Here is a 72,089-nt window from a genome sequence, read left to right as displayed (position 1 = left end):
AACTTGGAAAGAAAAAAACCTCCCCATCTTCATTTATTCAAACCCTAAGTTTAGATTTTAAAATCACAGCAATTAAATTTCATTCTAATAAGATTCCAGGATATTTTAAAAAGTAGTAAAGGCCTAGAATTGTCTTCTCATTTAGATGCTAAGCATGTACAAATTTGACCTAACGCAATACAAGATTTCCTAAATCAGAATAAGCCAAATGCAAGTTAAACTCAATTATACATGAAAATGACTCAAGGAATGTACAGTTTTAAAACATTTAATAAATTACTTATGAAACTGAGTCATTCTGCCACATCGTTGTCACAAATACAACATGTCAAGGACACCACATTAAAAAAAAAGGCAGGTGAGTATAGAAAACACAAAATATATTTAGCTCTTACTGCTGTTAGACTCATTTTTCTGCCTGATTAAAATATAAACCAAATAAATTTAAAATAATTAAAAAATATTCCAGCAACCTGAAACATCTTCTAAGCTTGTACTTCTGAAGATTTCTTCCTGTAGTTGTGGTACAGGTAACTGTGAAGGTTCCAGCAGGTAAATATGGCATTTTCATAAAGGTACCCATAGGGAAATGTGATGAATAGTCTTATCCCTGTAGAGCACAAAACACTCTATGGGATCCCCAGGCAGATATAAGGATTGGATGAAATGAGTAGTCACAATCCCAGCTCTTCTCACACTGACAGTACTACTTAAGGCAAAGTGTGTTCTTCAGATCAGCTCATACATACACGTACCTCTTCCCAACCAACCTGCCTCTTGCAGTGAGATTTAGCTCTAGTTAATTCAAAAGTGACAAGTGATTCCACTCACACCTCTTTTATGGAAAGGGCCAGTCACCTCTCCCTTCCTTCGCTGTCAAACGGGAGATGTTTCAGTGATTTATCACTACCCATTGGTACACATGAGAGAAGAAGAGGTTTATGGCAGAAACAAAACCACCTGCAGCTAGGACAAGCTGTAGCCTAATTAAACTTAACTGTCCCCAAGTGCTTTCTTGAGAATAGTTGCTCAAAATTACCTAAACTAATCCACTTTCTCGAAACCCCCTGAGGTTTTGTTTTCTCTCATTTATTAGGTCTTACCTTTCTAACACCCATGATTGTGATAATGTTACTTTTGATTTATGCTGAGGAATCCACAAGCAGGATTTTCTAGCTAGACATTAAGACAGAAGTACTTATCCTTAGAGAGCTTTTCAGCCTTAGAAATGTTTTCATCCCTTGCCCACTAACATTAATCTCACAGCTCTCCATCTGCTAGAAAGTAAGTTGCAAACTAAACTGTTTCTTAGAAGCTTTTGAAAAAAAAAAAAAAAGTTAGGCACTGAAAACAAAAGTTCACATTGAATAGCAATTCAAGGCTTCAGAAAGAAAATGAACAAATTTGCTTGTTAATGAGAAAATACAATCTTTTATATATGAACTCCCTTTTATTCTAGAGAATCTCATCAGTTTGTGTTTGACCTTGTCTTTCTCCCAGTTTGTTCACCACTTATGTATTTTCTATGCAGTGTCTCACAATTAAGGGGACTGTAAAAGCACAATTATGTCCTTTATAAGCGAGAAGCTATCTAACTATAAATGGGTAATAATCTATCGCTTACAAAAGCCTGTAAGAAGGCAAAAGAGCACTGACTGCAGTGTTGCGTAACAACTGTCACAGCCTAATTCAGGACAGGGAGAGGAGGAGATCCCAAACGGAAAAGGGAGAATTTGGGTGCATGGATAAAATTACATTAGAAAAATGCATGTGGCTGTGCTGGCATTTCAATGTGGACATATAATAAAAGCTCATTGGGAATTTTCTGGAGGAATGTGCTTCCTTTGGAAAATGGTGGTAATGTAAAAATTAAACATTTGGCTGGACTGTGTACTATGGCAACACCCTCCCCAGATATCAGGCAAGAGAGGGAAATCTGCCCAGTCTTGGGCACCCTGCCTAAGTGTAGCTGTTGGATCCCATATCCTGCATTGCCCAGGACAGAGCTCAGCCTTTGCTCAGCTAGTTTTTCCCCCTGAATTGAAGGCACAGAACAAATTCTGCATGCCAGCATACACAACTACCCATGCCTCCCTTTTCAAGCCACTGCTAAAAAAATAAGTGATGTATTCACAGCACTGTGGCAGGACTCTAGCCCCTGTCTGCACATCACCACCACATCCCAATGCATTGAGTGGGCCTCTGCTGTGTAGCTGTACACAGGTGGGACTCATCCTGTACCACATGCTGTGCTGCTGGGCACATCCCACAGGATTCCCCACCTTGTCCCATGTGCTCAAAAGACTCCTGTGTTCTTGGGAACAAACTGAACTGGCCTGAAATCCTACTGGTCTGGGCAGTCCCATGGAGATGGGTCAGGTAGCTGCTTCTCAGTAAATAAAAAGTCAAACTTCCCATAGTTTTCAACAACAACAACAACAACAACAACAACAATAATAATAATAATAATAATTCAAACCAATTTAAGATTAGAATAACAGGCTTCTAAGGAGAGGTTAAATTTTCTATTTTCAGTATAAAACTGTTGGGGGTGTGTGTTTTGGTTTTGGGGTGGTTTGGGTTTTTTTTTTGGGGGGTGGGCTTTGGAGGGTTTTTATTTTGGTGTCGTCCCCCCCCCCCCCCCAAAAAAAAGAGTTTCTGCAAGAATTATTGCTTTGGTCTAATACCACAAAATTGAGCCTCTCTCTATTTTTCTAACTGTGAAGTCTTCAGACTTTCAGTCTTTATAAGAATGCCAGGGACCTTGACCATATTTGTGTTTTTAACTTTAGGAATAGATTACTTTTTTAATTAAGCCTGATGGATGCGTATAATTTGTGCTGGACCACATGTTTCATTTTACTGTTATTCCATTCATTTGTCCATGGTTTTAATAAACATACTTATCTACAGCCTTATTTTTACTGCAGAATTGCACAGGTATAATTTAAACTATGAATAATGTGGTTAAACTAGTGCAGAAAAACTTCAGTTTCTTTTAGCTCACTTACACTTATTTTTTCATTTTATGTGAAATTGTTAGAAAAATTTTCATCCAGTTGTCAACAAACCAGTCTTCTCACAAAGTAATAGGATACGTGAAATCTTTTGTTTTGATGTAATTATACTGGTAGGGAATCTGGTTTATCTTGTTTGAATGCCACTTCCTCATATAATCATCTGATGTGCACCAAAAAATGTAACGATACGTATAACAATTCATTTGAGAATATTTAGCACTGGAAGATAATACGGCCTTAAAAAGGCTATTTTATCTGCTTGGCAGTCAATTTTCTATTTAGGTGAATCTGAGTAGTCATATGAAGGCTTTTATTTTCTACTTCCAACATATACGACAATGGCCTTCTGGACACTTGCCTAAGCTATACAACATATACCTAAGCACTATATTCTGCCCTCTGTGGATTTATGAATAGAGGTAATGCTTCTATTCACAAAAGCAACATGGGGTCATCTACATTAACAACTACTCTCCAGTATTTGGTGTAGACCTTTGATCATTGTGCCACTACAGCCATGCTTGGGTGGCTATGAAGGTTGGCAAGAACATAATGGAGAAGGTAATGCAAAAGCAGTTGTGACCCTGATCAGTTTAGGGGGGGGCCAGATTCTTGACTTGAACACCCCTGAGCACATTCAGTTTGCACATATATAATGAACATTTTGTAGGAAAAAGTGGAGATGAGAGACAGAAAGCAGATAAGCATAAACGTATGTCTCCAGTAAACTAAAGGAGATTATTTTTCTATTTGTCTGCTGAACACTAAATTTAGTCTCTGCTTAATGTGATTCTCTGTTTACTTTAATCAAAACCACAGGAATATACTAAAAAGAATACAACTCCTTCCCAGCACCCCCTGTTATTTTTATAGGCTTTGATCTCTGAGGCAGCTGTTACTTGAAAACTTTAAGAAATAGCTATGTAATTAATAGCATGGGAGCCAAAATTGTGAAACTCTTAAGATATAAGAAAGAATTTTTGATAACAAAAAGGACTATAGTTTTATCTCTTCAAGACAACCACTAATATTTACTATTTTTATAGAACATACCTAGCACATTATGTTCCCCTTCCTAGTTAAAGAGGGTAACTTTCAGTGGCAATACCAGATGCCTTTTTTGAGTATATGGGTACTTCAGAAATCTGAACTTCATTTTCAGGTTATGAATGGACCTGGATATCAGTGATGTCTCTTCGGAATTCTTTGACACACCAGGCTACTGCAAAGACTTTGAAATTTGCTCTTTTCACTGAGATTTCTGATGCACTGGAGGATTTTAGGCAAGTGATTTCACCTGTATGTACCTCAATTAACTCATCTAGAAATTGAGGATGATCACACTTCTCTATATTACTTTGAGACCTACTGATTGCAAGTGCTGAATGAGAACAGTACTACTTTTATAGGAATTTGTTTTGTGCAATGCCTCCATCTTGATAATAAGAACAGTTTGAATTTAATTCAGAGAGATAAAAAGAGACTTAAACAGGGCAGTTTTGGGATGTACGAGATTCTTTTTTTTCATATATAATATTTTTCATATATAATTATTTTCATTATGAATGTATACATTTCTTTGGGGATTTAATGTATACAAAGGTTTCCTGAAAAGTCCAAAGCTCTCACCTCCCTTAACTGTAATTTAACTCCAATTTATTGCTCTGTACAGAAGGTCAGACTGTGTGCTGCCCTGAAAAGCATCTAATGATAAAAAAGCCTCTTTTGCATTGATAATATTTTTAAAGATGCAGACTAACAAAAAGAAAAAAAACCCACACCAAACCACAAAGAAAGAACAACAACAAAAAAAAACCAACAGAGATTAAAGTACCTAAAGAAAAAATATATTCTATGTCTCCAACAGGCAATAATCTCAGTCACATCCTAGCTCTGGGTCAGGTAGATTTCATCCATCCCCCTTCACAGCCAGTGCAGAGGGAATTTTTGACTATAATTAGATCTGAGGAGCTGGGCTAATGTTAAGAGTTTGCTCATGAGCAAGAGAGGAGCTCTTGTTTGCATATTTGCATGCTTTTCACAGCTGGGGAGCCAGCATTAACAAGACTGTTCTGGAGATAAATAGTGCCCTGGTGACACTAGATGGAACAAGAATAGCAGCAGTAGTGTTGCAGGTAACCTTTCTCAGCTTTAGGTTTCACTGATCAATCAGCAGACCCTTGGAGGGTTGGCAGCCAGGAGAATGCCTAGCTCTTTATCCCTATATGATTTCCCCTGCTCCTCATCTTTGGTATGCTTATTTTGGATCTTGTTAGAGACGTGATCCAAAGCATTATGAATTAGAGCCCAGGCATACAAGCATGTACAATTAATAGTAGATTTATAAATGTAACTGGCTAATACTTTCGTTGTTGTGGCACACAAAAGGCTATTCTGAATCCTGGGCTCCTTAAGGCACAATCAATGAGTAAAATTATTTTTAAAAAAATATATGTCCATAGAGCTTTGGATCCTTGTGCTTCTCTCTGGAGTAAAATGCATCAGTTCCGTGGGGAACTGTGGGAAATAACACTAATTTTCTCAGTAAAAGAGAATTTAAGAGCCCTCAGCAAGCACTCAGGAAATGGCACTTTGCATTTGATGTTCGATCATGATAAAAATATTTATTCAGTGGAGGAATAACTGTAATATAACATTTTAAGGGATTTTACACAGACTTTTTTTCCACCCAAACTTATGTCATACATAGGCCTGTCAATGACCTGAAATGCATATTCCAAAAACCTTTCAGAAAAGCACAATGAAATTATTCTTTGAGAAACAGGAAACTTCTGAGCTGGATTTTTTTTTCTTTTTTATGTTAACTGTTTTCATTGTGACATTTGAAAGTTCAGATGTGACATTAATAGTCTGTGAAGATGAACTAGTGACTCACAAATGGTTCCTGAATTCACCATTCCAATAAATAGCAAGTAAGGGAAAGCTGCAGAGTCTGTCAAGAGTTCAGCTGTTTGGTCTGCTGCCTGGTAAAATCTCCAGGCACTATGCCCTGCTCTAACCTGTTTCTTATTATTTGCAGTTGAAGCTGTTTCTCAGTCAGTCAGAAATTATATATTAGGCTTTCTCTTTGCTGCAAATCTAATTAAAATGATACTGGTACAGGATCTATAGTAAGGTATTTGTTTTTCTTTGAAATTTTTTGCTTTAGCTGATATATGGGTAACATGGAGGCCACAGTGTGATAAATTTCAGCCCTGCTTTGCCACCTAATGCCATACTTCTGAGATTATCTTTTCTCAAATATTTCTTTTGCTGTAAGACACAGGCCTCAAATTCAGAGATGACATGAAATCTGGCTGAAAAAGTTACAGACGATACAGATATCCACTGGAACTGGATTTTAGGAAGGACATTCAAGTTATACAGAAAGGAACACCAAATCATGTGTCATTAGGCATGGGCACAGTTTCCTGTAAATGTTTTGAAAAGTATAATTGTGGTCTAATGCATGTGGGCAAAAATCACTGCTGCCCTAAGTGCTGTGACTTCAGTAGTGTTTGCTATCCTGAAATTCTGACCTTCCTATATCAATATTATCAGAAAACTTGTGGAGAGCGACATAGTTTTCACTATTCATGGATATTTCAGCATGTTTTGAGGAGGTTCCAGAAAACTGCAAAATACATTCAGGGGATAATCACAAGAGAATGCAAAGGCAGTAATTCATCCCTGTTCAATATATCACTTAAACATATGCTTTGCCCAGAGACTTAAAGCTTATGCTGTCATATATCCTGATCTCTGCTGATTTCTTTTGTCTTGTATGTGATGAGATCTGTAGGCTCTGTTGTTACATCTGACCAAAATATATACAATAGCAGAAGAAGGTGCCAGCCAGGAGAGAACTTCCCATACCCGGGCTTTGTGAAGGGCACAGCTACACCACACAGTGAAATTGAGAGCAGTGTGACTTCTGTAATGCAATGTCCCTGAACTAATAACTCAGCCTGTGAAGCTGGTGTTCTTACCTAAGATTTGGTACCACACCAAAGGAGCTTCGTTGCTGTAAAGAGCTCAGTACTCTGTATACTGTCTGAATGTCTTAATGCTGGTCAGCAGCAGTGATGGGTTACCCTAATGGTGTGCCTGTTGCCAGAGAGAGCTACCTGCGGGACTTTTGTGTAAAAGATATATCAAAGTTGAAAGCTATACCATAGATGAGTCTGTATTTGATGTGTTGATCCTGAATTATGTCACAGCCCAGAAAGCTGATAAAACTTAAGTTAAATTCCCTAGCAAGCCATAAGACAGGTGTTCTTGAGTGGACTGGGTACAAACCACAGGTATCACCAAGTGTGGTCGTATCGTAGAAGCAGCTGCACAGTCCGCCTGCATCATTGCAGCTGTCTCCAGCTCAGTGTAAGCCACCAGGGCTTGCCATGCTGTGGGTTGGGATTTCTGTGCTGCATCACTTAGAAGCACAGCATAGGATATCACTATTCAGTTTTCTCCGTGTGGTTTGGCAAAAACAAATAGCTGGATCTATAATGGTTAGCATAGGTTTATTAACTTTGAGGGAAACAAATCTTAAAAGGGTAAATTGAAGTTAACATGGTTGAACACAGGCTAAATCAATGGGATTATACAAGGGTCACAAAAAGGGAGGATTTTCTTCTGTGATCATCTGTGAGGACAAGCTTGAGACATGAGACAGAAAAGAAAAGATTCTGAACTCTAGCTAAATAGCAATAACCAGCTGTTTTTTAGCAGGTGCTGTTAGCCCTGAACAGTAGGATTTTGCTACATGATGTTTTATTTGTCTAAATCTAAAATAGAAATTACAGTAAGGCCAGAAAGATGCAGGTGGCTACGAGCTCTGCTTCCAAATAGCTCACAGGCATCTCATTTGCTCTGGCAGGAATGCAGAAGGAAATTTCTTCTCAACAGACAACTGATCTAAGAATAACTCCCTCATACAGACTTTCAGGCTTCTTTTGTACATAAATATTTTTTAAAAAGTAATTCTATGACTACTGAGACAAATTTTATTATTAGGGATTCTTGATGATGTTAGTTTACCATCCAGGGCAGTTTATACTATGGTTGCATAATGTATTATAATAGTGCCTACAGCTGCAAGCCTGCATGAGCTGTTGTTGCCAGCAGCACTTGCTGCAGTATCTACTATATTACTAGAAAATGATTGAAATAATTTTGAGTATTAGATATAAAATTATAATCTGTGCAGTGAATCATATATATATTGGTGCATATATACACCAAGACTGCAGTTGTCTCCATTCCTGGAATATGATTCAATTGTTGTGATTCCTTTTAATGTAAACCAAACAGTCATTTCCTAAAGCTAATGGTGAGTCAAGAGTAACATCAAGATTATTTGATAAATGGGTGAATGCTGGATTTAAACAAGGTACAGTAGAGATCACTGGTAGCTTCTGGGAAAATATAGTCACTAATAACCTAGCCAAAGAATTCACTCACACGTTAATGAAACCTCGCTACTGTGCTTTGGACATGTTGTGGAAGAGTCATGAAAAAAAAGAAAAGGATAGAAAGCAACTGGGAAAGGAATAGTCTGTTTCTTGGAGGTCTTAAAAACTTGATGAAATGTGACAAACATTGGATTCAACCTGGAAAAATGCCAGCTGATGTATGTCAGGAAAAATACTTTAAGTTGTACATAGTTACTATGATAGACAAATCTGGAAAGCAGTAATGTGAAGGACTGAGAAATGGGTGGAATGCTTGTGGTCATGCAACATGAATAAGGAGGTAATCGTTCATATCCATACAACTGTGACAGAAGCATACATGCATTTGTAGATAGCTCATTAAAACAAACAAATTGAAGATCTTTCAGTGTACAGCAGAAATAACTACTGAGGGATTTTTTAACAGACAAAAGAGGGAAGCGTGGAATGGATCAACATTGATGGTGAAAAGAAGGCTAAGTGATTGGGAATCAAAGAATTTGCCAACAGTCTACAAATGGGATGACCAGCAATAAGAATGAGGAATTACTTAGAATGTTCTGAGGAAGAAGGAAGGAAGAAATTAGAATTTGGCTGAATTACTAAGACAAAAACTCAGACACAGAAATGAATATACAGTGTAAAATTTTCCCAGGGTACTATTCAAACCTCATTGCTAGAAGCCTTGTTCAAAGTCTTGACTAAATATATTTGGGCAACTAATTTATTTCCATTAGCATCAGGACATCTTCGTCACTGACATGGACAGTGGGATTGAGTGCACCCTCAGCAAGTTTGCTGATGACACCAAGCTCTGTGGTTCAGTTGATACGCTGGAGGGAAGGAATGCCAACCAGAGGGACCTTGACATGCTTGTGAGGTGGGCTGATGCCAACCTCATGAAGTTTAACCATGCCAAGTGCAAGGTCCTACACCTGGGTCAGAGCAATCCCAGGCACAGCTACAGGTTGGGCAGAGAAGAGATTCAGAGCAGCCCTGCTGAGAAGGACTTGGGGGTGTTGATCTATGAGAAACTGAACATGAGTCGGCCTCAGTGTGTGCGCTCACAGCCCAGAAAGCCAACCGTATCCTGGGCTGCATCAAAAGGAGAGTGACCAGCAGCTCAAAGGATCCTGCCTCTCTACTCCACTCTTGTGAGACCTCACTTGGAGTATTGTGTGCAGTTCTGGTGTCCTCAACATAAAAAGGACATGGAACTGTTGGAAAAAGTCCAGAGGAGGGCACAAGGATGATCAGGGGGCTGGAGCACCTCCCGTATGAAGATAGGATGAGAAAGTTGGAGCTGTTGAGCCTGGAGAAGAGAAGGCTGCGTGGAGACCTCATAGCAGCCTTCCAGTATCTGAAGGGGGCCTATAGGGATGCTGGGGAGGGCCTCTTCATTAGGGACTGTAGTGATAGGACAAGGGGTAATGGGTTAAAACTTAAACAGGGGAAGTTGAGATTGGATATAAGGAAGAAATTCTTTTCTATTAGGGTGGTGAGGCACTGGAATAGGTTGCCCAGGGAAGTTGTGAATGCTCCATCGCTGGCAGTGTTCAAGGCCAGGTTGGGCACAGCCTTGGGTGGCATGGTTTAGAGTGAGGTGTCCCTGCCCATGGCAGGGGGGTTGGAAGTAGATGATCTTAAGGTCCTTTCCAGCCCTAACTATTCTACGATTCTATGACATGACCTTCTCATGAGCTCCCATTAATGGCAGTGCATTTTGCATGTGCCTTACGTAGCAAGGACTGTGCTGGCTGTTAGTGCTTGGCTGGGGCACAGCTGACTCCCAACAAATGCAGTTCTGATCCATGACAGGACCTGGGACCAGTCTGACCTCCAAGATGAGTCTGTATAGATCTACATTGAGTAGTACCCTCAAAAGATTTATAAACTCATAAGGTTGTATTAGAATATAAATTACAGTAAGTAAATTCTCTATCTATAACCAACTCTGAAGTGAACACAAATTTAAAAAATAGTGTCTGTCTTTGCTGTTTGTGAGTTTTTAGATTGTGTCTTTCTTTCTAGATCTACTTTTTGAAAACTCAATGATTTTCTGTTCTGATCCTTAGGAATTCTCTTCATGTGAGCACTAAGTGTCTCACTGTCTTTGCTTGGGCTACAGGCAAAGCTCCTTAATGTGATTTTCTCATTCTTCTTTTGTCATATTGTGCCAGTGGGATCATTTTAACCAAACAGGCTCAGCTGCTTCCATTGAAAAGAGCAGTCTCTCCTTGGGGTAGATGGGTCCCTCAAACTCAGACACACTTTTAAGGAATATTCACAGACTGAGAATGCCCAAATCAAACAGTTACTGTCCATTACAACCTCCCATAGTATTCATAGTTCAGAGAAAATTAAAAGGTTCTGGACTGTTTGGTAGCACATGTGAAAGTAGTTGTGACCTCAAATCACAGATGATCCGGATAAAAAAATAATAAAGGCTACTGTTGCACCTGGAAGTGACACCCCTGTCAGAAGTAAACATTTTGTGCCTCACCTAAAGATGAATCAAAGACAGATTTCCCAGAGGACCATCTGGAACTCAGTAAGATAATGGTATGGGGGAATTTTTTCTGATGTACCACAGTGTGTGTATACGATGCCAAGACTGAGTTACACTTTTACATTCACATTATTATTAAATTTAGGAAATAAAAGTCTATGCGAGTATACCCCAAGTCATTTGGGGTAACTAGCACAAAGTAGCACAAAAGTAAACCACCCTTCTGTTGGCTTTGTTTTCTAGGATAGATAAAGAGACCATTTTCACCGACAGGATCCTTTTAGTTTTCCAAGTGTGTTCTGCCCTATAGAAATGTCTTCTTATCTGTTTTGTTTGGGTGTATTTTTAATGTCAATATGGGAGTACAGTGTTGTGCCCGGGAGTAAATAATGGCTCTAACATGATTAACGTGTTATTAAAGTATGGAATAATCACTACTGCTGTCAAGCGTCAGTGCGTGCATTGCATCAGCTCCTGAGTTTATGCCAGAGCCTTGTGTATATGCCCTTCTGGAGTTTAGCTGGCTGAGTTAAGGGGTTTAGTGGGCTAAGCCCAATATCAACTCTTTTGATGACAAGAACTACTGAGAGGAAAATTTCAAGTGAGCCCATGCCCCTCTTTTAGCTTGGGAGTTGCTTTTAATCTGTTTACTATTGCTTTCCCCATGTTACTTTGTAGCTATGTCACAACTGTGTCTTCACCCAGCTGTGACCTCCAGACGTGCACCTAGACCCAAGCCCACTGGCTGATCTTTCTGGCTTGGGGCTGCCTCAACACTGAGGACTCACTGGGAGATCAGTGGGCTGTATCCCACCCTGATTGCTGTCCCCAGCCCTGATGGTGGTGCTGACTTACTGATCCTGGCTCCTTGGTGAGGTCACTGCTCACAACAGCCTCCCTGTCATGCTCACCACCCAACTCACTTCCATATGCAGGTGGCCTTTGCTGCTCTGTTGACAGTTTGTCACTCTCCTGATTTCATGTACCTGAGTCATGCTGCGTGACAGCTTGATGCACCAAAGGATGCTCCCTGCTGAAAATGTAAACTTTTTATGCTGTATCATTTTTTACCTCAGGAATCTATAGATTTTTTTTTTTTCTAGTAATGGCTTTCCTTTTTTCCAGCTAAACTACAAAAAAGTGTCTTCATTTCCATTCTGGTATCAGTGAAGCTAAACAGCTCTTGTGCTCTTCTAATACTTTACAATGTATTTTTCTTATCTGTGATCATTATTTTAAAGCATGAAGGAAATAATATGTTTTTTCTGTGGGAAAAAAAATATAAAAAAGTATTTGTGTCTCACACTAGCCAAGCTGCTGCTTCCTCCTGCTCTTTTTGGCTTCTAGCATAGCTCTTAAAGAGACCAAATAACTGTTTCAGCTCCTAGCTGTGCAAAATGCAATTTCTGAAGTAGAATACAGAGGATTATAGCCCATTTTAGGTACCATCAGGAACCTACTACTACTCAGAGTCTGCAACTTCATCATAGCCCTTGTTATGTTCCATAGTCCTTGATATATTTTGATACCTCTATTTAGCCATACTGAAGATACTAGGTATCTTAATGTACTTTTCCCCTATAATTTCCCTGTGCAATTGTTGTTGGGCTGGGTTTTTCTTTGACAGCACTTTGCAACAAATGATTTGTCAAAGACCTCAGTTTCAGAGCATCTGATATTGTACATCATTTCTCTGCTGTCCAGCCCTTATAAAAAAGGCACTGCTAGCTCTTGTTAGGGAAGACTTTCCCTTTTATCTTTGCACTCAGTGCCAAAACAGTTTTTATAGTCTAGGGAAAAAAACCCTTCTCACATTTTGAAATTTCTAACCCTCTTCTGGGTTGCAGGACTCAAAATACTGTTTGGATGCTGTACGTTATTGAAATTCACTGATTTTAACAAAAAACAGTTTGTTGTATTTTTCAGATGTAATTTATGATCACTCCTAACAAATGGTAGACATTTTCTGCCTTCAATTTTAGTGAAGCAAAGTGCTGAATTTGCATTATGAGTTTAAAACCCAAAGTTGAGAAGTGAAAGATAAAAAATAATGGAATGGTGCATTTGAGGATCTGACAATAATCTATTTCCCTATTTCCCTAGCTGTCACTTAAATTTCTCAGAGGCACATTCTGGCAGTGGGAGCCAACAAGACAGTTCAACAACATCTGCTTGAACTGCTACTTTTTAGCACCAACCTTCTCACACACCACTAACCTTCTGTTTAAACTTTTGATTGTATGTGTGCTATCTAGCATTAACCAAGCATTACAGTATTTTTGAAAGTGCTACATCATTTCCTTCTAACTTTTCAACATAAGGAAACATTGTATTGGAGCTTTGATTAGCTTTCACTGTCTGTGAAGATACAGATTAGAACTTGACCAGACTGAATTGTGCTTATAAGGATTTTGTTGATGGCTTTTTATAGTGTGTTAACATTATGTCATTATGTATAGATGGAAAAATTTGGATTTCTTTCTCCCACTTACTGTTCTCCTACACATGTACACACAGTCCCTCATGTATATACTTGCCAGTTTTAGGAGGATCAGATCATCATAATTAGAAGAGTTTTAAACACCAGTGTTTTAAATTTGTATGTTTATTCCTCACTCACAATCAGCTCAGCCCAGAGCTACATCTGTATTTAGTTGTGACACCAAACAATTCCATTTGTATGGAAAAGTTTGCACGCACTTGTGGTATGAATTATCATCCTTTCTTAGGCATAATTTATAAAGGTATTTACATGTCTTATTTTTCCATTTTCTGAAACCTTCTGGGGCATTTTTCTCTGACCTAAGCTGCCAATAACCTTAAAAACAGAATTTAGTATCAGTGTCATAGAATATGCTACAAAATAGAGATGAATGGAGTACATAATTTTCATTTCAGTTTGTCTCTGCATTTGATTTGGGACACAATATTAGAAGTTGTATTTTAATTTTTTAAGAGAAATTCTGGCTCTTGCTGTACTTTTGACATGGGTCCCATACTTCTGTTCTTAGGTTGGTGACTGTTACTTGCATACGTATGCATCTTTCTTTCACAGAAGTATTTTTTTCACATTTCAAGCTAAATCCTCTTGTTTCTGTTTTAGATTTTAATTTGTTTCAGAGCTTCTGTTTCCTGTGATTATGTATTTGAAGTCAACTATCTTAATAAGACTAGAATCTAAAGAAAATCAAGTCACTACTTCCAGCTGTTAGTTACTGGAATTATACCATCCAGATAATACTGTAATTAACTTTACTTTCTATTTGCAAATTTATTTGTTAATCACTGTATTTCCAGACAATTCTTATTAAGACAAAAATTAATTGGAAATCATATCACACCAGCTCAGCTTATCAACTTTAATGGAAGTTTCACCTGCCTAGGACAAAACTCTGTTTTTGATACATTTTATCTGTTTTAAATAAAGGTATGCTCATGCATTAAATTGGAGGAAACAAATTAATCTATATTGTGAAGTTGCCAGCTGCTTAACTCTTTAGGAGTTAATTAAAATAGTTTCAACTTTTTCATATTAGTACAGTTTAAACAGTGACAAATGTTGATGAAATTAAGAGCCTGCTATTTTATTTGTGACAATGGTTACATGTCTGGTTCATTGCAAGCAATGAACAACTTCTGATACTTGTTAATTGCTCTTTAGGCAATATTCATTACACATGCTGTGCAAAAGGAATGTTAGAGCAACTTACCATGAGATACGAAAAGAAGTAGGCTGTTTTACCAGGAATAGAAGAATTCCAAGTGGTTTAGATCTTCAAAAGACTTTAAAGACTTCTTCGAACATCTCTGGGAAGTTCATATTTGACAAAACAATTTAGAAACAGAACAGTTGCTGGAGAAAGAATTTAACAACAAAAACATAAATATTTGTATACTATGGATAAGAAATTTAATAATTGAGAGTAGCTACATACTTAAACATCTCTTAGTGCTTGCAGACTTGAAATTAAATATTCTTACCGTGTTTTGCTACGTGCTGAAAATACAATTTTGGGTTTTAAGTAATAATCTACTTTGCTGACTGTAAAGTTGTGATTCTGACTGTAAGTTGCAATGACTTACTCTAAAACTTAAATGTAAGTTGCAATGACTTACTCTAAAACTTAAAACCAGGATGTCTCTCCCTTGCTATATAGCAGTTGAGACTGCCAATCTGTGGATTGTTAGAAGCTGGAAAATTCATAAAAAAACTACAGAACCCTGTCTGCTTGGCATACTTTCTGCAGAGTCTTTCACGTATCATAGGTATTTGCTCTGTAGGCAGTATTTCTAGATACATTGCAAGCTGTACAGGTGGGTGTATACATATTGTCTGTGTCAGGATTACCACTAAGTTGCCTGACTGGTATTCCTGTCAAATAAGCAAACCTTCATTCACAACAGCCTGGTTTTTCATACATAGCTAAAAAAAAAAATAAAAAAAAAATCAATGCTAATGTTTCCTCCAGTAACATTTTCAGTCTCATTGGAAACAAACAGTTGTTACTAACTGCAGACACAAAATGCTGCACTACGTGCACAAGCAGTAATCCTCAGAGCTGTACAAAGGCTCAGCAGTGCCACTGCCTGCAGGCTGACCGAAATCTCAGTTGACATTTCTTAACTGTTATTTCTGCTGTATTCCAACAGGCTCTAATTGTTGATTCAGAGCCTGGGCAATATCCATAGTCTGTTCTTGCATACTTATTACATTCTTTGTCTACACATTTCCAGAAATCTGAGAAGTGCAAAGGCCCATGACACCATAAGCAATTAATCAGCCTATCTTCAGGTGAGCCTACATGCCACTGAAACTGTATTCTCTCACAGACCATGCCAAAATTGGACTTAATGATAACTTGTTAAAAAGGGAAATGCCTGATTAGGCTTAGGATGTTCCATCACTACAAGTTTGTGATGTTTTCACACCTCCTCCATCGTATTTGGTGATTATGCTTGCATAAAATATTCTCCTCAAAGTAGAGATGCTAGCTGCCTAGCAAATAGTTTGCCCCTTCATTGCTTTTGAGCCAAAATAGTATCTTGGACATCATGTCATCTTCAAACAATCCTTTTTCTGCTTTCTATATTAACAGAAATTCTGGGCAGCAGGACTGGTTTTGGAATATTTTGCCAAAAATCTAACAACACAGCTGGAAGTATAGCTCTTCATTTTAATTGTCATTAGTACTATTGGTTTAATCTTTCTTGCCCACATATTTAGTTGAACATTTTGCTCCTATTTGCAATAGGCTAAAATTCATCTCAAATCTCCCAAAATTCTGCAAAAAATAATACTTTGACAAGCATGATCTTGGAGGATCAAATCTTTTTGTCAGTGATAAAATGTGTCTCTTGACACAAAATCCTTTCCTCCATGCAATTTTCTTGTAAGCTTTACCACAGATAGTGGATATTTGGCAGTGTTTGAAAAGCAGTTTGACCTTGTTGCATTATAACTGTGCTTACTGAACTTCGATGAAAATCTGCTTAGTATTATACATATCCCGTCTAAAATTTGATCACACCTCTCAGGTTTTGGGCTGTTCAGGGGCCCTACCACTATGGGTCTGACACCGGGTTTAAAGCCACCTTGGTTTAAATTCATAAGCTTTGTACTGTGTGAGTTACAGGTTGCGTGATGGATTTTGGGAGCTGCCTTTTATCATGCATTAACCTAAAATGTCAGAAAATTTACATCAAACTCACTCAGACATGTTTGGTTTCAGAGTGTCTGGAATGCTCTTCTTTGAGTAGGGCAGTACGTTGACTTGTATCACTTCCTCCTGAAGAATCAGGACACTTCCCACCCGCCTCCTTTGTTTATTTAGCATATGGGATGAAGTCAATGGAACAGAGGATTAATGACATCATAGCATATGGAGCATGCCCTCTCTTCAGGCCTTGGGGTCTCTTAATCTGTATATATACCACTGGGTTTATTCCATTCTGCTCCATTTAGCATTATCCATGCCTGAACTGTGATTGCTGCTATATCCTTTTATAAAAAATATTTCCTATTGAGTAACTGATGTAAAACAATAAAAAATTGGGGGGGGGGGAATCCACTACTGAAAATATGCAAAGTTATTTTTAAGAGTAGAGCGGATACCCAAGGCAGTATCCTGATAGAGAAAATGATGGCAGAAGTTTGTGTGCCCTGAGTGAGGTGGAGCAATGCACAATATGACATAATCTTGCTTTGCTTCTGAGTTCATTACTGTAACCTGAAAATTACAATAGCATGCTCACATACTTGGCTCTACCAAAGCTGCTTCTGAAGATGGAATAATTCGGAGTTTGTTTGATGAAGGTAACTTCAGAATCTGCTGGGCCCAGTTAAAGAAAGGATCACTTTAAATATGAAGCTAACTCTCGTGTTCTGGGGCAACTCATCTATATTGTGTGTATTAACATGATATAATCTAAATGCAATTGATTTTCTACTCACAGAAGGAAATATCTGTAAGAAGAGTCCATAATTATAGGTTCTTCAGCTTTCACCATGATTTTGGGGATTTTAAGTCCAGAACTCATAACACGTTTTACGTATTTATTCATAACGTCTTACTTGTACATTGTGTGTGTGTGTGCACATCAGGTTGAAGAAATGCTTACACAAAAGACTGTTCTTCAAACAACTTTTTTATTACTAGCTCTTTGTATTTGCTAAGCAATACAAATTAACTCTATCTGAAATACTATTTCTCCAGATTAAACTGCTATTATTAGCAGTTGTGTAACACAGCTCAGGACATTGCACTTGCAGTGTGATTCATCCAGAAAAGGCTCCCTTTCTGCACTGATTCTGTGTAGATGCATTAACCTTTCCATGTCAATCTGTCTCTAATCAGTCTTAATGTTTAGAACTTTCTATTTAGTGTTCATGGGGTTTTTCCACCATAGTAACCAGAAATCGAAGTACACACCTCATCTTATATAGAACAGGAAGACTTTAAATCAGCTGTTTGGTATATAGTTAAGTGTTATGCCTATTAAAGCAGGGGGACATGAAATGAAAATAAAATATAAATTTGCCCTTCTAGTGTCTTCCCCAAGTCTGCTGTACCAGTGATATCCCTGCCGGCTTTGAACTGAGCTTCTGAGACCAGTGTCTTTGATATGATCCTTGCCTTCTCAGTCATGCTGCTTCCTAGAGGAGTTTATGTCACTGATCTGCTGACAGCCAGATTGCTATTTTTTCTGCAACACTGTACTGAGGGTAGAAGTGACATTATGCCATTTATAGTGGGTTTCCCCGTCCCCTTTTTAAACTATTAATTGCAATGCCAGGGACAAATTATTCTTGGAGACTGAAGAATTGTGATCTAACAGAATTGGATTAATTCCAGCTGGTTTAAAGCACTTTTTTTTCCATTAGCTAGAAGAGGTGATTAGCATGAAGGACCTCCTGAGTTAAATGTCTTTAAAGTTAGTGCTGGTAAACTGAACCATTGTATCTTGTGTTAGGCTATTTTAATGGCTCAATTGTAATCTCAGTCCATAATCTTTTCCTGAAGTAACTGCCCATTTCCCCCCTTCGTTTCAGTACAGCTATTCTGATAAACAAAGCCAGCGTATCTCTTGCCAGCACACTTCTTCATTTCACCTGTATGAATTTCTGATGGGAAGCCTGTTAGATGGACAGTTCAAGGGAAGAGCATTATGAGTATCACAGTGGTTCGTTTCTGAGGTGAGCCCCCATCACTTCCAGCGTGATGTTCCCACCCCACACAACAGTGGTGTCCGCAACGCTCTTTCATTTATTCGTTTTGCTGTAACTTACTGAAGACATTTAAGAACTGAGAACTAATTAGGAACTTCTTGAGCGCCGTTTCCTCAGTTCTGGAGAATCTTTTCTTAAACAAGCACACTTCAGCTAACGTGCAGAGGAAAATATGCCGGGAGAAGCACCTGGGCTGCGCCTTCTCAGAAGGAGATACACTGGTGAGGAAGCACCGCTTTTTCTCTTCCACATCTCTATTCGGACCCCACCTCTGGCGCACAAGACGGCGGTGGGCACCACGGATCCGGAATGCTCCGCCTCAGCCGGGAGCGACGGGAGCGCAGCGCCCTCTCCCGACATGGCCGCCGTGAGGACGGCTGTTCGGAGCCCTCGCGCCGGTCCCGGAGGCGGCTCCCTCGGCGCTGCCGAGCTGTTCCGTAGCCGCCGGCCATCTGTGTAATTTGTACACTTTACTTTTTACTATTCTCTTTCATTTTTCAATACAGGCAGTGGGAAACCTGGAGACCGGCCCCGCAAATGGTCCTCCACCTCCCCAGGGGGCGCGGCGGCCGCCTGGTCACAGCCCCGCTCTTGGCACCGACGCCTCGCCCAGTGCATGCACGTTGCTTACTACTACCGTGTCAAGCTGAGGTTCCTGTTCCGGGAGGGGCGGCGGCGGTGGCGGCAGCATGGACCGGGAGCTGCTGCGTCAGGTGCTCAACTACCATGGTCCTGAGCTGCTTTCGCTGCTCCGCGCCGAGCAGCAGGACAACCCTGACTTCCGCGGGCTGCTGCCGCCGCCGGGGACCGTCTTCGAACAGCCACGCGGCGCCCCGCAACCGTCGGCAGCCTGGTAAGAGGCGCCGGCGCGGTGCGGATGGGGGAGCGAGCTGTGAGGTGCCGCGGGGTTGTCCTCACGGGGTTGTCCTCACGGGGTTGTCCTCACGGGGTTGTCCTCACGGGGTTGTCCTCACGGGGTTGTTCTCACGGGGTTGTTCTCATGGGGTTCTCCTTCCCCCAGCAAAAAGAGGACGAGCCTTGACACCGAGATAAAGCGCTTCATTGCCAAAAAAGCTGATCTCCTTTTTGCCCACGCGTGGAGACCCAGCGGGCCTCTCTCCGAAACGATTGAAGAAAATGAAGGTAAGCGGGCTCACGGGAACGGTGCTGGGTGTGTGGGTGCCCTGCACTGAAATCGGCATTGCTGAAAACAGGGGGGCAGTTTTTGTTGTGCTTTTCATAGGGTGCACACAAACAGCCTGTTACAGATAAGCTAAATTTTGCATGTTTAAAAAATGCGATTTTAACATGTGAAGCGTTTTATGTTCTCAGGTTGTAGCTTAGTTGTTTCACAACTGTGTTGTGTATTGCAGACTATTACGCTGTTATGCCACCCCTGGAACGGTTCATGGAGGTTCCCAAGGAAGAGAGGAGAGGATTATTTTTTCAAGACATTGACCGTGGCGATATCGTGATTGGGAAGATTACTTCTATTCGTGAATTTGGCTTTTTCATGGTGTTGATTTGTCTGGGAAGTCGTTTCATACGGGAAATTTCAGATTTACAGATCACTGTAAGATACAGCTTTGATCGATATTTTATTGTTGATAAATAGTAACTTTTTCATGTACTAGTTGTCTTGTGTTTTTTAGTGGAGTGGTATGTGAAGTGAAAGGTGAAACTGAACTTTGGGATGGTGGGTGGCATTTGAATTTGTGAATAGCTTATGGTGCGTTGCTGAGATATCAAATGCTTCTTTTTATGCCCCATACTTAATGTGTACTACATCTGAGTGGTTTGTAATTTATGGGTGCATAAATTTTTACCTGAACCAAGATGTCCTTTTAACTGTCATGGCTGTGATGTGCATTAAGATTAAATAATCGTATTTTGGCATAATCTTGGGGACTAAAAAAATCTCAACATTTGGGTTTGTTTATGATATTCCTACATTATTCTATTGCAGGCTCTTTGTCCTTTGAGAGATGTGCCTTCTCAAAGCAGCCATGGAGATCCTTTATCTTATTATCAAACTGGAGACCTTATTCGAGGCAAGTAGCTGTAGAACTTGTCAGGAATCTCTTTCAGTTTTTGAGACGTTTCTGTAACTATCTTTCACTGTTTATACAGCTGTCGTCAAGGATGTTGATCGTTACCACCAGAAGCTTGCGGTGTCACTTTACAGCTCTCCTCTTCCACCCCATCTTTGCAAGACAAAACTAGGTGTAATTACTTCTGATGACTTCCCACTACATTATAAGTAAGAACATGCTATTCAGCTGTACTTGCTAGGTATATTCAGCATATTTGAAGAACATTTTTGACAAACTGTTCTTAAAACTTGATGGTTTTTCTGATTTAATCGGATGATTACAGGATTTTTTGCTGTTTTCCTCTATAACATACCTGTTTCTGGATATGTCAAGTGTGGTTGGTCTTTGAGCATCTTTCCCAAAATGTAAGGAAAGCAAAAAGCAGAGTGAGGTGTCTGTCACTATGGGACTGTGTTAGCAAAACACCACAACAAACAAAAAAACCCCCAAAAAACCAAAAGAAACAAGAACTTTGGGAGACTGGAATATGAAGTTTTTAAAATCTAAAAATTACCCTTAGAAAACAGGAAGACACAGCATTCTCTACAATTTTTGTAGAATTTTTTATGTCCTGGAGATACCTAGATGGGTGCCGAAATAGGTTTCAGAAGTTCACTTAGGCTAGAAGATACTAGAGTTGCTAAATTGTACAAAAATACATGCCTGTAAAATGGAACAACTTGTGAGCAGTGATAAATATCAATATAGGCATTTTTATTATATACATAAACATGAAATTGAATATAATATCTGTGAGGTTTTGCTAGTGTACATCAGTGGGTTTTTTGTGGTTTGTGTTTTGGGGTTTTTTTTAAGGCGAAGCATGGAAGTTGCTAATACAGGAGAGACCTTTGAAGAGGTTTTGCATCGTTCCCCAGGATTTGGTAATCCATCATTAGTTGAATATTTAGCAGAAAAACTAGGAATAAATGAATCAAATCCACCATCTTTGCTAAGAAGTCTTCAAATGTAAGTGATTTTTACATTGTTCCTATCCTGTAGCTTTGTGAAGATTATTCTACTCCGTTGAGATAGACCAGACCACTTATACTTAAACCTTTTCCATTTTGATTTGCATGACTGCAGCTTACATGTCCTTAAATATTTAAAAGCAGACTCTTCTAGAGCAAGAAGCTTACATTTGAAATTCTATTGCTCTGAATAAGCAAGACACCTTATGACATACAGTGTTTGATACCAAATGCCTTAGGAATTTATTGCTCAGATCTTGTCATTATCTTTGGATTGAAGTGCAGGACATTTAAGTTTTAGTGTCTTTTGTCAGATGTTTACTCACAGTATTTATTTTAGTAATACATCTGCTTTCGTAAAATAGATTCAAACATACCTAGTGATATATATTAGGTCCAAAGTAGGGGTGAATATGTTTTTGTTGAACGTGCTGCAGGTGTACTAGTTTGATTCAGCACTTCTAGGACAGATTGGGAAAAGCTGGTTTCAGAAATACAAAAGAATGTTCCTGACTGAGGGAGAGCAATAAAGCAATGTATAAATAGTATTTCAGTTTATTTGAACTGCATTACATGTTGTAAGTTTCATTGTGTAGACTCAGAACTTCAACTTGATGGTTTTGTTCGCTTTTTCCTTAAAGTAAAAATTTCAATGAAGAAGATTTTGCCCCTGCCTTGAGGAAAAAGCAGTCTGAATCATGGGCCTTGAAATGGTATGTAATACTTTCTCTTGTCAGAGCTTATCGTTAGTAGGTTACAGGTTATATTTCTTAAAAGAATATACACATTGAACCACTTTTTCCAGCACCTGTGTAGTGATGTAACCAGGAAGAACTTGAAAGTAGCCCTAACTGCTAAATGGGTACACAATAGATAAAGTTTCAAGATTAAGTTCCAAAATATTTGTCAGGTTAAAGTGAGAATTCCCCGGAACATTTGCAATGCGCTGGCCTATTGATGAGATGTGACTGAGATTTTAGGCAATACCAAGTACACAGTTTTCCATTTTTAAATTGGGTGTTGAATCTGTGACTGCTTGTCATGAGATTTGGGCCTGTAGATTTAATCAGCGCACTTGCTATTTCCCTGGCTGCATTCGGAACAGCAGCTCTAGATACATGCTATTGCTTTTAAGCTGTACATGTGTTTGTGAGCATGCTCTACAGGGTGAAGGAGGCAGAACAGAGATTCTTCTTCTCAAAATGTATATCTTTTGTGGAAAAACTTGTTTTGAATCCACCAGGTCCAAAAAAAAAAAACCAAACCAAAACCTGAAACCTCGGAATTTCTGAGTTCTGTGCTTGGAAAGCAGTGGTTTTTGTAAAATAAGAGGTTTGCAACTTTGATTAGTTGCTGAAAAAAACTGCTTGTCATGTTAAATTTTAATTTAAAAAGTTAGTACGAAAAGTTCTGAAATTCATCTCTTGGTTCTCTTCCAATAAAAGAAGCAATCTCTTAGCAGTTGTAGAAGAAAGATTTTACAGCTCATGTTACCTGAACCTTAAGTAGTTGAGTTTGAGATGAGCTGGTTTCAGTGTGTACCATCTATCCATCTTGCCTCATGTCGTTGGTTTAATGGTGATGTTTAACTCTGGATATAATTAAGCTTGTTCCAGTTTAATGGTGGTAGGTCACACCCAGAGTTTTGTGCAGAGAAATGCTTAAGTATTCACTCGATAAATAAAAAACAGTGTACCATAGTAGCGCTGTCTGCAGAAATGCTCTCCATTCTATCACATTAATCTGAAATGCCAGTGTTAAGTACATGATAACCAGATCAAGTTTTTATTACCTGCCACTTGTTTGGAACCATGATTTGTGAGCAGTTAACAGTATGAAATCTCCACAGACTAACTGTACATGATGTTTTCTAAATCCTTTTCTCCAGTGTAAAGGCAGGGGTTGATTATTTTAAGGATGGGCATCATGTGGAAGCCATGAATGAGTACAACAAGGCTTTGGAATTTGATCCAGAGAATGTTGAAGCTTTGGTAGCACGTGGAGCTCTGTAAGTCTGCTTGTTTCACTGGGTTTTCTACTTTGTGAAAGAGAAACAACACTAAAGTCTGCACAACTTGTCTGTTGCTCTAGGTATGCAACAAAAGGAAGTCTGAACAAAGCCATAGGTGACTTTGAAATTGCTTTAGAAAACTGTCCTACCCATAGAAATGCAAGAAAATACCTCTGTCAGACTCTTGTGGAAAGAGGCGGGCAGTAAGTCTGTTTTCATTTGGTTGGTGACAATTTTTCTCATAGAATACTATCCTAGTTAGGACACAGAATGGCATCTTTCCCTCCTGACTGGGTTTAAAAAAAATAAAAAGCTTTTGTTGGAAATACACCTGCTCATGCAGTCAGTTTATACTTTCTCCTCTGATCCAGTTAAAATCCTGGCAAAATATTTGAGGTTTAATCCTTGTTATGCTTTCACTGGTAGGATACCAGGCTGGAAGAGTCTTGTCAAATGTGTGAATACATTCCAATAGGTTTTGGGTTGTTTTTTTTTATTTGTTTGCTTGGCTTTTTTTGGGTTGGTTTGTTTGTTTTGGGGTGGTTTGGGGCTTTTTTTTTTTGCTTTTTTTTTTCTCCTTTTTGGAGGGGCTGGAGGAGATGTGAATGTGGTTTGTTTGGTTCTTTAAGAAAGTATTTGTAACAAATTGTGTTCTTTTACTCTACTGAAATATTGGTTAAACTCTGTAACAAAAGATTTTACTTTGACTATTCAGCAAATAGATTTCTTTCAAGCCCTGTCTTAAGAAGAAACAGACAATATTTTTGAAACTGGAATTGACATGTCCAAGAATAGTATTACCGATGATTTGGAGGTAATTATAGGTCAGAAAATACTGGTTTACTACTTTCAGAGATAATGTGTCAGAAATACTGTTTTACTTTTGTACTGAGGTGGGCTAAGGTGAGTGATATGGTCCTGGAGGGATGCAGTGGTACTGTCATAGTGCAAGTAAGAAAGATAGTCCTAAAAAATAAAAATTAAAAAAAAAAAACAAAACAACAAAATCTGTGGCTTAACTATACTATTATCACTTGAATTTCAGGTTGGAAGAGGAAGACAAACTAGTAAATGCTGAGAGTTATTATAAGAAAGCTTTAAGTTTGGATGAGACTTTTCAGGAAGCAGAAGAGGCCTTAACAAAACTCCGTAAGCATATACAGGTGATTCTTTACTTTCTCTTCATATAGTGCTCTCAGTGACAATAAACATCAAAAATCATATTAGATCTTTTGAACATGGTGAGTTTAAGGTCGTAGTTGGTCTGCTTCCCTTCTTCAAAATAATCTTTTACAGTAAGCATTATGGCTGTACCTATCAGAAGAAGGTACCCCTTGATGACTTCACTCTTTTGAACTGCATAGTAAAGAAATGCCAAATAGTGGAGACAGGGAAAGAGCAAAGCCTGTTAACCCTGTCAGCTAAAGGAAGGATAAGAATATTCCATCATACAAGCATGATTAATACTGTTCAATGATAACATTATGTGAATATAAACAGAGAAAGTGTAAACTTGAGCAAGCCAAATAAACATTTCACACCATCTTACTGGCCAAATCCTTGTCATTTGGAGTAATTGTGAAAATATAGAGTAACATCAGCCAAAGCTAACTCACAGGAAGATCACAGGAAGAGGGGAAAGGAAGACATAATTTAAAGGAAAACAGCAGGAGGTAGAGGGTGGGCAGACAGTTTTGACTGCCCTCTGCTGTCTTGTTTTTGGTTTATTTTCTCACTTGTCGCATGCAGCATGGTTCCCAGGTGAGCCCTGGTGGGTCTCTGCTAATCTGAGTTAAAATTGTTTTATTTACCTCCTTAACTTGTGTTGAATTTCACAGAGGATCAAAGAGTAAAATAGAGCACTGAGGAGCAGGCTTGTTTTGTTCTATGGTTCTGTGTGTAACAAGTACATAGACTGAGGTAGATGGCCTTAATCAACACTTCTTCAGTTGGTGGAGCCATAATGCTGACAGACTGTGTTGAAAGAAAGGGGAAGAGGAGATATGGCAATCTCTTTAATTAAGCTGAACTACATCATAGATAAATTGTTATACAGTACTTAAAACATGTTTGGCTTCTTTAGAAAAAGGTGTCAGTCTCCGTTAAAATGAAGAATATCTTTAGCAAGTAGGAGATTAATTCTACACTCTTTTAGGTTTTCCTAGTGTAATGGGTCATTGAAGCCCCAAATAAAAGCTACAGTAATAGCTATTGTTTGTTGGTTTGCATAGCCTTAACTGCAGTTAAGGATTTCCTTTACAATATCTGTTCAGAGTGTTGCTAAGTTTTGAAAGCAGTCAGACTTCCTATTCACTCTTAATATGAATAGAGCTCCTATTCAGGGCTGTGGAATGCAGATATCTGATCTGTAATAGGCTTATGTAGTTTTAAGGATTATTCATCTGGTGTGGTGCTCTTCTGCATTTACTTGTAAGTCTGAATCTTTTGTGCGAGAATGGCTAAAGCAACACTGGAGTATGTTTTCCTGTAATACTGATTATGTGTTTTTCTCCAATGCATTTTCTTCCGAATTGGACCGTTGTTGCTGTATCTGACATCTGGTGCTGCTCATCACCCACAAACCCTTGGAACATGATTTCTTACATAAAATATGCATCAAACTGGTCTGTGAAATTGTTACCAAACGGTTTGTATTCAAACATGGCCAACTTGAATACATTTTAAAATTCTGCCGTGTTTTACTTGTAAACTACAATACTACAATAATGATACTTTCCCTAAAAACTTTCTCTCTCTTGGGGTTTGGTTGTTTTGGGTTTTTTTGTTTGGTTGGTTTTGTTTTTTCCGTGTTGGTAATAATGTGTTTTCTGGCATATTCTATCTATACTTTCCGGGCTCCATGCTTCACGGTATACTGGATCATGGGTACCACTGCAATGGTTGGTCAAATATACTTTTTAATGGAATAAAAACTGCAATATGGTCCTTAATGTAAACCTGATTATCACAATGGCCAATACCAAATTCATGACTAATGTTAATTCTTGGTCTGGGAATTCTGGTAAAACATCCCTGGTGTAAACATAAATTTGGATGGGGTTGGGGACATGGGGAAAATACCTGTGTTAACATTTTTAATGTAATTTTTTTTTTATGATGCTTGGGTTCATAAAAGAAATCTTTGGAAATGAGGGAGAAACAAGCTGCCAAAGAAGAGAGACAGAAAGAAAAGAAAGTAGAAACAAGTGCAGAGAAATTGCGTAAGCTCTTAAAAGAAGAAAAAAGGTAACTTTGTTATATTACGTGCAGTATGTGCAGATAGAACAATGAAAAATCCATTTCCAAACAGAATGTCCTAGTAAGTACCTAGTAAGCTCCTAGGTGATTTCTCCCTAGGTAAACTGCTTTTCCTCCAGATTTTTTTTTTTGTGGGTAGTGTCCTTTAGTGCATATAGCCTTTAATGAATATACATAGTCATTAAAGGTGAAGTTGTTTAACAAATATTTGACATATTTACAGTGAGGTGAAGTTATTTAAAAAATACTTAGCAATGTGAAGTATTTGCAGAGCATAATGCCATATTAAACCTGGAAAGATTTTGATGATAAATTAGTCATTGGATTTAATTTAATTTTTTTATAAAGAAATCATATTTGAAATTGTCAAGCTCAGTCTCCATTTATGCCTTACAGTCCAGTCTCAGCCAGACTCTGGGAAGTACAGATTTGCTTTCTAGATCTAATTTTTGCCCAATAATGAAGGTTATCTCACAGATTAATTATGTTTTTTAGGTTGAAGAAGAAAAGGAAAGTTTCAACTTCCTCCTCTTCCTCCTCATCATCAAGTGAATCTTCATCAGATGTATCAATTTCTTCCTCCTCCTCTTCCTCTGATCACAAGAAACGTAGGAAAAAGCATCGGAAGAGATCTGAGTCTTCCCGTAGCTCTAAAAAATACTCATCTAGAGCTTCTTTCCATTATAAAGATCAGATTAGGAAAGAGGAGTGTTATTCACCTCCAGCTGATACCTCTGCTTCCTTTCTTAACCAAAGTTTTGAAGTGGAGAAACTGCTGGAAAGGCAGGACAGCTTAGTGTGTCCAAAACCAGAAGTAAAAGAGAAAGACACACACCATTCTTTTTCAAGGACTTCAGGTGATGATGAAGACACTTTTGGAGGTAGGTCTGAAGCTTCAAGAGATTCTTATAGTAGCTCCAGGACACTGCCAAGCCGTAGCAAAACTGAAAATTATGGTGAAACAGATCGATTTTCCTCTAGTTGGAGGGGTTCCTCAGGTTCATACCATAAGTCATATGATAAACCCAGTATGCATTATTTTAGGAGATCAGAAAGGGATGTAGAGGGGAGAAAAGAGCCATTTAAAAAACATGGCTCAGGTCACAAAAGGTATTACATGTCTCCAGCAGGGTCTGACTATTATGGGAGGTCAGCGGGAAAATGCAGATCATATTCTAGCACCAGCTTCCATGAAGGTGATAAAAGCTACGATAGGGATAGGCATGTGTTAAGTAAACATAAAAATGAGAGTGAGTATAAGAGTAGGAGAAGTTCTGAGGAGACTAGTAAAACAAAGGAACCAGATGAGGAAACGTCTTTAGAGGGCACAGAGCAAACAGACAGTGGCATTAAAAGAAACCTGCCGCAGAACTTAATTAACATATTCAATCAAATAGCTGAGTTTGAGAGGGAGAAAGGAAGTAAGCAGAAGAAAGAGTGAAGTACCTAAGAAAACACTGTGCTCATGAGTGTAGTTAAACTTTCCTTTGAGTAGTTCTTGAGGAAATGTAAATAAAGAAAAATAGACAGAATTTGTTCTGTCTTTCAGAATGTCAAAGAATTCTTAAAGATTGTATGGTGAAAAGAGATCTAAGGATATCTTCCATAAAAAGTTATTTCTTAAAATCTAAGTTTCCAATGCTTTTAATTTGGGATGCTCCTGCACAGTATTCTCTGATGGGTTGAAATCCTTTAATACCTGTGGACTGTAGTTAGCTGCAACAAACACACTGCACTTTAATAATAGATGGGGTGTGTTTGGTTTTTCTTGTCCCCTGGGGTACTGTTGACTGTTGGTATTTTGTTATCAAAGTTAAACTACAGAAAGAGGATGACTGAATAAAAGTCATGTGCCATCAATGTACATAGTTCATTTGCTCATTAAATTTTCTTAATTCTTCTTAATTTTGTGTCTTCCTTTTTGTGAGCGTTGCTGGGATGTTTCATACTGGTGTACTGCTCATACATGCTGAGTGTGTGTATATATATATATATATGCACAGAACCTTCAGTGTCTGTGAAGGCAACTGTATTACATTCTTAAATGCATCAAACATCTTTTCTAAGTAATATAAAGAACCCCAAACTGAGGTAGAAGTGTTTTAGAACAGTGTTTATTATTCAAGTGTGGGCCTTTGGGTTTTAGGTTGTGTTTTGGGGTTTTTGGTACGGATTTTTTTTTGCTGTTATGTATTTCCTTTACAAGCTAACTAACTGCTGCATTGCTTGTAGAAAAAGTTGTGCTCAGTTTACAATGACATCTGCAGAGATAATTGGCAGGACATGCTAAGGAGCTAATAATACCTGGTAGACTATGCAATGCTCATTGTACTTCAACTGCGAGTTTTCTAAGTAATGCCATAGTTACAGGTCAGTTGCAGAAAAGGTACTGTGTAATTTTTGAATAGAAAAAGTACAGTTCTGAAATACTAACATAGCTTAGTTAAGATCAAGCTTGACTGTTAATCAAATAGTCATGTCATGTCTCATCTTGAAGCATACAGTTTTTTTTCTGGGTTGTTGCAATGTAATATAAGACTATTTTGTCAGCAGTGAACATACCAGTGTACAAAAATTAATGGCTTTAATCTAACTCTTCTTTTCATTGTAAGGGTGAAGAGGCATCTGGAGGGTTTTAAAGTTCTTTAGCTCTCAAACAGCAAAATGAGAGAGTAATGTAAAGGTTAATTTATTACATAAAACATGCTTAACATTTCTCCTAGATAATTTATTGCATACCGTAGAATAAAGATAAAACATATATTTCTGATAGAAATTAATGCTAAGATTGCCAGTATACAGTCATAGAAAAGTTGAATTACAGATTAATCAATTAAGAAGCCTTAAGTAGTCTGAAGCCTTTACTATGACCTTCAAAAGATTACTTAAGACTTTATTTTGCCTTTACAAGTACCAGAGGTGCTAGCTCTGCTGGATGGCTGGGTACCAACAGCAGCTGCTTCTGCCAAAGAGTCAATAGGCAAGCACAGATCTATGACTTTGAGAGATGAAGTCTGACTAGTGCCTGAACTTGTGCTTCTGGAGGATCTGAAACAAACATTTACCCATCAGTGTCCAGAAATCCCCACATCTCAAACAGAGCTTCTAATGGTAAATTACAACAAAGCCACCCAACAGCAGTGTTTACCCCAGGCAAGATCCCCAACCAAGAATCTCTGTAGACACCAGAACTAATTGCTTAAGTACCCTGTGAGAATGCTAGATCATAACCAGTTCAGCATGTTACATGCACTGTTATTTGTATAGATGTTGAATAGGGGAAAATGGTATTGGTAAAAGCATACATGTCCATCTTTGCTATTTAATTAGGAAAGGGAGCTTACACTAGAAAGTGCAAAATGTGGCTGGAGCTCAAACTTGTGCTTTATCATGTGAAACAATTTTTTAATTAGAGCACAGTTAACAAAAGTAAACGTAATTATTTTGTAATTACTATTTGAAACTGGTGGATGCTGAAGTAAACAACTGTGTGCTAGAAAAATAAGGAGAAAGTTTTTATAGAGTGCTCAGAAAGTAGAAAATTGAGAAGGTCTTAAGGAGTGGGGAATTCTGTCATTTAGACACTAGTTCAGCCGGGTTAAACTTGAATTTACATGAAAACCCAAACAAAAACCCCACTGCTGGCACTTACCGGATAGAAGCTAGCGAGCTTTGTGAAGATGGTGATTGAGAACCTTGACTAGCACCAGCAGAAGCAATTGTAGGAAGCTCTAAATTGGACTAAAAAAATAGGAAAAAAAAAAAAAGTTGACATAATGTTTGTATGATAAGCATGGGTATACCAGTAGGGTTTATAATCCTCATTTGAAGAGATGTTATAAGCAGATGAGCACTTTCTCCTGTTTTACTGTTAAATATAGTTTATTGTTGACTTTTAAGAGCTGCCCTTGAAAGACACTCATCATCAGTTCAGTAGAGCTATCACTCAAGATCTCGGTGTCAGTTAACAGGAAAGCTCACCTGATGGAAGTATATTTGAAAGGGTGTGGTTAAATCAGGATTTGCTTCTAGAAGACTGGCTAACAATTTGTCAATGGTTCTGTTGAAGCTTTTCAGTTCACGAAGATTGATGTCTTTTTCTTCCTGTGTTTCTGTTTTAGTTTTCTTCTGCAACTGAATTTCCCTGGATAGCCTGGAACACTTTTAACAAATATTTTTAAAGTTTTGCTATTGTGAAAATGCAACACTTTTTCAGAAGCCCAAGTTTAAATTCTGTGGGTTTAACTGTACTTAGGTCTATCACTGTAGTTAGAAGCTGTCATTAATGACTATACAAACCTGTTTTATAACTCTTTCAAGTTTCGGCTTTTGTTCTTCTATGTCTTTGTTCAGTTGCAAAACAAGAGCTTGTTTTTCCTTCTTTTGCTCCTGGAAGAGGGCCTCCTGCTTCAGTACCATATCAAGATTTTTTTCCATGGTCTGCAAATTCATGTGAACAGTAGTTTGAGTTTATAAAGCAGTGTCATACACTCTCACTTTTTGTATTACTTTGTACTGGTACCAGCACTTACACTACTTGTTTCTAAATGTAGCCCAAGCAGTACTAAGGATAACTCGAGAATTTCTACCTGTCAGACTTCAGTGAGTAAATACTTGTATCCAAGAGACTACCAGGGAATTTACATATCTTTACAGAAAAGAATCGCACAGTACCACCTTACCATGAATGAATAACATCCACCTCGAAAGAACAGCTCTATGTCTTTATTTTATGAAGGAAAAAAAAAAAAAAAAGGAGAGGGGAATGGAAATAATAAAGTAATAGAAAATAAAGAAAAATAAAATGAAAAAAGGAAAAGTTATGTCTTAACACACCTCATTATATCCTAGGACTTACTCCCTGCTGAAGATGTGTCCTCTTTAAGAGATTTTATTTCTTAAGTAAGGTGTATGTCCTATGGTGGTATAATAAGCAATAAGAATGTTGATGTGCAGCCACTGATTCAGGAAGTAGAGAGAAGACTGAAGTTAGAATAACCATGTGGGGTATCTCAAGGTGCCTTTGATCTCATGTGCCTTAGAAAATTGTAACTAAAATGTCACACATCAAAGTTAAGCGTTGTTCTTTTTTATAGGACAAGTGGGCTTTTGGGTAACAAGGGGAGACAAGAGTAAGTGCTTTATGTGGAGCTGGAGCACAAGCTGTCCTTTACCTGAATCTAATGCTCAGCCTCCTAAGTTAAGACCTAGCTAGCTTTCCAAAGCTAAATTAATTCTGTTTAAACTGAAGCATCTTAAATGCTGATAAACCAGAGTGTGTTCTCCTAGAAAAATCCTGGGACATGGATGCCAGAGGACACAAGGTGTGTGAATTTGAATCTCTGCAGTACTGGACAGGATGATGCAATATAGTGGTGTGTGCTACACAAAGATAGAACTGCTTTCTTGGATGCCAGAACAGAACACTATCAGCATTTATCTGGGATTTTGCAACTTCCAGCTGTATGTGAATAAAAAGTCTTAAGTTACATTGTGATTAAATAAGCACTCTGTTTTTGAAGGAAGAGGTAGAACCTTCTTAAAAAATCGTATCCATTCATACAGAGTGTAGAATATAAAAGAACAGGCAAAAAATTGTCCTACAATATTCTGTTGTTTCAATAGGATAGCTGGCATGGATTTAGCTACATGCTGCAGCCTTATCTAAGTGGAACTTCTACTTGTATTTTACCTGGAGTTTTTCCTTAAGTTCCTTGATCTGTCTTCGTTTGTATCTGTGTTTTTCATCGGCAGCCCTTTTCTCCTCCTCTAGTTTCAATTTTTCCTCATATTCCTCACCTGTGATTCCAAGCAACAAGGCAATATTATTGCTGGACAAGCTGTGTATACAGTTTTATTTCACTTTAAATTAAGATACACTCTAACTGCATCACCGAACATTACTATGTTAGTGTTGGTAGTATTGCAGAAACCTGTAAGGGTTTTTTAAATACTCTACTACTAATTCCAAATCATTGTGGAAAAGTAACTGGCTTCATGAGAATGGGTTAAGAACTATGTTTCTGGAGCCAGCAGAGGGCACAAAAGTTAAAGAATTAAGCATTCTCAAGAATTAAGTTTATGTAATTCCTCATAGTGATGCTTTTTACACACTAAACAAAGGAAGTTCCACTGACAGCAAGATTATGAATTCTAAATGGCATAAAAAACAGATGAGGATATTTTAAAGAATTCTGAGGATTTTCCAATATGCAGAAACTTGGAGTTAGGTAGTCTTTATTTTAAAACCTGCTGAACACTACACTAAAATGATGCAGTTTAAGTTTTACTCTTCTGATTTTCCCACATGACAGGTTACTGTTTTTTCCACACCCTTCCCTGTGAAAAACCAGAGGCAGTGATGGTGTAGCTAAGGGATCGGTCTTCATTGCTAGATAGAGCACGCATACTTAAGCTGTCCATATAATTACTCTGGGTACAGTTCTGTGGACAAGCTGGCTCAGTCTACTACAGAAAGGCAAGCAGTGGCACAGCTTCTCCGGCGTCTGTAATTTGAATTAGTAGCTGTGTGTGATGCAGCACTACAGAGAAAGTAGTGCCTTTTGTGCTGTGCAAAGTTTTATCCACTAGACCTGTGTATTTCAAGCAGGCACTTCTCCCAAGTAATGACTTGCCCCCACCCCACCAGTAGTCATTGTTATGCTTTGTCTCTTCTGACTGTTCCAAATCATGACTATTCACAAAATTTATACAGGCTTAGATTTTCACATAAATTGGATAGAAGAATGTAAATATTAGTTAATCACACCTTGCTGCACTTTCTTCTGAACTATTCACAATAGTGTGTGAATTATATTCCCTTTTGCTACTATCAGTTTAGTCTCTCTATGATTCATTCTTTTGTGCCATGGAATTTCTCTACTATATACCATTGCCTGTAACTCACAAAGCAAATAGCAATTTCTGCTTTACATACTTGTCTCAGTGACTTCCTTGAAAGAGTTTCGATATTTGCTGTTGCAGTTATTAAGTATGCACAAAGTGTTTTCCAGAGCTACAATTTCTTTTTCAGCTTTGCAGATTTTTGCATCTAAATCATCACCTTCACGTTGCAGTGCTTCCTTATCCTGTGCAGCCTGAAAATAAAACGGATATTTTGGGTGACAGCACACATATTGAAAATATGAGGATAATTATCCAGAAAAAAAAATACCTGCAGTATTAGGGGAAACAATCTAAGTTAGATATGGGGCTTTGTTGTCAGTCTTGACCTGAAATTTGAGTTACTAGGTAATTGGAAGGAGTAGTTATTCACAGCACTGAAAGTTCTTTGAGGTATTTCATCCATATGCATTTCATTACAGGTATCTGCCTCCCTAAGCTCATAAGGTCCTGATTAGCAGTATCCACATGGTGTACAAAGCAGTTTCCATGTTTTGCACTGCTGATGTGAACTGCAGCACGTGCTTCACATCTGTTTCCTCTGCCCACAAAATCCAAGAGTTGGGACTGTATGCTACAGAAAACCACTGAGTGGGTGTTAAGTCATCCAGTTTTTCTGGGAATTACTCACTTGAAAATCCTCATTTATCTGATCAGAGAGGTTGAAGAAACACAGACAGTTGGGGAAGGTAAGTATTTTCTATAACCCCTCAAAAAATCTTATAGGGTGAAAAACCTCCAAAGCTGTGGAGGATGTACACCCCCAGTGACCACAAGGGTTTTAAAGAGGGTCTTAGCTGTGCTACATCTCACAGTAGCACAAATACCATCATTATGAAATTTAACACTTAAGAATGAGAAAAGGATCAATTTCACAACCAAGACCACAGCTAGAAGCATTCTGCTTTAAGAGGAAATCAAGAGAATTTGTGAAGATCAAAAATAATATATTCTCATTCCAGAACTGGGGTATGGCATTATGGATAAAGGCTTTTTTCCCTAGTGGAAATCAGAAGTATGCATAAGTGAGAAGAGGAAAGCTGACATTCTTCAAGGTAGAAATACCATATGGTATAATAAATAGCTAAAACTAAATCTGAAGCATAGAATAATTTAAATGTGAGACAGTGGTAAACTTGTTTTCAGTTTATACTGGATAACCATATGCCCAGTACTTCTTGTGTCCTAATGTAAATTAGTGATCACCGAAATTAAAATTTTCAAACTACTCAAAATTAGGGCTCCACAGAAATTCATGTGAAATTGCTGTATCATTTAGATAACAAAGAGTGTCAGATAACAAAAACCAATTAGACTGAAAGTAAGCAGTAGGCAAGGAGGTTGTCTTTGTAACTTGAATAGAGCCCAAGGAAATCTATAGCTTAAATGCTTGAATTCTAATGAATTACATTAATAAAATACCTTAATTACATAGTAGGTTTGACTTTTCTCCTCTTCTCCTTCAGGTGGCGTCATACCAATAGTAAGAACTTCATATCTGCATCTTAGTTTATAAATTTTATTTAGGCGATCTTGAAATTCAGCACTGATTTGTTTTCAGGAAGAAAAAAAAAGTGAGTTGAGAAATTGTTTGCCTTGTACTGTTTTGTGGACAATTCTTACCACAACAATTTAAATTCCTGAGGTTATTCCAGAAGCCTGCCCATATACCAGAAGTCAAGCAGGGCAGCAGTTGTGCTGCTCCTGGCTCTTGTTACTGTGTTCTCCCAGCTACAGTCATCCGTTTTTCTGGTTACTTGCACTTCTTTTGCAGTTCTGAGCAAAGTCAAATTTATTTTCATATTCCAGATCACTGCGTCCTGGGAGGCTGTGCCACAGCCCTCGAAAATTTTGAGAGGTTTGGCACCTAAACCTACAGCTGCACAAGCTGCCCCCTGCTGATGTTATCTTAATATTGCTACTATTAGATGAGCATAAGCAACAGTAGGCAACAACCCCAAATCAAATTACATGGAAGTATCAATTAGCGTGTAATTATCAAAGGACAAAGCACCACACACTCTGCACTCTCGATGAGCAGTTAAGCTTCAGTCACACTAAATCACTCTAATTTCCTGTTGTGTGGGGTGGGGTTAGCAGAGGGATGAATAAAAAGCCTGCCAGAGTTCAGCAGTTCAGCTGCTGAAGTGCTGATTTTTGGTTGGACAGAGATACTGGGGTGTCGGAGCTAAAACTGTGCCAGGTACTTTGCACTGATTGTTACAGAAGGGAAAAGTTATTTCATATGTAGTTGCATTACAAGAGAGTACATACATAAGTCAGAACATTTAATTTTGTTATACAAGACACGTAATGGAGAGCACATTTGTTACAAGGAAGAAAAACCAAATCAAACTCCAAACGACCCAAAACAAAAAGACTTATTGTGTAAGTCAAAGAAACTACAATTTTATGAAGCAGTTGGGAATAATCCCTCTTTAAAATCAACTTTTCTGTTTGAAATACTTTGTCGTACCTCCAGACACGATTGCACGTATCTCAATTATTTAAGAAAAAAAAAATGAAGGGTCACACACATATGACATTTACTTTCAAAAGATGTCTGCAGGTGAGGTTTCCTCTCAGTACTGTAAAGGATCTTCACTAACAGAATAAATAGTAATCTCTTGCTCACCAACTGGTTAAAGCTGGATTTCAGAGACAGAATCTCTTGTTAGCCTCAACTGTCTCAGTATCTAAGCAAGACTTATTTCATCTTCAATTTCTCCCATTGGTGAAATTGGGTAAAATATTTTTCTTTTTCAGTAAGACCCCATATGAAAAGTATTCAAGAAAAATTACAAGTTAAATTTATGTGAGAATAATTACCTTATGCGTTGTCGTTCCTGATCCACAAGTCTTATCTGAGAATCCAGCATTGCCTTATGAATCTTAATTTCCTCAGTTCTTTCTGCTATGGCTTTCTTTAGCTCCAATTTTTGTTTTTCCAGTGTTAGAACTTTCTCTGACTTATTACACAGAGTATCTTGAAGACGGTTCAATTGTAGCTTTAAGAGATTATCTTCAACCATCATCTCCTAATAAATGCCATAAAGGATTCAAAATAAGCATTTTTAATTAAGATTTCTAACAGTTAATAATTTAATATTTTTTTGTAAAGGCATCCATTATCTTTAATATATATACAACTGTAAGACTCATTTTGCTCTGCATTTAGAAATATTCTCAATTTCTCATTTTCTGGCAGTTTACATGGTGAGTGCAATAGGGGGTAGATGGTTGTATATGAATTCATCAGACTTTTTAATTAAGGCTCAGTTTTGGGGTTTTAGACTTTTCCATCTACAACTCACTTTCACTAGGTGATTTCAAAGAAATTCAGTAGACCTTGCAAGGAACTTTCTGAAGCAGTTAATCTCTCACTTTAACCTGTTGTGGAATCCATTCTAGATCCTGTAGGTCTACAAGTTGTGTTGTTACATAAGCAAATTTATATTTATATTCAGCCAGTGGTGAACTCCATTAGCATACAAACACTTTAAATAATTTTTTTAAGTCTCCTAAGAATCCCAAATTCTACCTTTTTTTTTTTTTCCAAGATCTTCCATGCCATCAGCTTTTTTGTTTTGTTCCCCTGAATTTTATGCCCAAGAAAAGTTCTGGGTTAGGGAAAGAGAGTTTTCATTGAGAAGCAAGTACACCAGTTCAGCTGATAACAAAACTCTTACCCCTGCTACTTAGACCCTCTATTTTTCTACTACTTTAGTTCTCCATTTAGTAAGACCAGAGCCACTGCAGAATAAACATGCAGTAATTTGAGGACTGGGACTGAGCTTTTCTCTTTATCAAAATATGTGGAGAAGGACTTCCATTTCCTTTCTAATTCCTTAGATTGGAATATAGACAGATCCAAACCATCTCTTCGAAAAAAACCTCGCAATTTAATAACAAACCCGAGCCAAATTTATTAGCTGGCATCACAGATTAAGAATTAAAATTCAGTGCTAGGTAAAGGCACCCTTGAATACTTTCTGCTTTAAAGACAATAGTTTCTCAAAAAAAAACCACCAAACAACCAACAACCAAAAAAAGAAATGACAAAACAAAACAGCAACCAAACCAAAACCAACAACGACAAAACCTAAACAAAACACACCACTGGATATTGTGACATAAGTAACGTGTGATAAAAACTACAACCCAAACAAAAACTATGCTGCATACAGAGAGGAAGCAACACTTGGCTTAGGAAGATAATAGTGAGAAAAATGATTCAAAGTCTGGAAATGAAGGTGCAAGTTAAAAAACTACAAAGAAGGTTCTGTGATTCTGTGATTCTTACGGGGATCATGATGTAACACTGTGGGAGGTAGATCAGAACAGCCTGCAGATCAAGTCACGAGTTTGTGTGTTTTACAAAAACATGTCCTGCATTAGTATAAGTTGCAAAGTAATACTGTACCTGCTTGATGGCTTTAGCTTTTTTTAATTCCTGGTCTGATCTGTCATTGAAAAGATTTAGGTCATTTATCTTGCTCATCATACTGCTTGTTTCTTCTCCTGTCTTATCCATTGCTCTCTTGAGGAAATGGACATCATTCTGTTTCCAAGGAAATTATATTTAATTTATTACAGTAAACGTAGGTTGCACAAAAAGCCAGTAGTTAATTTTACATGAAATAATTTTAAGTCCTGGAACCAGGAACTATCATCTCCTTGTGTCCATATGCTGCTGACTGGAGCATTGCAGTCTTCATGCAGAGTGCTGTTGCAATATTAATGTCATTGCTTGTTTTATTTGGAGCACAGTAACTGTTATTTATACAATATAGATCTTTCAGCCAGTGGGGCAATTCTAATATAATCATGTACTTTGGATAAAAAAAACCTAAAATTCCTGGCATGTCTGACCATGACTTAGATATTCATAGTTCACCTTCAAAACCATTTGACATTCATAATACTCCAGAGGTGTGTTTCAGTGTTTGATTATATTGCTCATATTTTGCATCTTATGAAAACTGAAGCATGGGCATTAGTTGCCCAACATTAAATGTTGCTATTGCATGGATCTCATCTTCAAGGACTTACCTATAAGCAGTTTTTTCCCTTTATTAAGTTGTTCTAACTTTTTTTCTTACCCATCACTTTGGAAAACCACGTGTGATGTTTTGTTAAACCTGATTTTTATCTCTATATGGTTTCTCTTTGAAAAGAGGTTTCTAAATGTGGCAAAGTGTAGCTGATAAAAAAATACATTCCCTATAAAAATAAATTACAATCTGGCTACAGAAGAAATGAAGAAAAGTAAGGGAGGGAGGTAAGGGAGGTAAGAGAGCTAAGTGCATTTTTAGAGTATTAATAATGGTCACTGGATAATGTAAAACCAGAGCACACTCATGTACATGTAAAATTCTCACATGGAAATAAAGACAGAAAAACAGTGTTTCTGAATTACATGTCAGGATGGGATCATGTAACTCAAATATTATTGCCTTAATTCAGTAATGTTGTTTTGTGCAATTTTAAATGCAATGTACTTATAAAAAGAAAGTAAATATTAACGTCACAGAATAACATCCTCCTATTTCTACATGGTCCTAACAAACTCAGGCCACGTGCAAGCAGTCAGTCACATCTTGAAATGCTAAGCTTGCCTTTCAATATTTCAATGCTTGTCTTCATGCTAAGGTGTCTCAGTTGTGCAGTAATGAGCTATTTTTCTGGAAGGTATAGGTAACATTATGTAACCATTGTGTAGAAAACTAAGTTCAGATATCTTTTAATCTAATACCAGGTTATTGATTAAAAGACCCAAACTGCTTAATTCAGTGAGGTTTCTAGATGTTACACAATCAACCTGATGTTTTAAGGAAGTTACCTGAAGTTTCTTGTACTGCACATGTAAAACATCATATGTGTTTTTCTTTTCTTCTAAGGTTTTCTTAAGTTCAGCAACTTTTGCTTCCAAAACTTGTTTTTCATCTGTATTAAGCTCCCCTTCTAACCGTGACAGCCGCCTCTGTACTTGCTGAATATAAAAATCCTGTTAAAATAATTTTTAAGAATATTAATAGTGTCAGATAAGCAGTTATAGCCTTCCTATAAAGCTAAAACACTGGATATAAACTTGGATCAAAATGTTGGCTTTAAGACAGTCACCCAATTAGGCTATTGTTTCTATAATAATTTATGGCTTATAGACCTCCTTAGCAAAACATTCTTAGGTGACTGATGTGCAGTGATGGTTCAGGAGTAATCTTCTAGAAGAGTAACAAAGCACACTCAGCACAGTCTGCTGTAGGGAAGCTTACAGTAGAGTTGCCATCTTGCTGTTACCAGTGGATGCTGATATAAAAGAGCAAATTTTCAAAGTGGTGCATAGGAAATATGCACAAAATCCAATTAGGAAATAACAGGATTTTGGCATGTACCTCTTGTATTGCTTTAAAAATGTACCCTGAGGTGTCTGTGATTCAGAGGGATCAAAGTAAGGAGCTGATTTGAAAAATTAGTGGGAAAAGCAGCAGATTCAAAAAATAAAGAAATACAAGCACATAACATAGGCAGTACTGTAGCGAGTTTCAGTTATTTCCATATCCATACATCTAGAGACAGAAATAAAAGCAGACTTCAAATTATATTGCATGTCATTTCCAAAATGCCAAGATGTTGACAGACATTACAGAGTTCAAGCAACTTATTCTCATTAGACCAAAGAAAAAAAAATCACAGCATGAAAGTATTTTAACATTTTACCTGGTTATATATTATTTCTTGTTGGTTTAATGCATCTGCATCAAGTCTGTGCAGTTGACTCTTAAGTTTTTTAAGCAATGACCGACTTGCCTCAATTTCTGCTAGAACACACTTCTCCTTATCCTTATGCACCTTAAACTCTTCAGTCTTCTTGAAAAGTAGATCTTTTAACTGGTTTATTTCTTTGTCTTTTTCCTGGTAACAAATTAATCATTAGATTGTAGAAAGCACTTAATCACATCAGAAGTAATTTCTGAGGAATTGCTTGCCTTTATTAATCTTGTATAGATTTAAGAATTTCAATACTATATCCATTAATATGAAAATGGAAGATCTTCAAAATGGTTGACCAGAAAAGTTTTAGACTTACAGAGAAAGTAACCTTATTTGTTTTTTCACTTGGATCTTTCCCTATTATTGCATAACTTTTTTTTCTTTTTTTTTTCTCCCTCCTTACTACTACAAGTATACATGAATATTTGGAAAAATGCAATACAAATCTTTCAATGGTTTATTAAAACATAACTCTGTGTATATGCATATGTATGTATGTATATATGTGTGTTTATCTAAGTGGAAACAATTTTGTTTGAAAATTAATTACACATTTTAAAATCACTTCCTTATTCTCAAAGATAAGTTGTCATTAACACCTGAATCAGTGAATAATGTTTTAGTAGGGTCTGTTGCAGTGAGAGAATGATGAACATTTCAGGTAACCTGAAAGGTACTGAAAACCAAGTAAACAGAGATTATTTTCTTTTTATAATCCTAGCAAAGAAGGCAACTTGCCTCTTCCTCCCCTTCCTTTCACTCCCCTCTGCAAATAACCAAAGACCTTCCAGAGTTCAGACCATTCAGCATGCTAGACTCCTGTAAGGTACATCATTAAGACAAGTGATGTGGCATCACAATCCTGTTTTGAAAGGCTCATTTACTTTTTGCTGAAGTCTGGTAGAGTCCAAAAATGCACATTTAAATTAAGAAAACAAAACAACTTAAAATTCACTGGTTCATATACATTAAATTTGTGCTTAATCTTGATTTTATATGTATGCATTGTGCAATCTATTTGTGAACCATCTTGCTGACTTTAAAAACAGCAAAAGATAACTCCTCCTCTAAGGGTTCATAATCGCATTCTAATTCCAAATCCAAAACTCAGGAAGTAAAAAGCAGGTGTGAGTTTAATATGAAATCATTAAGGCCTGTAGCATTTAATACTATTGTCAGTGGACTTTGGATCATGTCTGAACACGTGAATTTAATTTCAGAAGTAAACTGTTTTTATTAATGTGCCCAGTTCTGAGCTGGTTTTGAGAAGCTAGTGACTGATTAATTTGTATACTAAAACTGAATCATAAACCTTCATTTCATAGTCTTTCTTGCATATCTAAATTCATTTACTTAATAAAAATAGTTTCTCTCCCTTTAAGTGAGGTTGTTAAAAGAGATAAGATACTCAGTAAGCTTCACTGTGCAACGTTGTTTTGGCAGAGATTGAAGAGGGAGAAGTATCACAGAACCAAAGCGCAAAATGGTGACGTTTCATCCACATTGTTCTGTAAATAACTCTTCACAGTAAATTAATAGATGCAGCAAATAGCCATGTGTGTCTAATGGTGATAGAAGGCATGATTCTGACTAATACATTTCAGATATTGTTCAGGAACAGTTCATCCTAGTTAAAATGTTACCCTGAAGCTGTGGAGCTGCCAAGCTCAATGTCATCTTAGGTTATCTGCCACAGACACAAGTGAAGAAACTCTGCTAACGGTTTAGCCATCCTGGTAGCAGTCTTAAGGAAAAGCAAGTAAGGTTTTCATTTTCAGTCTGTTTTGTTATATCATTACAACTTCTTTTCAAATTATCTGGAAATCAAAACCAGTAAGGCCTGTAATTAAACTGTAAAGACATCCCCTCTCTAGTTTCTGTAAGTGTACTTAAAATGTACAGGTAATGCTTGTCAAGTTAAAAAGTTTGAAAAACAGCAATCTATTGCAAGGGATTATTTCACATACATGTTATAGGAAAACCAGAACAAGGTGGGGGGGAGGGGTGAAGAGCATACAGTGGTATGCACAGATACAGCTTTGTTGTCACTTGCATGGGAACACCTGCTGTCACACTAGTTCAACATGGGCATTCTGCAATAAAAAAAATGCTTTAGCATATCTGATACTAAGTTGTCCATCATAGTGTTTAAAAAAATAATAAAAAATGTAAAAAGTAAAATATTATTGGAGAATTAGTAGCAAAGTAAGAAAACCAGTAGAAAAATTTTTGGAAATGCAGGGAGGTTCAGATGATTGCATTACAACATTGCATTTATTCAAAAGCCCTTTGCAGTTCATCAGGTGAGAAAGAATTAGGATATTTTTATTCCTATACTTAATTTGCTACATAAGAAGTGGGTTTTGAATTAAAAAAGTATTATTACATATGTTAAAAAAGTCACCATATTACAACTGTACATGCCACTTCCCAGATCAAAATCTTTATTCATTATGAAAATAAAATCTAAAGTGAGCCAGTAATTTAATAGTCCACAATAAGTTAGATGAATCAGAGTATTACATAGCAGAATTCAAGTAGCAAAGATGAGACTAGGGCAGCCAAATCTGCTTAAAAAATTAAAAAAAAAAATTAAAAAAAATCTTTTGCATCCTGGTTTGCAAAAATCATAGCTCTTTGCAGGTTAATAAATTTTGGTGGTGTTTTACTAAAGCCAAGAATTGTCCAGTGGTAAGGTTACTGAAAAGTCATCCTGAGAAGATTCTCGACCTTAACAACCTTATTGACAGGAAACTCATAGAAATACAAGAACCATTGCTCCTCAGCAGTCCATAAAACAGAATGCTTAGAGACATGAACTCCCAGAAAGAGCCAAGCAAAATACAAAATTTTTAAATTTTTCAATATTGTTACAAAGCAGAAGATATTACTGTATCTTTATAGCAAAATTTGCCACATTCCAGTAAGTAACTTTTATGTCAATCAGGACAAGAAGTTGTAAGTCACTTTTAGCTGATGTCAAAGGTACACTGATGTAGTCACAATATTGGGCTTATATCTGATTTGTACAGTGACATCTTGGTATCCTGTGTTCATATGTGGGGACACAGTCTTCTGAACTGCGAAGACCACCTATTTTCCTCCAGGTTGGAAAGGACCTTTAAGATCATCCAAGCCCAACCCGTACCCCAGCACTGCCAAGGCCACCACTAACCCATGGCACAGAGGGCTTCATCTACACAGCTTATGAACACTTCCAGGGACGGTGACTACATGCACATTACCTCATCGTTTGATGAAATAGCCACATGTCATATTAATACTTACATTTCATTTTAATCCAAATAGTTTGTTCTAGATAGAGCTTGCAAATTCAAATGAATTCTCATTTGCAGAAACCATGAAAAATATTTTACCTTGACAACTTTTTCTTCTTCCTTTAGTATTTCTTCCATCCTGAAAGCTTTGTCTTCTGAACCGAGTGTCTCCTCAGTCACAAGCTTCAGCTTATTGGAAAGACTTGCATTTTTTTCATTAAGAAAGTTCAATCTAAAGAAAATTACATGGTTTATCAAGTTCAATGTACATAGCATATACACCCTGACAAAATCAAACAGCATACCTTGCTGAGCAGTTGCCTAATAAAGTAGGCTGGATGGGAATCAATGGTACCCAAGGCCCTAACAGATTTTTTCCACACCCTTTAATAGCAAGGACTACCAGGAGTATTGCCTAAACTGCCCAGTGCCAGAAACTACGCAGTAACCAAAAAGTTGGAGGCTTTAATCATCAACATGATTTAAGGTTCTCTGCTAGCTCAAGGATTTGATTATAGTGCTAACCCTTACAAATTATATTTTTAAAGGTCTGCTTCTTACCTGGCTTGATTTTTTTGAATGTCTTTCTTCAGATTGGTTACTTCTGTTCTCAAAGACTCCAGATCAGAAGCAGTTTTGTCCACAGTGAATTTCAAAGTATCCAGCTAATAAATTACAAAAGGGAGCAATCAAGCTCTTACGTACTTCAGTACACATTAGGATATTTAAACTTGTAAGGGACCTATTTATTGGAAAGTATTCCCTTTTAACAGTGTTTTCCAAATGAGAAGTGCTGCTAATTTTGAGGTGCTGTAAATCAGCACAGCTAGTAAACTCAATAGATTAAGTTGCACAATCTGAATACTAGGACAAAATATTTACTGCTTAAGAATGTAGAATGAATTATGAAGGTGCTGTGGGTTGCAATTCTTGTTTAGCAGCATCTTTATAAGTGGAACTATGGTTTTATAGAGCACATCTGACTTTGAGAAGTTCTTTGTTAATATGGATACACTTCTATATCTAATAAACACTAATAATTCAAACTTTATTGGGCACATATCATTATTTTGATTCAGATAAAGGAACACTGTGACAAACATACACAGACATTTAATTTGGTAAAAAATACAGCATGCGCTCATTGAACAGGATATGAATACTTTACAATCAGTAGCTCATTCATCTTTATAGTATCACTTAACAGTGTAATTGTTTTCATTTTCACAGATGAAGAAACCTGATCAAGTATATATAGCAGGTCTCCCTCTGTACCAGAATGAAAAACTGGAAGGTCATAAGTTGTCAGCTGAACTGTAAGTGTTTCTTTCCTTGTTTCTCACTTGCATGCCACAGATGTTTTAACACCTAATAACGGAAGACTGTTCTCATTATCGCATTAGATAGTATTGACTGTGGAAAAAAACTTCAAGCAAGAATCTCACATTTGGGAGATGAAAACCTACCAATTCTGTGAAGCCTCAAGTTTGCATGAATTACAGGGTAATCTAGCAGCCTACACACCTTGTTTCAGCTAGCTACAATTAGGATATCAGTTTATGAACCACCTGCAACAAACTAGTCAAAGATGCGGGGCAGGTGGCAGGGGTGGGTGTTGTCTGTTTCTTAATTGCCAATCTTCTTTTCTTGTTAAGAGAAAACTTAGGCAATACAAGCATATCCCTTCTCAACAGAGCCATGAAACTTGAATTACGTCTTAGAAATACTTATATTTTAAGCAATTACTTCTAATTTAAGCAATTAAACATTGCAGCTCAGTTCTAGCCTTAAGTGCAGGTTAAATATAAGCAACAACATTTGGACAACATCAAGTATATCTTGTTCACAGGGCAGCCCTATCCTACTGCCTCTTGACTAGAAAGCCGTGTGAAAAAGTTTGAAGATTTTTTTCAACCAATAATTTTAACTTGTCTAAAAGGGCCATCAATACTCACTTCTAAGAGGACAGTACAGGAATCGTTTAGAATCCAGAAAAGGTTTCCCTCATCCTCATACAATACTGCGGTCTATGCATGCTAAAGGCAAGACACGCATCCATGTATTTAAGAGTTACCCCATTTAAGAGAAAATTCATGCATTCTATACCAACACAGTGGAGAATACAAGCTAGTCTCTTCACCATTATCAATGAAAGGATTAAGTTGAGGGTTCAGACCCCAATAATCATGACTAAACTGAGGAGTGCAAGCATTTTGTTGAATTATTAAGGGTCAAGTCTAAAACCAGAGAAAAGCAAACCCTATTCCTGTATTTCCTCCATCTCGTCGAAAGTTACAGTTTCAGTCTGGTTTTGTGAACAGTTTGGTTATCCTTACCTCATCCTGCAGCTGAACCCTGTAAGTATCCTGAGTCTGATACTCATGTCGGAGGCTGGTAGCTTCCCGTTCAGCAGAAAAAATTTTCTTTTCATATTCCATATTATTAAGGGTTTCATTTACCAAAAAGGCAGTCTTTTCTTTCAGCACCATTTCTTTTTTTCTGATCTCCTGTTTTATCTCTGCTATTAGCTATCAGGATAAAAACATTTCAGATTTGTTGCCTTAGTTAAGATGTAATACATTAATAAAGGGTACAACCAGAAGATCGCTATGAAGACTACTCTGTGCACGAGACAGCCCAGTTATCACATAATTTTTAAATTACATCATTCTACTAATACATCACAACACAAAGTACTACAAGTGGTTTGGTTTGGAAACTTCCAAAATAGTCCCATAATTTCAAGAAGCCCTAACGCTATAAAATTGTATGAAATAAAAATCATTTTTCATTGAGTAGGGAAAAAGAACCCAGCAAGCTCTGCAAAATTAGCAACATCAGTGGCACTTAGGTTAGCTGACAGATTTATAGCTCGGTGAAAACTGTGTACTTTGAAAGGTTAAGTCAAAAATTAGCTGCTGGGCAAATTATACTCTAGTTATTATGTAAAAAAAACAACCAAAACAGAACAAAAAAAAAACCCACACCAAAACTGATCACAGAATTATCAGTAGGAGTATTCTGTGGACTACTAATGTATGGAAGCTTGGCCAGAGCTAGGGCTTTTCTCTTGGGAAATGCTGTTTGTTTGTTTGGGGTTATATTACTATCTGTTTGTCATTTGTTCTTTGCAGAAGTCTTCTGATCTGAAATACTATGGAATCCAAAATATTTCTGCTAAATTAGGCCGTTATATTTTCAGCTTGGTAGTATTTATTCTGGCTTCTCATTTTCTACTACTACATTTCTTTAGCATTATAGCTTAATTCATGTTTAAACCATTCCGATTCTGCTCAAGGTATATGTAATACCCACTTAGGCAACTTAAAGCTGGTATTTTTTTAAGAAGAAAAATATCATACTAGCAAAGCAAAAGATTTAAGTAGAGTCTTCTTGTACATTCAGTTATGCTTTTTCCCCCTTCAAAAAAGCGCCATTGTTACTTTGGAACCCACATTAATATTTTTTTCCTCTGCACTGATCCTTTAGGCTTTTTCTGGTCCATCTGTCTTATTGCCCTGCAAAACTTTCAGAGGAGCTCACACTTCTCTTGACAATTCCAGAACAAAATATACTTCATTTGTACCTCTTGCCATTTTACCATCTGTGCACAAGGCACTGACAAAACCAATGAAGACTATATATTTTAGAAATCAATACTAACTCATACTACCTAAAAGATCCAAATAAGATCTTTTTCTGCTTAGAAGAGTGGCATTGCTTCTCCTCATTTGCAGAATCTATACAAGGACCGATTTTTAACCTTAATGTGATTATTTACCATAATTCTGACATAAATGTTAGTCAGGCATTTGTTCACAGAGTTAGAAATGCCAATTCCTTCCATTCCAAGCATTCTGTTTTCTTTCTAATATTGCAGCTCAAAGAATCCCCCTCTTGCAGTTGACTGTCCTTAATCTCTACAAACAGCATTCCATCTTGTTGCTTCTTAAATCAAAGACGATAATGGCATGCATTGCATTTCCCAACAACCTTGAGATAAAAAATTAAAGCTTGCATAGTATTGAGCAGAGCACCGTTACTTACACTGAGAGATACTGCTTTCAAAATAAATTTTGAATATATTTCAGTAATACCTGAACTTTGAAACATCTTGATACAATAGAGGTAGACACAAAGAGACCACTGAACATCTAAACCACCCAACTAGTTTATGTGTGAAGAGCAAAATTCTTAACAATATCATAGACACAAAAGTAGGCTGATACACAGATAGGAATTAGTGACAGCAGTTTTACCAAAGCACAATGATCAATCTGTTGATCTCTCTTTTGCATCTGTTGTATTGCATTTTCCCACTGCCTGATGACTTCTTGCCTTTCTTGATGAACTCTGCGAAAATCTTCAGCTGTCTTGTCAAGCTCTATCTGTTTACAAGAAAGCACCCCCATTATTTCTGATGTTAAACATTTCACATGTAACAAGATATCTTCAAGAACATTAAGCACTAACCTGTGCTGTTATGGTTTCTGTAAGTTCATTATTAAGAGCTTTGCGCTTCTGATTTGCTTGCATGGTCAACTTGTCTACTTGAAGTATTAATGCCTAAAATAAAAGGATATGAAAATATAATCATAAATTCATAGAATATTTAGGGTTGAAAAGGACCTTAAGAGCATCAAGTTTATGTATTCGAAAACAAATATATAATAACTTATAAATTCTTAAGGCTCTAGTACAGGTTGGGATGAATTACTGAGGCATCAATTTATTGTATTTTAGAGAACAAACACCTGAGAATCTAGCTTCCTAAATTTTTGAGGATCAGACGGCAGCAAGGCCAAAGTAACCCTACACTGTGTGTAAATGTGTATGTGGCATTCTCTGCATCAGCCGTTTTGCTTTACTCTTCTTCCTATGTTGTGTCACTTGCTAATGTAAATGGTATCAGTGAAACTGTATGTGTAAACTAAAGATTTGGGATTCCGTATTTAATTAGTAAAAATAAAACTTCTCCTACCTGTATGTAAAGACTCAAAAGAATATTAACCCGAGTTACCTACCTATCTCAAAATTAATAATATACTTGAGCACTGACCCACATAAAGTCTGAAATTGTGACTGGAGTATCTATTTATACCATTTTTCCTTATTCCAGGTAGATTTACTGAAGTAGGTGTACTTTGCTCTCAGTAATATTAACAAGTTCATTTCTAATGGGAAAAGCTATATTATCTGCTCATATTTGGCATGCATTTTAATGAACTCTTCAACTCAGTAGCACAGTTTTCTACACTTTATTATTAGCCTTCTATGATGGGGCTACAGAACTGATGGACACCGGTAAAGCAGTTGATGTCATCTACCTGGATTTGTGTAAAGTGTTCAATACTGTCCCACACGACATTCTTGTCTCTAAATTGGAGACACATCAATTTGATCGATGGACCACTTGGTGGATAAAGAACTGGCTGGATGGCCACACACAAAGAGTTGTGGTCAATGGCTCAATGTCCGGCTGGAGACCAGTACGAGTGGTGTCCCTCAGGGAATCAGTGTTGGGACCAGTCTTGTTCAACATCTTTGTGGCTGACACAGCCAGTGGGATTGAGTGCGCCCTCAACAAGTTTGCCGATGACACCAAGCTGTGTGGTTCGGTTGATATGCTGGAGGGAAGGAATGCCATCCAGAGGGACCTTGACACACTTGTGAGGTGGACTGATGCCAACCTCATGAAGTTTAACCATGACAAATGCAAGGTCCTACACCTGGGTCGGAGCAATCCCAGGCACAGCTACAGACTGGGCAGAGAAGAGATTCAGAGCAGCCCTGTGGAGAAGGACTTGGGGGTGCTGGTTGATGAGAAAATGAACATGAGCCATCAGTGTGAGCTTGCAGCCCAGAAAGCCAACCGTATCCTGGGCTGCATCAAAAGGAGTGTGACCAGCAGGTCAAAGGAGGTGATCCTGCCCCTTTATTCTGCTCTTGTGAGACCTCACTTGGAGTATTGTGTGCAGTTCTGGTGTCCTCAACATAAAAAGGACATGGAACTGTTGGAACAAGTCCAGAGGAGGGCCACGAGAATGATCAGGGGACTGGAGCACCTTCCATATGAAGATCGGCTGAGAAAGTTGGGGCTGTTCAGCCTGAGGAAGAGAAGGCTGCGTGGAGACCTCATAGCAGCCTTCCAGTATCTGAAGGGGGCATATAGGGATGCTGGGGATGGACTCTTCATTAGGGACTGTAATGGTAGGACAAGGGGTAACGGGTTAAAACTTAAACAGGGGAAGTTTAGATTGGATATAAGGAGGAAATTCTTTCCTGTTAGGGTGGTGAGGCACTAGAATGGGTTGTCCAGGGAGGTTGTGAATGCTCCATCCCTGGCAGTGTTCAAGGCCAGGTTGGACGAGGCCTTGGGTAATATGGTTTAGAGCGAGGTATCCCTGCCCATGGCTGGGGGTTGGAACTTGACGATCTTAAGGTTCTTTCCAACCCTAACTATTCTATGATTCTACGATTCTATTTGTGCACTTTTTCATAAAAGAAAAAAACCCTTTAATTTTAGCCAGATGAACAAATTAATGTCTTTAATTATGCCTTCCACCTTTTATAAAACTTGTTCTCTCTGACCTCTAAAATGAGCCTCCTATGGAATTGCCCTGTTGAGCTAAGTGGAAACCGGCTTAAAAGCGCTGTTGTACAAAATCTTGTCTCCATCTTACTTGACTAGATAATGTAACAAGGTCTGCAAATACTAAAATGGTTCTCCCTCTAGTTTCTGAAAATTGCTGTGATTGCTACTTACTCCTAGTTTCCCTTCATCTTTTTGTGCATACTTCTGGATTGTGATGGCATCATTATCTTTACGATTTGACTCCTTTATCCAGTTCTCCAGAACTTCCTCATCACAGTTCATCTGTTGTTTCAAGTTTTCCAACTTCTTAGTGGTTTTATTTATAGTATTCTAATAAAATTGGAAAAAAAGATTTAATATTAAATATCTAATATTTTTTGAATAGTAATTGAAACAAACAACTCAAGGTACTTTAAAAAGTATACACACGTCTTGTTGTCAACAGCATTGCTAGCTTTTTCTTTTTTGTTAAATGTGTATTATACTTGAGGACGTCTATTAGCAAATAGACATCCTGGTCTTAAAGACAAAAGAAGACAGTAAGTTGCCACAAACTTAAAATGCAAATAATTTTAAACAAGAAAGTCAACCTCTGGCAAGATATCATACATGCGAGATATTTATTCCACATAATGAACTGATCTGAGGCATCATAGAGTAAAATTTTTCCCTCACAAACTCTCAGTTCTTAGATCCTTTACCCTGTGTGTGAATTTACAAATGGCCCCACATGACTCTGAAGAAACTTCCTGACACAAATTTGGAGAATCACGATCCAGCTGAATACAAGGATATCTTAACCCTGCTACCCATTCTGAGAGACTGGTGATTACAAACAGACATACTGAGAATAGATATAACGAGAAGACAGACAGAAAATAAAAAAATAAACACAAATTATTCATGGAAAGAAAAAGGAACAGTTCCATTAAACAGAAAAGCAACTGTAATTCAATAGAATTACTTTTTTGTTGTTTGCATAAAGCAAACTTTTTATGCTGAAATCATGCCCCAAGTTTATTTTATGCCATCAAAAATGTCTTTTCTAAACCATAAAGAAAATACCTGCGAGTCTTAACAATACAGATGTGTGGCTGTGTATCTGGCATTTAGAACACTAAAACCAGAAGTCTTTCAATACCTAGCTCTTATTTGCTAAGTCTTGACCAGTCTATGCATGGAGATACTCAGTGTCACTCTACTTGCCTACACAAGGAAAAGCACACCTAGATCATCTATTATTGTTTATTAATTAATTATTAAATAATTAACAATTCTTGAGTTACATTATTTCTATAACTGCAACTGAGGACAAGTTATAAAATCTGATTTGAATACTGGTGTTCTCTTGCAAAAATTTAAAACCTTACTTCATGACTGTTTTTCTTTACTCTTAAGGAAACTATCTCATCTTCCAGTCGCTTAATCTCACTTTTGAGACGTCCATGTTCTCTCTCAGCAAGGGCTTTAAAGTGTTTTTCAGTTTCAATTTCATTCTCTCTGGCTTTGTAAAGAGACTAGAGAATAATACAGTTATAATTTCACAATAAACAAAAGTATATATATAAAAATACACAACCAAAAAAAAATCCCTAAACCATCCATTTTGGCCAATTAACTTGGTGTAAGACCAGACTTCCACCTTGACCATGTGACTTCATTTCTCATGTCCACAAATTAAGTCTTCACTAATACTTCACAGTTAAGTCTTGACCATTATAAACATTCTAAATCTATTTTGTCCCCTTACACTGATGTTTTATTTTCTTTCATCAATTATTTTATCATCTACCAAAGTCCCTGTTAGAATAAATTCTAAAATGCATCCTTCTTAGCTTTCTTCTAGGTGCATTTGATCTTGGATGGTCTTTCTAATGACTATCAAGTAATAGCATTGAGATATACTGTTTGTTTCCTGTGGAAGTCTGGAATAAAGGCCTGACAAAGCTCTAATAAGGCTGGCAAAATATATAGGGGAACCAGTGTATAAAGATACTCAGGTTACAAGTCTGCCTGATAAAATGCATTTGCTACAGGTAGCAATTTACCTGAGTGAGGCTGAACTCTTGTCTCACATTTTTCAAGTGGGATGTCATTGCTGCTATACGTTCTTCAAAGTTGGTCAACTCATTTTGCAGGTTTAGTTTTTCTTTTTGCATCTTCTGCAGCTATTTAAGGGTTAGAATTGTCAAGTACTTTTAGTTGAGTGCTGGTTATCTGCATCTATTTAAAAATACAGTCATTGCAATTACTAATCCCAAAACATAAGAAGTGTGCACTAGGTTCCCACAACTCTGTGAAATGCGGCATTTCAGAACGTGCCCGGCTCTGCTAAGGAAAGGTGCATTCCTGGCTCCACAGGGCCTCGCCAGCCTCACGAGGGCGGGCGGGACTCTCGGAACGCTGCCCTTGCCGAAGATAGAACAGGGTCCCGCGGCACAAGGTCTGCAGGTACGTGGGTCCCACGTTCAAAGACTAACTTATCGCCCCCCGTTCCCTTCGCAGAGCTCATGGGCGTTAACTCGTTCCCTCCCTCCCCGGGCCCCGCACCCTGGCAGTGGCGGGGAGGGTTCCGTGCCGCCCCGCGCCCCAAGGCGGGAAGACATGGGCAGGTCGTCGCCACCCCTTTCCAGCCGAGGGGCCGGTGGGGTGGGAGCAGCCCTCCGGAGCTGCTGGCTGGAGGTGAATGCTTCTTCCCTCCCCCGTCCTCAGGCCCGCTCTCACTTCGTTCTCCAGGGCCTTGTTCTCCGCGTTGGCAACGGGGACGGCGTAGCCATCGTCCCAGCAGAGCTCAGCCAGCACTGAGGCGGTGGAATTACTGCTAATGCTGTCCATGGCCACCGGCAGGCACTGGGGAACCGTGCCTGGCGTTGCCCGTCCCCTTAGCAACGGCAAGGCCCCCCCCCCGTGGCCGAGCAAACGGGAAGTGCCCGCGGAGGAGGCCGCCTCCTGCCCCGCCCCATTTCACGCCGGCCGTAGGCAGCTCCGCAGTGGGAGGGCTGCCGCGGCAAGTTAGCTGGGGTCGAAACGGCAGGTCTGAGAGCCTGTATATCCGCTCTTGATCATGACTGTTGTTAGCGGGGTTACCAGACATGTCTGGACACGATGCTCTCGCCGGGCAGCTGCTTGTAAACGTGCTGAGGTGGAAGGCATCAGACCCAGGGATTCCGAGTGTCATCGCGCCAGCTTGCGCTGCAGCTGTATCAAACCTGGGGTCAGAGCAGGCAGAGGAGCTCACCTGCTCTGATAACACTTAATAGCCGATTTCTAGGATCATATGCGGGACATGTCCTGTTTGTGAATAGGCCTCTGGCATTATGCCCTAACGACCGACAGTGGGGGTTCCCTGAGCCAGAGATTGCATCCAGGTGACCATCAACATTTATGCTATAACCTTTCCAAGCTTGGCTGTTACTTTTTTTGAACCTATTTGTACTTCTGGGTTGTAAATTTTACTGTGCCTTTGAGTTCCATCATTGATAGATGGAGAAAAGCATACGGCCTTGACAGGATGCATAATCTTATTGCAGGAACCCTCTGTGGGTAACTGTTTACCCCACTGTCTGGCTGAAGTGTCTGAAAAGACATTAAAGGAATCAAGCAAAGCATGATTAAAAAGTGCTGAGCAAAACAGCAATAAACACTGACAAATGACTGGGGTGTGGTTTGGAGGAGCAAGGTGAGGTTTGTTACAAAACACAGGTGTATGGAAAAGTCAAAACACTGACCACAGCAGCAGGCATTGATCTTGCTAAATATCTGCATGTGTTACGGAATAAGATTTTTCAGACAAGAAAAGAGTGAAGAACTGGGGAAGATCTGATGAGGGTGCTCCAAAATAGCAACTTTCAGTATTGTGCAGATTATTGCTGGTCTTTGTTGGTCACTTCACTGATCCTTCACCTGAGAAAAGTCTTAAGCTATTCTTAACAGCATTGACAGAAAAAGAACAATCTGAGAACAATCTGTTTCCTTAAAAATAGAGGAATGGTACTGGTCCAGAGCCTCCAGCCACCTGTGAAACAAATAGAGAGGTCATGAGGAAGATATTTTTTGCCTCTGCTGTCTTACATGGGACTGTGGGCTATAGACAGTTCTAAGATGTGCTGAATAATATTTTTGAATAAGCAAGCTTGGCAAGAAAATGTAGCTTCCTCCAGACGAATGTGGAATGATTTACCTATGCTACCAGCGTGGACAAGACAAAGATAGTCAGCTGCAGGAGGATAAAAGATAGCTGGGATATATGGCCATTGAGAAGAAGGGAAATTTCTGTAGGCAGAAAAATCAGGCTTCTTAAGATAGATGTGTATCTATTGTAAGATTGATTCTAGTACCTGTGGAGGAGACTTCTAGAAGATTGACATGTGTAGACAACTGGCTTTTCAAAATGAATTCTTAGGACCTGCAGCTCTCAGCACTGTATCAGAGATGGGAATAAGCACAAAAGGGATCAGTGCAGAGGTGATGCATTGGTGTGATAACAAGACAGAAGCTTCAGCTGTTTGGAAGGTGTCAGGTGAAAGGGCTGCCTGCTAAGTACTGTGCTTTTTGACCTGCTGGAGGGTAGCGCACCAAGAGCTGGGTATTGCGGAGTGCAGTTAGGTGATCTGGCTGAATGAAAAGGTTGAATTCCAAAGACACTACAGGCTACTAGAAAGACAGCAGAGAGTACAATGGCACATTGCTGTGTACATATTAGGGCCCCCATCCTTTCCTAAATAAGGACCTCTATTTACTCACTGAAAAAATAAATGCAACTCAATTTGTAGGGATTTTAAATTAATGTCTATAATGCAATGTGGCATTGCAGTAATGGGCACCTGATAATCTTGTGTTATCCACACAGAGCTTATTTGTTAAATAACACATGAGACCACGTAGTGCCTGGGAAGAAGAAAGCAAATTATTGGATAGCTGTTTGTTACTGGGTGAATAGTCAGACCTATTTACTAAGAAAGACAGGCATCCAGTGGAAAAAAGTGGTAATTTATAGTCATGTACCATGACACATACATAGAGAAAAACAAATTAAATCAATCTTGATTAAGCTATTTAAAACACATACCAAACTTTTCAGTTTTTGTGGTTGTTGGGTGCTCTGTTCATGGTTTTGTGAATTATGTGTTTATACATGCTGCCCGAAAAAGTATAGTGTTATATAAGTAAAAAGTATTACTTTACAATTTTCATGGAAATTCCACACCCCTTGATTTCTCTTGCCTGAGCCTTACTAAACAAATCTCCATGGTATGCTTTTGTTGGTATGGCTTTTTGCTTCTGCCTGTGGTAATGTATTCTGTAAATGCCTAAATGTTTGACAGACAGGCTAATCCAGCAGATGGTGCTGCGTGCCTGTGTATTTCAGGGTGGTTTTGCTGGGAGTTTTGTTTTGGGTTTGTTGGGTTTTGTTCTGTTGTGGGGTTTTTTGTTGTTGTTGTTTTAGGTTTTTTTAAACAGCACCAGTTATTCACAATTGGTTAAAAGGGAATATATAATTCCCATTCTTAAATATATGTATATGTATATATACACACAAAGATGTAAGTTTTTTTTTCTTTTTGTTCTAAATCTTATATGTTATTTTTAAAGCTGTTAAAAAAACAAAAGTAATGGTAACATGACAAACTATTTTCCTCTGTTAACGTTAATTTTGGGTTGAATTTTCAATTATGTAGACCACTGCGCCCATTTGTTTAAATTACATAAATATAAAACTGCAGTTTCTGGCCTTCAAAGACTTATAACTCCTCTTGTGCAAAAGATTATATCTTTGTTTGTTTGTTTGTTTATGCCCAAGCTCCTTAAATGGTTATCTGTGTGAAAATAAACATCTTAATTATGGTTGGCTTTCTAACAAGTGATACTTCTGTTATCTAAAATACAGGAAAACATTTTTCCCTGCTGTACATCTAAACCGTCTTCTGAAAAAAGGCTCATTTAAAGGGTTATTTGATTATTTGTAGCTAGACCAGTATAGGCAGTTAGAGTCATTTAACTGTTTATAATAAATTTCCTATATGAACCTTCTCCTCTGTCACAGGGTGTTTGATAATGGGAGGTAATGGGACACATTGTATCTTCTCTTTCAGATGGGTGCACTAAGACTGCTAACACAATGGAAGAAGTGAAAATGGAAAGAGAGATTGAGGGGACCACACAAGTGAGTATGAGATCAGAATATGCAGGAAATCTGAATGATAGAGAATCTGGAATGACAAATCACTGAAGTATTGACTAAAAATCTAATGCCTTTGTTGAAACCTGGATCTCCTAACTTGGATAGCAGAAACACAGTTGCATAAAAAGGGAAATTGCTCATAATCCACGTATGATGTGTTATCAGTTATACGTAGACTATGGATAACCAGTGAATGATATAAATTGACACCAATTTTAAAACATTGGTCTTCGGGAAAAAAAGACAAATATGAGCTAAAATCAAATACCTCTCAAGTTTGAGGAAGTTTACATTTGTCACCAGTAGGTTTCTCTTTGGCCCATCCTATACTTTTTTGCATAGTTGTGCTGATAAAGGCTGTGATTTTTGTTGGCACAGTGCTGTGGGCATGGGCTTTTGTGCCATGGATATGTGTACAGAGGAGAAAAAACATCCTTTATCTGCAAGATTAATTTGAAAAATTACTGTAAGGCATACCAGCATAAGGTAATTGGTTTTACTTGTACAATTTGAGTTTTCACTGAGAATCTGCTAGGGTAGCTGTAACAAAAATTCCTTTAAGTATAGACAAAAGCTTGTTTTATGTCAGTGGCGAAGGTTCTGTACAACCACCTTGAGCATCAGCCAACAGAGGGCACTGCAGCCAGCAGTCTGAATGGTGCCCAGTGGGTTAGGATGTACGTTTTCAAAACACTGTTCAGAAAATGTTCATGTAAAACCATTACTAGGTTTTATTTAATAACCTCCTAACCCCCTCTCTCTCTCCTCCTCCTCCCCTGTGTTCCTCTAATGCCTTTTACAGCTCTTGCTGCACAGCATGAAGCCTTAGAGCTGTATTCATCAATGACTCACACCCTTGCTTAGGGGCCAATTTTCATGGAAGCTATACAGGAAAATTTTGAAATGCACCTATCTCATGCAGGGCACAAGATGATTTCTCTATTCATTACTATTCCAAAAGGACTTGTTGTCCTTTGGAAACATTCAGATATTACTTACATTTGTGTGTGCATGCATACATGTGCAGAGCTAACTTGCCTTTAGATTTGAGTGTTCTAAAAATAAAAATGTATTGTTATTATCATTGACACTAGTCAGCTGAAAGGTTACTAAGGACCTGCTTACACTGAGTGGGAGCAAGCAAATGCGAAAGAAAAAGCAGCACTGTGCTTTAGATGAGCAAATCCTACAGACTCAAGCACAAAACTTGTTAAAAATCACCTTTTTGTTTGATGCTATGATCAGCAGCCTTCTGAGGAATTTCAGAGTAAAGCCAAGGACTTACTCTGAGAAACAAAACTGCACTTTTGCCTCCAGAAGTTATTTGTGTAGGTCAAGGTTATAGTACATTTCTAAAACACTAGAAGAAAACATGTTCCTTTCCCTTAAGACATCATGTGTTAACTCAAGCTTTTAACTTTGTGGGGGAGAGTGAGATAAAATCATAGAGATTATTATCCAAAATGACCTTTCTGTTTAAAATCCATCTGACAGGACGGGAGTCTTTACTGCAAAATTGCCAGTCATAGAATAATTATGTTCCGAGGGGCTGCTAATTGTAAGCAAAATTACTTTAAACAGTTTTGGGGAAGAGGCTGAGACTTACTGCTAAGTATAAAGCATTTTATTTATGCATGTACAAACTATCTTTCATTACTACAGGATTAAACTAATTGCAGCATTTTACTGGAAATTGTGAAAACTGGGTCATGTGAGTCAGAACTGGTGGGAAAACAAGGTAAAATAATTTTGGTTTTCATAATTTTTCTAACAGCCATTTCAAATCATTATTTTAAAAATAGGAATTTTCTTCTCTTTGTTTCTTTAAAGAATGGACAAATTTCTTCCTGCAGATCAGGCCTACCCAATGACATTAATTTTTATCATCAGTTTGCTCAGGTGAGTTCCTCAAGGATGTGTTAAAGATCAGATGTTTTTCTGCTACTTGTGGATATTGTTTTGCCTAAGTGAGTTTTTGCTAACATAACATTTTGCTTGGCAGATCAGGTGTTTGCATGTTAAGATGGCCTAAAGAGAGAGCAGTCTTGCAACGGTACATAGAATTTCCCAGCTCCACATGTATGTTACACATAACAGGAAAATTCATGACATTATCAGGTCCAAAAACTAGGCAGTGAGTCTCATAAAGGAAGTAGCATGATCGCTGTTTTAATGATGACAAAACAGGCATAAAGAGGTTAAACGACTTGCCTCACATTGCTCAGGGTGCAAAGTAGATTAGATTGTTTTTACTCGCGTTTTATTTTCAGACCCAACTGTAATATCTGTATGAAAGTAATTGTTGTTTTGTTTTCATAGGATAGTCTGTATCTAGTTCTTCCTTTCCAAAGTCCATTTGTGCTACAGAGAATATATAGGGATTGTGAATGTACTCAAGTAGCCTTCCACAGTTGAACTAATTGCCACATCAAGCGAGGGACCACAGTAAATGGGTGAATAATTTGATCCACGGTGGATTTGTACTCTACCAACACAGCCTGAAATCTTCTAATGCTTTGGGATTTGACTGTGAGCTGTTCATTGTTGTTTGAGCCTGTTCTCTTCTATTACCATATTTTCTTTAGATATCATTTCTGTGTACCTTATCTTTTTATAAAAAGCCACGTCTTTACCATCCTTCCAGGAGTAGTCAGTAGAAGCATACAAAATTTACTGCTGTAGAGCAAAATATGACAGATAAAGGTAGCACGTTACAAAGTTCTTGCCCTCAATCATGCAAAAGGCTCTCTATGCTTCTGTGAGAAGTGGTGTATATGTGGCTACAGTGTAATGGGAGAAGGGTTAACAGCGAACCAAGACATTTTCTGCAGCAAAAAAGGGGTGGAATCTTCTCTAAGCAATTACCTTTTATGTAATAAACAATGTCAGTGGTCAATAGAGGGAGTTTTCCTTCCCTAATCCCCTTCCATTTAACTTAAAATAGAAACACTGTTAGTTTGACTAGCAGGTTGGTGTGTTATGAAGCCTGGCCATATTGCATGTTATATATATTGCATGTTAAATTTAACTGTCAGCTGAGGTGTCACTACAATAGCTTTTGTTTATTCTTTCCTTGAATAAAATACAGTAAACAAAGTACATGCTAGAGCTTCAGCGGTGTTAGGTGGTTTTGGAGACATGTCTATTGATATACGGCAGTCTCTTTGGAATACAGAGTCCATTGCTTTTTATTACAGATTCTATGAGCATCATGAAATTGCGAGTAGGTTCTCCTGTATTTCAGCTTCTATTGACTCTGAAAATCCAACTCTAATTGCTAATGGATACTTTCCAAAATAATTTTATTTTGATAAAGGACACATCCCTGCTCCATCCCTGGTGGTGTTCAAGGCCAAGGTTGGACAAAGCCTTGGGTGGCATGATTTAGTGGGAGGTGTCCCTGCCCATGGCAGGGGGGTTGGAACTTGGTAATCCAACCCTAACTATTCTATGATTCTGTATCACCTGTTATCATTAGATATCTACTGCCGATACAGACAGCTTGAGCTTTCACTAGTCCTTAAAGGAGGAGAAGGTTTGATAAGACAGAAATGCCAAAAGCCAATGTACTTTCTTAAGGTAATGAAGAAATTTAAGATTACAACAGCATATCTGTCTTTCTACATACAGCTTTGACTTTCAGTGAATATTATTTTCCTAATAGATGTGGTGAGAATTTTGGTACAGAGCTGAATACTTCACAGCTGGATAGTCCCCAGGTTGGTTAAAGGATACAGAAAATACCAGAGCTTCAAGGCAGCATGCTTGTAGTTTTCTCTGTGTTACATATAAACAGTATCTCTGTCTATTTTGCTTTCTAGTGGAGCGCAGTGACAGTGATCTCTTTACTGACCATCAGTTTTCTCTTTTTTCCTTCATAAATACACTTGAAGAGTGGCACTCAAAAAAGAAAAATGGGACACAACATTTGAGATAAAGAAATTTAGTCTTAAATTACTTGCTACTATGAGAGGCTATGTGCAAGGTTAGTAGAAATGAGAAAATGATCCTTTTTAATTTTTAATATTGTTTTTATAATTTTATTGTTATTTATAACTTTCTTTATAAAGAGTATAATGGTAAAGCAAGGGCAATGCCATGAAAGGCCAGTGGCCTTATAGTTACAGGAAGCTGATCAAAGAGAAGAACCTTAGTCTGACCTTAGCCATTGCCATTCCCAGTGTTTTGCTGGTCTCAAGTAACTGCAGTTTCTTCTGTATCCCACTTGTGCTATGAATCCTCAGTGCTTGGATTCTTCTGCTTCTGGCTTACAAAATCCTGTGTCTGTAATAAGATCCTTCATTTTCTTTCCCATTTTGGTGGTACTGAGGAAATTATAACAGTTTTTAATTGTTTATTTCTTTTTTGTGGAAGGAAATTGGTCTTCCTCCTACCAGCATACATGGAGCCAGAGAATGCCACAGAGTTGTCAAGGCAACAGCTTTTGCTTGGGGAGCCACAGAAGGGAAAGTGACAGGAATGTCTTCTAGAGAACCAAGGTCTTTTGTTGTATGTCATATAAACATGTGCATGGTCCCTTTACTGCAAACAATATATATTTACGGATTAGTGAAGCTGGAAGCTGCAACATAATGAGATGGAGCTTATGCTTCTGACAAAAACATTCTAATGTGTAAGCAGGTATGTAATTGCAGGCCCAAACTGGGCTTCTCTTCAATGTATTTGTTCTGTTGAACAAGGTCATTATATGGCCATGTCATAAAATACTGGCATAAATCAAATGGTTTTAAACTTTTGGAAGGGAAAAGGAGCTTGGTTTTCTTTACTGCCTAGCACTTCCGGCAAGCAAAACTTTCTACTTAATATAATATTTTTATCACTATTCAGTGCTCCAGAAGAAGGGTGTCTACTGGTCTAAGCAGCTAACTGGATTCTTACAGTGATATTGCTTGCTTTCACTGGGAGATTTGTTTCTCATGCTGGACAAGCTTTAAAAACAAGGAACCAGACCCTTAGCAAAAAATACTATAGCACATAGTTCATCTGAATCAACAGAGCTATGCTAAATTCCTGTCTGGTGGAGTCTGTGCACTGCATGAATTCAACATGGAAAAGGCCATTGCAAGGGTGCTAGAAATGCAAATAACTTAGCAAAAGTGCCTTTATTCTGTCACAAGGGCAGGATCCAAGGATATTTTCTGCATTTAGTATTTCTGGAATTTCGACTGCCTCAGCAGTCGAGTTTGAAAATCTTACATCCATATATTATAGTTGGAATACTTAGTGCATATTTATATGAAGGCAGGAAAAATTATACATTTCCCATTAGACATACAATGAGGCTATCAAGAGTTTTTGGGGGGAATTCAGATGGTCCTAAGATTTGTGTCAGTGCTTAATATTTGGCATGCAGTGTTATCTTCATGCAATAGTTACTTGATATTTCTCAAGTGCATATTGGCTGTCCTGTTACTGCTGTATGTACAGTAAAATACTATATAGGACATAGCATAATCTTGTTTGATATTATGATCCTGTAATTTTCTTTTAAAAGATTAAACTTGTAAATACTGTAAAGTTACACTAGTAGTTGGAGTAACCTGTTTAAGATTTATGTGCAGCAGTATTATTTATAGTCTGTGGCTTTGATACCTTGCACTTCCTGTTGAGATCTTTTTCTGTTACTTTGTTCATTTTCTTGGTATTGGTTAAAAAACAAAGCAAACCAAGCAACCAACCAGAAACAAAAAAAACCCATCACCACACTGTCTGATTTTTTTATTTGCAAAGAAACTTCCAAACTGCGATACACGTAGATTTTGGAGCTATTTTAACACTTATTCCCATCTCATGTAGTGATTTATGTCACTGGGAAGTGAGTAAAGTTCACCTACAGATACAAAACATTACCTATGAATCAGTCCCTTCGAAGGCATTTCATTGCAGTATCAGTCACTGCAGAATACGGTTCTGAGCCGAAGAGTACAGATGAAAATATATACAATCCCTTTAAAAGGCAGAATATTTGAATTTAGGTTGCAACATAGACAGTTGCATGAAATGATCTCTCCTGACATGTCAGCTGAAACATCAGAAATCCTATTTCTAATCCCTTCCATGTAATACGGTATGGGGACATAGATACATATCAGCCATAAAGAGAAACAGCACAGCCTTTCAGACAGACTCCACAGGCTGCCTACTATTCAGTTCCCCTACTACAGCCTCTCCATCCACTGGTTGAGTCTCTCCTTGCCCTTCCAACACCTAATGCACTCCTGACACAATGGAGGGAGGGCAGGAGCAGTGTGGTGAAAAATTAGACACTGCAGACAAAAACCTGACAGACTGTCTTTCTCCTGGTGTCACAATATGAACTGGCCAAGTGAAAAATAATGGCCATTATCCCATCTGACTGAGTGATTTAAATGACTTACAGCCACACGCAGAGAAAGTTCTTTGGACTATTTCCATGGGGGTTTTTAATTTAATTTGCATGATAAGGTGTACAAGGTAGGTTTTTACAGTTTAAGCTTCTTCACTTTTCTCTGACCCGTGTGTAAAATAAGGATAATTTCACTGAACTCATTGGTGTAACCTCCTTATTGAATAGATACTGTGAGAGTACTTCCACAGTCCTTAGGCAACGTTCCAGTTGTTGCTTTTCAGTGCTCATGATCAGCTCCTATTTACATGTTCCCTAAGACTGATGTTTATAGGCATACTGGGCTTTCAACCAGCTCTGTACTTCTGACCTGCACGGGAAAGATGGCTCTTTATGAATGCTGTGACTGCATTCATGTTGTAAAGGTTGTAACTTGAGTCAACATCCAGGAGTCTTATGCACCCAAGCAGCTTCCGTATTGGTAACAATCTGGAAAATATAGGTATTCTAATAAGTACAATGTTGTATTCACAACTTCACAAACACTGCCTCAGGTTCACTTGAATGTTTGTCTTTGACATTCCAGGCTAGTATGTATATCCCAGGATGCTGGCCAGGCCTCTTTTTCTGACCTTGGTCAGAAATCCTGTCTTTGACTTGAGATATTTTTCCCCCTGAAAGTTTCACTAAAATTGGTAAACTCCTGTAAAAAGTTTTAATTCTTAGAAACAGTTTTCTTGAAGAATTCCCAGCAAGTTCTTTGCAAGACCTGTGGCAAAAGCAGCTGTTCTCTTCCTCCATGTCCAGTTACTCCTGCTAATTCAAAAGCATAGCCATGGACTTGAGAAGAGCAACTGTATGAGCAGAAGCAGCTAGAGTCTAAATGTAAGAGGAGAGGAAAGGGACTGAGAACTGTGTAATACTGTAACTGTTATATCACATGGGATTTTGAGTCACAAAATGTGGCTATTGTGTGCTACAGCTTCTGTAACCTGACCTGATCAATAAATTCTTTAATTGCTTACAATTGGGGCCATACTTTTATACATGTACCAAAGCCAAGAGAAAATTGCTTGTACCTATTCAACCAGTTGCTGTTAGTGTGTGCAGCTCTTAAAAAGCAGATGTAGAGCAGCCAGGGAGCATGATGTGCTTTCTGAGCTTTTTACCTTTCATTCATGGCATATGAAGTGCGTATAGACAACGTGTGCAGGTCATGTTTGGAAGGTCTTCCAGGATACTAAGGCACTGCATATAATCATCGGGCTTTCTCTGGGTATGCCTGAAGCCATGCTTATATGAATAGTCCATCTGGTCTTGAGAGCACATTGAAGTGACTTGAGAGGGAACAGAAGGTTTTGTTTTTTTTTTTGGGGGGGGGGGGTTGGGTTTGTTGTTTTTTTTATTAATGTAATTAAGATACTGTAAATAATGGCAAGCCAAAAAAATGCAGATTGTTACAAGTGCGACACACCCGAAACTGCTTTCTGCCCTTCAGAGTGGAAATGTATTTAGTAATCTTTTCCCATTTATTATTTCTGATTTATTATTTCAGAGTTAGCCCCTATTCCATATACCTGAAGCCATGTTCATTCTTCCAGCAGCACCCTTCATCTTTTTCCCTTTCCTTTTTTTTTTTTTTTTTTGAATTTGTGGTTGGACAGAGCAAGATGTTTTCTCAAACTTTATTTTTAAAAGTCTTATCTCTTCCTGGTCTTTATTTTAAAAAAGAAGAAGTAGACATACTCTATTTTGCCTGCTGTTATGGAAGTGAAATAAAACAAAAAGCCTGCTGTATTGAATATACAACTATGAAAGTTAGAACTTGAAATACAGTGAAGGACTTGTGATTCCATATTTAGTATGCATTAGAAACATAAATTCAATTTATAGTAAAATAGTATTTTTATGATTTACTACTTGCATAAAATCAAATAATGTGTGCTTTTTTTCCCTTTTTCACCCTTGTCCCTGTGTGCTAAAATAGGTTTTTTTTGCAGTGTAGCACTGTTGATGAAGCCTGAAATACATGACAATATGACTGAAATTCATTATCAAGAAAATAGTGTAGTGAACTTTGCAGCAAATCATCACAAGCAATCTTGTTTTTCTCTCTAGCCTTATTTTAATTGTGATTTGCACTCTTATGGAGCGGAGACCTTGTGCTGGTTTCGATGTTACATATAAATGGTTTTGCTTTGTAAAATTTCTGTTATGCCTGTTTACATTTAGTAGCAGTGTTATTGATTCAAGCTGTACTGATTTGAAAGTAAAAGTCTTTAACACTAAGCCCCCTCAAAGTTTCTCCAAATTTGTGGCACTTTGCCAGCATTACTCACAAAACAGCATAGAGATGCTGGAAGGAAATGCTCCAGCTGCAGGAGTAAGTAGAGCCAAAAAGTAACGTCCAAATAGAAATTACCCAGTTTATGATTTTGCTTTGATCACCAGATGTTTGTCATGTGACTTCAGCATTGGAGAAGATGAGAGAGGAGAAAGTGGATGGTGTGATGCTTAGCTTAAATTGAACACAAGAGCTCATAGCTCAGCAATAGATATACACAGATGGTTATAGCTTTGTCAGTTTTGTTTGACAGATTCCTTGTTTACTGTGACATGGATTTCAGCAAACTATGTCCCCATGCAGTTTTGGTTTGGTCTTTTAATTCTTTAAACTCTGAAAGAGTATGGAAGCAGAGCAAGATATACTCCAGATTAATAGTACAGATTACTCTTTTTTGCTTGGTAATTTTTCTCTATCAAGAGGCTGTTTTTTGTGTACGGGTTTATATTGACATTAGTAAATCATAAAGAGTACTACTCTGGGCTCCTAAGGGTTGCAGAATTAGATTCATATATTTTTCCTGGTTTTAGTGTTGGCATTCATTTGATTTAACTTCCTCCAATACAGTGTACTTAAAGGAGATTTTTTTCAGCTTCTCTTACTTATGAATTAGTTGAGCCATTTCAAAATGCATAGAATTGAAAGGACACTTTTGAGTTTTCAAGTTGTAACCCTTTATCATCTCTGTCAACCATCTCATATAATGCAAAGCTCCATCTAAAATCTCCTTATGATTTTTGCTCTTATTAACCTCACAGGATGGCTATGCAAACTTTTGGTGCTCTAGGGATTAAAAAGTCTCTGAAATGTCTATCCTAAATTTATTCAGGATCTGTTTACAGCTACTTATTCTCATTATAGAAAAATCATGTGATGCATGCCATAGAATTTCTAAGTCAATTTGGATGAATGACTTTATACCTATGTTTGACTTGTCCGGAAGCAGGAGTCCTTCTCCTCCATCCTCCCCAACCTGGCCACACATCTGTGTCACTTGTTGCCATGGGTGTTTGTCAGTTCCTTTACTGATCTACGTTAGTACCTCAGCCTGGCAAAAGAATACTCAATTGTGAAGGGACAGGTTTTTGCTGGAATAGTGGACTAGAACAGCTCAGCAAGTGGCCTAGGAAGCCCATAGAGTGGGTAGGACAGAGGCAGGGCCTGGCAGCCACATTTCTGGTTTAGGTTGCTTGGGAAATATAGCTTCAATTCTAGATTGATAAAGCTGTGGTAATTCTTTAATTTCCAACATCTTGTCCACATTATCTGTTTAGTTTTTAAGGTCTCCAGATCAAAGACTCTGTCTTTTACTGAGTGGATCCCCACATTTAGATATCAAGACAGTAATGATAAAAGATCACAGTAGAAGCAGCATGCATTTTTTGATTGCCTCCTTTCTAGTGCACTTTTTGAGTTGTTGTGCAAATGTATCCAGCTTTACTGAAAACAGATTATAATATCTTTGATTTGCTTTCATCTTATTATTTATATTATTATACATGACAATGTGAATTTTTAATTAGTGTGACAGCATAGGTTTCTTTAACCATATAAATACCCACTTTTCTGTATAATATGAAGGTGTTCACTTGTGAACTCCCTTGACCTACTTAGCAGTCCTAACAGCAAATAGTATTGAACCCTTTTTTTTTTTTTATTAACCTGTAAGTGTGTGATGGCTTTTTAATGTAAGGGAAAATAATGCCAACTATTAGTTTGGAATCTGGACTTTTTGTGTGAATTTTATAATACCTGCTTTTATGTGAAACAAAGTATTCTTAACATTTTTCACAATTTCTGAATGTAGTGTCTCCACCCTTTACTATAGTATTTTGCATATGTCTGGTATTTCTGGGTCTGTTTCTCACAGCAGTGTTGAGAAAATTTCATGCTTTCACATTTTTCAGCTGTAATACTATTTACTTTGAAGAGAACTGAATATCCTCCAGTATTCTGCCAGGTCCCTCTCTAGACTTCCACACAGAGGTATTTTTATTTGATCCTTTTATATGAAAGATTAAATTTGCTTGGGTTGTATGGTGAGATACCAGTGCTTATTTTCAGGGAGTGTTCTGTGTTCCAAATTATTTGCACCCGAATCTAAAATGCCAGTAGCCTTTGTTTCAGTAACAGAACATCCGATTTGCTAGCATGTTTCCAGGGAATGCCCACTTCCCAATACTTCCATACGTTCTCCATCTTCCATTATGGAGCCAACCCTTTAATTCTTACTTAGAACAAAATAGAAGTAATTAAAAATACTAATATTTCAAAGATAAATGGATAAACATACATTGAGTTGATTGATGGGAAAGAATTGACTGAGGAGTCATAGATGTTCACTGCGTTTGTGGTGTATGGGTTTGAACTGTACTTAACACATTTCTCCCAAAACTTTATGCATTTCAGTATTTCTTGACTTTCTGAAACATTCATTTAACTTATCATATAAATGCCATAGGTGTTTCAGAGCCTTATCACATTTTCTGTGTTCTTATAGGAAACAAATATCCACTTTCTCCTATAATGAATTTTATATTGAAAGAGGTTTCCCCTGTGACAGGAGTTTTGCCTGAAGAGAGGAAGCTGGCTACATGTTTTAGAGACTTAAAATCAGGAATTAATATGCAGTAAAGCTATGACAGTGGGTTTAATTCTACTCACATTAATTTTCACTGTTATTATTAATTAAACCCTGAAAATCAGGGATTTAATGGAAACCCTGACAGACCTTTAATTATAGCATTTCAACAGCCTTATAGTATAGGATGTCCTCTACTAGTGCACAGGACATTCTGAACTTGAAAGGGTATAGAAGTCATAGGTTTTGGTGTTCTGTATGTTCAGAACCTATTTTAATTCATGACAGGCTTTCACTCAGTGTTGTCTGCTGCATCCAGGTAAGTTACGTAAAGTGAATACTTTAATTGTTGTGTTCAAGAGCAATTTGGAGGCAGAGGTTTTGAATTCTTTTTAATGCAATTGCTCATTCATGTTCGAAATTACCATTTGTTTAGGGGAATGTATTTTAGTCTATGGATTTCTCACAGTCTATTTATGTAGCATATTGTGTTATGTTCACAGATATGTCTATAACTTATATTATTTCAATTGCAGACTTTTGACAGGAAGAATGACCTTTTATTTTCTACATTGTCTAGCATCTTTCGTAATGGGGTCCTGTCCAGAATTCCTATGTGCACCCATAAGTTATAAATTACAATACTTCATCACAGGTGATTTGTATTACTGTGTCTAAAGCCTTTGTGTTATGTGTGTACCATTAAGACCTGAAGATGAACTGTTTAGGCCCTGACTGTGTAGGGTAAGAGATACTTGAAAATGTATGGTGAGATTTACAGATATTGAATTGCCAGGAGGGATAGGAAACTGCAAGGAATAATCAGATACCGTGGATAGCAGTGTTCTGTATTTTTAGTACATTGCATTTCAATTTATTCAAGCATACAAACATGCAATTTTGTGTATGAAACTCTGTATTACACCCTACCTACTACTTTTTCCAGTTTAATCACAAATTTTCCAACTTATATTTTCCATTAAAGAATATTCCTGGATTCACATGAATTTATGATAATTTAATTTTTTACTGAGGGTGGAGGGAAATGAACTCAGAGTTTTAACTTTGGAGGCTACAAAGGAAGTACAGTCTAAAAGTCACAACACCAGGGAAAAAATTAACAGTAGTTGTAGCTATGAATGGTACATATAGCTAAAACAATGACTGATTTTAGAGAAGCTGAGTAATGAGTTTTTAAATGTTTTTAATATTGCTAAAAACTGTATAATCTGTGTTTAATCAGTTAGCCACCTATCCTCTTTATTAGATAACAGAACTGAAAGAAATGAAAGAAAATGTTTATGTTCTAAAACTAATAGGGAAAGGAAATGAGGATATTCCATATTAGGACTTCAGTCAGTTAAAAAAATACTTTTTTTGCTAGGAATCTAGTGAAAACCATGTGCAATGGCTTGCATTTTCATTGCAATTACTGTCCAAGTAAATTTTTTTTAAGATTAATAGCAAAACTTGCACAAAGTATGTCTGACTTATCCCAGTTATACAGAGCTACGTATTTGGTAATGTGAATTATCAAACAGGACCAGTCTCTGCATTAGCAATGACTACTGAGCATAAGGAAGCACTCTTAATTAAAAACTTCTGAATTACTTTACAGATGATAAATACATGAGTCCAGTGATCAAAAGTTGTTCTTAGTTGCACTTTTGCAACTGAGTTGGCTTTTCTCACATGATTAGCCTGACTGAGGCAAAAGTTACTGATATGAGTAAAACTGAAATGGTTGAATTTCTTTTTTATCTGCCCACAAAGGTAGACCCATTCTCATTCTCCACAGACAGTATTTCTGATGTCCATGCATAGAAGTGGCTTAAAACTCAATTTTAGATCTTGAGTGCTGGCCTGGGTGATTACATAACCAGAGGGCAAGCTGGCCAAGTCCAGAAAACCACCAAAGCCACGGCACTACTCTATGCCACTTGCCACAGACAGAACCCAATGGAGTCATGGAATCAACCAGGTTGGAAAAGACCTTCAAGTCCAACAGTTCCCTAGCACTTCCAAAGCCACCACTAAACCTTGTCACTAAGGACCTCATCTGCATGATTTGGGAACACTTCCAGGGACAGTGACTCCACTGCTTCCCTGAGCATCCTGTTCCAATACCTTTTGGGGAAGGAATTGTTCCTAACATGCAGTCTAAACCTCCCATGGCACTGATTGAGGCCGTTTCCTCTTGTCCTCTGCCTTGTTCCTTAGGAGAGCAGCAACCTCCTGCTGAGCACCTCCTATTCAGTGTCATGAAATTAAGACAGAGAAACCAAATTTACATAAACTATTCAACCAATTCTCTTTTTCTTCACTGAAATATATAAAGAACTCAGGCTTCTAGCTTTGGTTCCATCAGATTTTCAGAGATCTGCCGTTTCTTTGCAATCTATGTCTAGTTTTAGACCTACTGATAATTTTTCATTCTCCTATCTATGCAGAGCTTTCTTTCATGGACGGACATTTGAAATACCTCATTAAGAAACCATTTGTTCTTCAGTGGAATTTAAATTTGCTGAGGAGAGCTAGGGAAGCTGGTTTCGTATCATACTGAGGTCAGTCTAATAGCTGCTTGCTCTCCCTTCCCATTGATGGCTGTATGCTCTCTCTGCTTCTGTTACCCCACTCTGGCATTTATTCAGCCTCCTGATAAACCATTTAAGGAACCTCAACTACAGGAAAACTAGCCTTACAAAAAAAAGTGGATTTTTTTTTCTAGTTTAATTCTGTGAACTGCCTCACTGTGGGAGCTAGTGCAATGGCAGTAGAAGAAGAGCAGGATGGCCCCCCTTGGTGGCAGGTATCTGTTAGATTTGCAGCACATATATGAAATAACAGCCTGAAAGCTGGCCAGCACTGTATGTCTCTAGTCTCCTCTGAGAATGCAAGGCAGATAACAAATAAATATGCATTTTATGTAAATTTAGTGAAAAACTCCTCTGAAATAATTGCTTCAAGTTGTTAGGAAAGCTGCTTTAGTATGAGAACTGGAGAGACTTCTTCTTAGCAGTGCCAGCACTGATTGGCTGGGTTTAGCAAAGCACTGCGGATGTCAGCTATGGACAAAATTGTTGTTAGCATTAGAAAATTGCCTGCTGCGTGTACTGGCTTAATGCTCCATTATATGGTATGGATGCAAATTTAATGGGCTTGAAAATAGAGAGATTGAGCCTGAAACCTGTAGGGCATGTCCTTGGCCCAAGCTAACCCACACCACTTCTAATCAGGAGCCAGTCTACTGAAATGGAAGGCATTAAATCAGTAGCTGATTAGAACTGGGACTCAGTTAGTTAAAAGGGAGCTTTGACTGGGCAGGTGATCACAATGGCTTTTTTGTTTTTTTTACTTTTCTTTATGTTTGTAATTTTTTTCAAGGAGAAAAGTGGCTATCAGTTTAAATGCACATGAAATACAACCCCAAAGTGTTAAAATTACATTTAGAAATAGCATAACTATGCAGGCAATAGTAAAAGAATGCAATTTGAGAAGGTGTCCTTCCTCACAGTAATGGGATTGCCACTGTTGCTCAGCACATCACAAGAAAGTTTTATCTTAAAAGAGCAAAATAATATCATTAACAGAAAATTAAACTGAAAGTCACCATGAACTATGGACTTAAAAGACCCTCAAGAAATGAAAACCAATTGTCTGTTGGAAAACCAGTAGGTCAAGTAGTCATTGACCAACCAAAAGCTGCACCGACTGCTAAAATGCACAGTACTTTCAAATCCAATTAACTGTTTCAAGCAGACAGTCCTCATTTTCTCTTTCATCAGGAAGGGAAATTTGCAATCATATATTCCAATGAAAGTTAAGTTGTTTTGATCTGATAATTGTCAGATGTATTTATCTTAATTTGTAAGTTTCTAATGCTAAAGCTCCAAGCTGTTCAGATATAACAGAAGTACTGGGGAATGAGGTACAAAATGCTGGAATTCAAATTAACCAATAAATATATTTTAATATATATCAGCAGGACTCTAGAGGATTCCATTAATGTTGAAAAATAGAAAGGATTTAGGTTAATTTGGTAAGAA

The 72,089-nt window shown here is 37.8% G+C and overlaps 2 protein-coding genes across 4 annotated transcripts; one reads left to right on the top strand and one right to left on the bottom strand.

Moving 5' to 3' along the window:
* Positions 1-19,360: 19,360 nt before the first annotated feature.
* TTC14 (tetratricopeptide repeat domain 14) lies at positions 19,361-58,819 on the top strand. Of its 3 annotated transcripts, XM_061353504.1 has the most exons (15): positions 19,380-19,561; positions 19,730-19,851; positions 20,082-20,281; positions 20,675-20,759; positions 20,839-20,968; positions 21,618-21,770; positions 22,414-22,485; positions 23,661-23,780; positions 23,864-23,986; positions 24,829-24,946; positions 26,920-27,029; positions 27,537-27,922; positions 56,684-56,754; positions 58,603-58,671; positions 58,775-58,819. In XM_061353504.1, exons 1-15 carry the CDS (start codon positions 19,398-19,400, stop codon positions 58,802-58,804), a joined length of 1,953 nt encoding a protein of 650 aa, XP_061209488.1. In that variant the 5' UTR covers positions 19,380-19,397; the 3' UTR covers positions 58,805-58,819. The 3 variants fall into 3 exon arrangements, with proteins under 3 accessions (XP_061209487.1, XP_061209488.1, XP_061209489.1); XM_061353505.1 differs by lacking the exons at positions 56,684-56,754; positions 58,603-58,671; positions 58,775-58,819 and adding an exon at positions 32,138-32,271; XM_061353503.1 differs by lacking the exons at positions 56,684-56,754; positions 58,603-58,671; positions 58,775-58,819 and having other exon boundaries at positions 19,361-19,561; positions 27,537-28,946.
* Positions 29,715-53,454, bottom strand: CCDC39 (coiled-coil domain containing 39). Its single transcript, XM_061353502.1, has 20 exons — positions 53,316-53,454; positions 52,640-52,759; positions 51,962-52,108; positions 50,763-50,921; positions 48,470-48,562; positions 48,256-48,384; positions 46,333-46,524; positions 44,558-44,661; positions 44,096-44,228; positions 40,665-40,859; positions 39,787-39,951; positions 38,368-38,505; positions 36,774-36,982; positions 35,367-35,490; positions 33,979-34,138; positions 32,734-32,840; positions 31,341-31,481; positions 31,023-31,202; positions 30,694-30,782; positions 29,715-30,089 (listed from the first exon to the last, which is right to left on the bottom strand). The coding sequence occupies exons 1-20, from the start codon at positions 53,424-53,426 to the stop codon at positions 29,927-29,929; spliced, it is 2,859 nt and encodes a 952-aa protein (XP_061209486.1). The 5' UTR covers positions 53,427-53,454; the 3' UTR covers positions 29,715-29,926.
* Positions 58,820-72,089: the final 13,270 nt, after the last annotated feature.

Source organism: Neopsephotus bourkii, unplaced genomic scaffold, assembly GCF_033783945.1.
Source record: "Neopsephotus bourkii isolate Nb327-2 ecotype Australia unplaced genomic scaffold, CSIRO-AGI_Nbou_v1 NB_678, whole genome shotgun sequence".
NCBI lineage: Eukaryota > Metazoa > Chordata > Aves > Psittaciformes > Psittacidae > Neopsephotus > Neopsephotus bourkii.
The sequence above is the reverse complement of the archived record's forward strand: the minus strand, read 5'-3'. Positions and strand labels throughout refer to the sequence as shown.

Bases quoted from the DNA above. Each gene is read 5' to 3' on its own strand.
- CCDC39 (XM_061353502.1), bottom strand. From the start codon at position 53,426: ATGGACAGCATTAGCAGTAATTCCACCGCCTCAGTGCTGGCTGAGCTC. The intron at 52,760-53,315 runs GTGAGAGCGGGC...ACCCTTAAATAG, and splicing joins ACAAGGCCCTGGAGAACGAA to CTGCAGAAGATGCAAAAAGA. The intron at 38,506-39,786 runs GTAACTTCCTTA...CCTTGGAAACAG, and splicing joins TGCAGTACAAGAAACTTCAG to AATGATGTCCATTTCCTCAA.
- TTC14 (XM_061353503.1), top strand. From the start codon at position 19,398: ATGGACCGGGAGCTGCTGCGTCAGGTGCTCAACTACCATGGTCCTGAG. The intron at 19,562-19,729 runs GTAAGAGGCGCC...TCCTTCCCCCAG, and splicing joins CCGCAACCGTCGGCAGCCTG to CAAAAAGAGGACGAGCCTTG. The intron at 24,947-26,919 runs GTGATTCTTTAC...GGTTCATAAAAG, and splicing joins AACTCCGTAAGCATATACAG to AAATCTTTGGAAATGAGGGA.